General features: G+C 44.6%; 1 long non-coding RNA gene across 1 annotated transcript; it reads left to right on the forward strand.

Moving 5' to 3' along the window:
- Window positions 1-4,176: 4,176 nt before the first annotated feature.
- On the forward strand, window positions 4,177-16,760 carry LOC121832601 (uncharacterized). Its single transcript, XR_006076222.2, has 3 exons — window positions 4,177-4,318; window positions 11,250-11,347; window positions 14,335-16,760. It is a non-coding gene; the product is annotated as an uncharacterized LOC121832601 (long non-coding RNA).
- Window positions 16,761-72,089: the final 55,329 nt, after the last annotated feature.

A 72,089-nucleotide genomic window follows, 5' to 3' on the forward strand; every position in this document is an offset into this window, starting at 1 on the left:
TTAAAAATCTGCAAGAATAATCCACGCTTATTAATATCCCTGTAAGTCTTTGAACTTGGGTCACCGTAAGAAAGCCTCAGGTGACCACTTCCTCTGTCATCCTTTTCTCTCATCTCAGAAGTAGCGTGACTGTGGAGTGACGGTTGCCCCCCACCTCACCCCAGAGGTCCAAGAGGATTTGGGAGGACAGATGTCAGAAAGCTCGGCTCTGTTTTATTGGTTGCCCTTTAATGTGACCAGACCAGAACCGAAGATTTCCATTTAGCTATTACGTGTGTTCCTTTCGCTTATAACTGACTAGGGAATGAACCTTACTCTATCCGTGACTGGTGATGTGCAGTTATTGTTACTTATTTTTAATGTGTGGAAGGGCTTTAAGGATGGGTTAGCCTTAGAAGATGAAGGAAAATGCAAAAGTGCCTCAGCAATTCTGCCAGCTGCTTAGCAATGTCAGTCTTGGGCCCCTATCCTTGAAAGGTATTGACCCCTATAAACGGCTAATGATGTAAAAGTTGACAGGACAGTTTGCCCTCCTAATTGTATTCCGCTCATCATGCATTTGACCTTTTGCCGACAACTTGATGAGTTTCTGCCTTGTTAATTACTCCACACTGTTCTGCAGCCATCTTTCAACCATCCGGACCCAGTGAACACGGGCACCAACCTTTCTAGGCTTGAAGGAACAATCAGAAATGGAGATTTACATGTATCCAACATGGTTTAACATTTTTGCGCGTATTTTCCTCCTCGGGCAGATCACACAAGATTTTCTGCACAGATCTTGTATTTTTCAATACCTCGTTACTTCTTGCAATTAAAAACAAAGCAAAGCAAAGCAAAACAAAGCAAAAACCTTCTTCTTAAAATATCTTGGTAACTCTGGGGTCTTTTCTCAGACACCTCCTTCCTTCAATTAGTATGCATTGTATAATAATCAATATGTGTGTTACTAGGCAATATTACCTGATGCTCAAGTCTTCTTAATTTTGTCTTGAGTCATTAAAGAGATCTAATGTGCAATGGTTCATTTAGTTTCCCAAATATCCTTCGTCTGGAGTTGAGCTCTGTCTTCCTAATGAACTAGACAACAGTCATTACTACTGACAGATCTCTCTCCCTCCCAGTTTGTCAGAGTGCATAGCTTGAGTGCCCCCTCCCCTCATTTTTGAGTCAGAAGTCACCTCTGTGTGTCATTTTCTTCTCTCACAGGGTCCTTGGTAACCTTTGGAGCACTTTGGGAACAAGGCCTACACATTCCAAGGGCCAGATTTCAAAGTCAAATTACAACCCTATCCATTCTTGTATACCCCGGGAGGCCATTAAACAGAAAGGCTTGTGTAGCCGAGTTAGAAGCTAGAATCTGTTTCTCTGCTCTCTGTTTCTCCCTTCAGTTCTGGTCTTTTGATTCAGACACAGTCTTTGTAGCCTTAGGTGCTCTCATGATAGGCTGATTAGGTGGAAGTCGGGTAATACAGCTGTCCCGCTTATATCCGGGTATCTCCCTGTTTGCTTACGTGTGTGTGTCCAGTTTGTGCTCTGGGCCAGATATTATGGAAAGTAATTTACACCTAACCCACAAAGCAGCTCTTCAAAAGGTACTAGGATGGATACTTTGCAGATAAGACAAGATGTGCCTCCAAAGGTTTGAATGCTGAAATGGTTCTGTTGAACCAAGGTTAGATAACTTCCCCAATTTGGGGCTTGTAAATCTGAAATTAAGGCACTGCTTTCTCCATCACCAGGGTGCACTTTGAACCACTACTTGGAAAGCTTGGGAAGTTCATCAGATCACCTGACATTTCAGAACCCAGACTGCGAGCATCAAGAGGCAGTCTTGAAGTTCCTAGGCTCCAGAACCCAGCCAACTGTATTGGATGTCTATCTTTTTTCATACTGTGTAATGCTGGGCAAGTGGCTTCACCTCTCTGTGCGTTAGTTTCTTCATCTATAAACTGAGGACAATAACATCAGCAACCCAAACTCTTTGGGTCCCATGGGGAATTACATTTATGATACATTAGGTGCTGTTTAAATTTAATGATTATTTTAAAAAAACCAGCTTAATGCATGTCAGCAAGAGTTGTATTTCCTGATTTGTCAGTAGAGAAGTTGATGGAAGCAGTTATGTCTGCTCTAAGTGGTGGATGTAGGATGCTGAGCCCTTGGAAGCCTGAGGTTCCCTGTGGCTGTACGTTGTTGCTGGAAGCCTGTTTCTCTTGTTCATCAGTCCAGGCCACAATGGAAAAAGGGGGTTCTGGGAAGTTTGCTTGGGCATAGAAACTGGGTGAGGTATCTAAACAGCAGGAGTGCTTTGCCTCTCTAAACTGGAGGGCTAATTGGGTAAGACCAGGGGTGATAATTAAGAACGTGAGCTTCTATCAACTTGTCCTATGGGCTTGTTATCCCAAATCAGGTGATTTGCATATCCAAAGGCAAGCTCACTATTATCTCTTCCATGGAGAAGGGGGTACCATATCTAAGCAATCTAATTTCAGAGAGATTACAAAGCAGCAAGCCGAGTTAAACATTAAAAGGCCAATAATGGCTTTTTATCATTACGTGGCCTCTCCTCTAGGCCAGCAGCAAGCTAGGAAGGTTGTTACCAGGGAATACTTAAACAACAGATACCCCTGCAATCAGGACGCCCTGAGAGGAGCTGTGTTTGACGTCATGCCAAGGTGTCTAAGAAACAAAGCCCTGCCTTGAAAGGGAACACTTTACTTGGAGAGCAAGATATAAAACAATAATAGCTCAGTGGAGCTGTGTGCTAGAGAAACAGCACAGACAGAAGCCTACCGGGCAAGCTTTCCCATTATCAACACAGGCTGCATCATTTAATTATGGGCAGCATGTGTGTTACAGGACTTGGCTGGGCAAATTGGTTTTTACTCATCAACATTTCAGACTTCGTAAGACTTAACTCAAGCGCATTGAAAAAGCTAACTTTAACGTCGTGCGGATAATAGACCCCTCTGAGAATCGATTTCAGAAATTCTAACCCATCTCTCAGGAAACGGCCCAGAAACCCTAAGTATGCATACGATTTTAGGGAGCTGACAGATCCCCTACAATCCACCCATGAACCCCACGTTAAAACCCCGGCTCTAAGAATCTGGGAGCCGGCCCTGTGGAGGTGGCTCAGTTGGTATAGTGCCTTCCACACGGGTCTGGATTCCGATCGCCAGTATTCACGTAAAAGCTGAGCACACAGCTTGCTTCTGTAACCTCGCCCCTGCGGGGCCGAGGGAAGGGCAAGGAGATAGGAGGGTCTCTGGAACTCATTGGTTAACCAGCCTAGCCAATCAGTGAGCTCCAGGTTCAGCGGAGAGACCCTGTCTCAAAATGTGGGTGCTTTTAAGGATAACCCTTCGGACCTTGCTTGGCTTTTTCCTCCCAATGATCCTAGCACAGCTGGAATGACAAAATTGGGGACTCTCTTCTCAGACTCCAGGAGAGCCCCCTCTAGTCCCCGAGAGCCCTTCACAATGGGCCTTGAGGGCTGAATTTGGTCTCCGCTGTCTTTGATATGTTTTCTAATCAGGCAGGGAATGGACACAGAGGGGTAAGGACATCTTCCTAACCTCAATTCAGTTGCTTAAATTAAAGAGGGAGAAAAGGACCATGGTGGGAGATTTCCTTAAATGATAGGTAGAAGAGATGAGGTGACCTAAAGCAGGCTGCCGGCTGGGTCTTGGAGAAAAAGGAAAGGATCCCATTAACTTAGCTCCACCCGAGGGGCCAAGTGGCACCTGGGTTCCTGGCACATATCAGGCCCCCCAGCAGATCCCCATAAATTCCTTATGGTGGGACTGTGACTTGCGACTACTCCTATCTCTGGGCTACCAGCACTACACGGGATCAAGGCCACAGCAAAGGCTCAGTGAGAGCGTGACATTCGAGACAAAGCCAGACCCAGACTGTTTTTCTGTGGCCTAGAGTCAGATGACAGCAAGGAATAGATTTGGGGCTCCCCGGTGTGTCTGTTGGGTTCTGCCCTAGCCTGCGTGACGGTCAAAGTCCCAACAGAGAGCTGGAAGTCAGGACACCGGCACCGAAACCTCTGGGAAGCTGCCAGCCAGTGACAGCCTTAAAGGCAGTGTCCACACACTTGTGGCTTTAGAAATGAAAGGTCACGTTGGGATTGTATCTGTAAGTCAATGCAGGTTCAGACGCAAGGACTGGGGAAAAAATATCTCCAAATATCAGGAATGCGAACAAAGGGAGAGGCTGTTTCTCTGTCACGCCAACGTGCAGAAGGTTGGGGCCGCTGTGCGGCTTTCCTCTTACTCCTCAAGACTCAAGTTCCTGCTGTGAAAATGTGAGAATCCTAATATTTACAAAGGGAGGTGGGATGAAATGACGGTCTTACCACAGAATGACCTCCAGTTTGCTGAACCCGCTGGCTTACAGATCCGCCCCACCCTGACTGTGGGGATGGTAATGTTCCTGCCCAAGGAACGTGTGTGTGTGTGTGTGTGTGTGTGTGTGTGTGTGTGTGTGTGTGTGTGTGTGTGTGTGATGCTCTCTGCTATACTTGCCCAAGAATGGGCTGAGGGGTAAGAGGTGCCTGGCCTAGAGAACGGAGCTGCCCAACAGAGCAGACCCTCTCACGTTACACCTGGGCCAGACCCCGCTGTTAGGAGGCCTCTAGTGAGGGGTTTTGGTAGATGGGTGTAACCGGAAGGGGGAGGGAGTTTCGCGGCCACCCCACCTCCACCCTGCCTCCTGAGCACAAAGTACGGACACAGGCGTGGGACCCGGACTCAGCCATACTTCCAGTCCCTCCCTTCTCCCTCTCTGGTTATGGCACCTGATACAACCTAACCGCTTTCTTCTTTCTTAGCCTTTTGGACTTTTCCTATGATTGAGTTTCTAATGAGGACTGGCTGGGTGACCCCCACCCCCGACTTTTTCCAGATTCAATCCCTTCCCCAATGGTTTGATTATGGAGGGCGGGTGCTAGAGAGGGCTGTACAGATGGGAATTTGCTAGGTGGTTTCTGAGAGGGTTGGATAGGTCATGTCCCAATTTCAGCTCAGAGCTTGGGCAAAGGGAACCAGAAGGGACGAAGTCATTTCAATAGGGGTGCAGAAATGGAAGAGGTAGGCCGTTCCACAAACTTATACAGTGAACTGATAAAGGTAGTCAGGAAGGGGCTCAGAATCTTCTAGGCGGCTACTTATCTCTCCGCGTGTCACCTCGGATCTCACTCATCAAATACTCATCACATGTGCAATTTCTCGGATAGCCCTCAGCTCTGGGGTCAGATATTACTAAAGGGAAAAAATATTTAAAGGAAAATGGTTTTATTTGGGCCTGCGAGATGGCTCAGCAGGTAAAGGCACTTGCTGCAAAGTCTAACGACCTGAGTTCAATACCTGGGCGCCAGGTGCGGTAGAAGGAGAGAACGGACTTCTGAAAGTTGTCCAACTATACACAAAAACAAATAAATGTAATGACAAAGTTTAAATGTTCAGTGTTTGATCTAGAATTTTCAGCATAATCTTTATAAACCTAAGCCTGCCTTCAAAATACCTCCACTGCTGTAACCAACCAACACACTGGTCTTTTCGGCCACTTAAATGTATGTATGTTATTCAATGTCTCATCACCCTGGACAAAAGACCTAAGGGAAGGGGGCTTTCTTTTCAGATCTGCTCAGAGGTTACAACCCACCCTGCTGAGGAAGTCTAGGGAGCTGAAACGGCTCCATCAGCTGCTTGGGATGCAGCAGCAGCAGCAGCGGTCAGGAAACATCGAGAGTGGGCTGAAAGAAGAGTGGGGTTGAACCCTCAAAGGGTGACCCCCAGACTCCAGGGACTCATCTGAAAACCATTCCAGCGCAAGGGTTCACAAAGCTTCCAAAACCTCGCCCCTAGCTGGGGACCAAGTGTTCACTGTAGATTGAACGTAGGTTGTCAGGCTCCGTGACAATCGCCTTGAACGCCTGTACCTTTGAACCGTTGCACAAGCCCTGTTTGTTTTGGTTTTGTTGTTATTGTTGTTGTTGTGTGGAATAGGGTCTCGCTATGGAGTCCTGATTGACCTGGGATTCACAAAGATCAACCCGCCTCTGATTCCCAGGTACTGGAGTTAACCGGTGTATACCACCACTCCAGGCTGGGCTAACATATGTTTCATAAGTGTTCCTTGGCTTTGCCCAGGTCCTAGGAAAGCCTTGACTAGAGAAACGTCTTCTCCTGAGCCGGGGAAGGTGGGGAGGGTGGAGGATGACCTGGAAACATTTCAAAGAGTTTGACCCCTGTAGATGTAACCAACCGTCTTATTAAATAAGAAACACGGAACCAATGTAAAAGAGAAAGCTGAGAGGTCAGAACTCAGAGCTAAAATCTCACCCTTCCTCCTGCGGTGGTCCTAGCTTCCCAAAAGAGAGCTATTTCCTGTGTGTAAGTCGTTTCATAGTCATTCTGCCTTCTCATTGGTTGTAAACCCAAACACGTGACTGCCTCATCACTGTCTGTATGTACAGCCCTCTAGGTCTTAAAGGCATATGTCTCCAATGCTGGCTGTATCCCTGAACACACAGAGATCTATGGGATTAAAGGCATGTGCCACCACCGCCACACTCTGTCTATGGCTCTAATAGCTCTGACCCCCGGGCAACTTTATTAACATACAATGAAAATCACATTTCAGTACAAATAAAATACCACCACAGACCCCCACTTCCTGCCAGGGCCATAAAGGCATCTTTCTAAGATGGGGACCTTGACAACCTGGTGCTGTTCTGACAGGCATCAGCTATGGAAGCATGAGGAGCCTCTTGGGGCTGAGCCCTCAGGTTTTTCACTAATTTCTACATCAACCTTGGTTTCTAGCAATTCATCAAAATTACCGCCAAAGCGTTCCCAGGCACTTACGGGCTTCATATCATCTGCTCTATAGTGAGACTCCTTGATTCGCCTGACTAGCCAGTTCTCAGATAGGCTAAGGGAAAGTTAATTTTAAGTGTGTTTAGGTTTTTATTGTAAATACAGAAAGAATGATTGCCAAGCCCTTTACATGCCAAATTTGAAGCTGGAATTTATGGGAGGGATGCCTAATAGATTTTTAGAAAAATCTACAGCACCTTCCTTCTCCTGCTCCGTCTCGTCTTTTTCTCCTGTGTGTCTTAAGATCTTTTTCTGCTCTTCATAGTCAGTCCTGTACTCTCTAGTAATCCTTAAACATCTGCACATCATCACTTGAAGGTTGGTTCACTTACATCACAGGTGCCACTGAAATAATAGTAAACAGTTACATCATTACTATTCCAAGAAGTTGGTGGCTATTTTCATAAGTAAAATGATCTCCTGAATTTTGTATAATTGGCTTTGATTTAATTTCCTTGTTTTAGGGTTATTTTGATTTGTAGGCTCCTCTTGGACAAAAGGAGCATGCCTCACACCCCCTCTGGTGTCATGCCCCGTGGACTATGGAATATTTCAGCTAGGCCCATTAGGCTCTTAGTCGAGAACCCTCTTTTAACTCAGGGGCCCTTCTGTGATGAAGGGCAGCATCTACCTTTACCCTCACTTTAGTGGGGAGCAGGCTCTCTGCCCTCTCCGTCTCCCATGGGGTGGGTGTGGATTATAGGGTTTTACATTATTTCTTACATATTTTTTCATGCCTCCTGCTTGTGCTTCTAATCTAGGCAGAAATTTCTCTGGTTATGGAGTACAGGTTGAGTCTGTGTTGTTTTTCTCTTTTGAAGCTTGTTATGGCATTTATCTGAAGTAGCAAGGTTGAGGCCCAAAGACTTGGATTTGTAATGCCCTTTGACCTAGGTGATATCAGCATCATCATTGAGATATATACCAAGTCAGGCCTTAGGCACACATTGTACAAATGCACAAATGGGGCACTATGGTTTAGATAAGTGTCTAACAAAGACCCCAGCCCATGGCACTATTAGGAGGTGGGGCATAACAGAAGTTATGTTACAATGGATTTTTCCTCCAAATGGATATTGAGTCTCAGGTCCCTTCCTGTATCTTTCATTTCCTAGTTACCAAAGGGTTAGCACCCTCCTCTGCCATGCACCATCAACAAAACCATGAAGCCAAACAAACCTTTCTGGATACTTTTAGGTGGGGTTATCTCAGGTAATTTGTAGCCGTAACGGAAAGCTGACTGACCAGCACAGAGGAAAACAGGTGGGCAGGGCAGAGCAGGGCCAGGATGGATGGGTAGACCTGTTCTGAGTTAAGTACTAACACTCACAGTTATGCTGAAGCTGTGGTACTCTTAACTTGACTCTAGCATGTTTTCGTACAACATTTGGAATCCTGGGTCTCCACAGAGAAGCTCGAGGAATCAGCCAGGCATTGCATCTGTGACTTCGGGGTTAAGATTTTTTTTTTCTCTCAAAAACTTGGCATTGGTGGTTTGGTCCTCCATCATTATGAGTCTCTGGCTGAACTCAGGGATTCGTTCTTTGTGTTGATTCCTTCAGGTACTCCATGGAGAGAAAAAACATATCCTTCATGGAGACTTTATTTCCTTCCCCTCCATCTTCAGGCACACCCAGTCAATTTCTAATGAAGTCAGACTCACCCCTCTAAGGGCGTTCCTCTCTCCTCTGACTTCTTCCTCGGATTTCATGTCCCAGACATCGGAGCTTTGCACACTGGAGGGTGGTAGTGATGGTGTTTCTGCTTGGTCTTTTCTTGAATTGTATGGCCTTCATTACCCCAAGCTGTGTGAGATTGAGGGAAACACGGTTGACCTGAACCCTGGAGCCGTTTATTTGACCTGTTCAAGATATTGGTGGTTGACTGTTTACTAAACAGATTTCCCTGAGTGACAGCCCAAAGGTTGGGCACTCCCCTCCCTCTCCCACCCCTGTTAATCATTGAACACTTGGCAAACAGTTGGGGCCCTTGATGGTTCTGCTATCACTCCTTTCTGGAGGACGGTTCTGCACCCTGCCATCAGTTACAGGACAAGAAAGGGACGGCTGGGTGGCTTGTTTACTCTGAGGATTTCCAGTAGGCAGAGCTTGCCGCACCCAAGCAGCAGTGGGCATGTGGTGGGGCAGGAGATGTGACATGAGATGTGATTTTGTTGTTGACTTTATCTTGGCCAGCACACGTGGGTGTCTACCGTTGGCCGGGACGCCGGGCTCCGGGGTGGAGCAAAGGTTTTAATGTTGTTGACAATTTCATGCCTGAGAGCCATTGCTTTGGTGAGCTCTCCCCCCTGGAGACTTTTGCCCTCTCCCTAATCCTTTGCATAAACACTGCCTTGCAAACTTAGGAAGTATCTGCACAGGCATGTGAAACTGTTGGTAAACAGTCGTTGGGAATAATATTTACCCCCGGCCCCGATCCGAGCCCCGTTCCTTCGTTCGTTTCTCTTTGATGGGCTTTACTGGCCCATGCATATCTTTCGAAAGCCGCACGTGCAGTTGAACCCCCTCCGCCTGGTTCTTCTTGTGGCAGATTAGAGTTCATGACAGAAATGGCAATTTAGCCTTGGGGATGGAAATGACAGGTCTCTCAAGGTTCCTGCATTCCAAGTAGCTATCTCGACTCGATGAAAGGATCTAAAAATAGGAAAATAATCATGAAGCTGCAGAAAGCTGGACATGGACAGGGGTGACCCATATCACTGAAAGGGGAGAAAAGACAACCTCGAAGGTGAATGTCTGCCGGATCTCGTGGTGGTACTAGTCACTTGGGTCCTTAACCCACTGCCTTGATTTTCTCCCTATTCTAAAAGAAGTTAAGAAACAAAGTTTGGTAAAGGAAAGGGGGGTTATTCACAGATTGGCCAAACTATTATTTCTTCCCCCATGGTGTCTATGATAGCCTTCCAGCCAGTACACAGGAAATCATGAGACAAATGGCCAGAGGGTATGTTGACCTACTTGTGAGACAGCTTATGGAGCCTTCCAGAAAGGTGACTGGGCCTCAGTTGCCTCCATTGTCTCTGTCCTCAGCATGGGAAGGCACACATGCCTCTCTTTAGAGTTTAAGTATCTTCTTTTTCCACCAGCTCTTCTCTTTCAGTGTGGGATTATGGTCACAGTGGCATGGTGGAACCAACTGGCTTGTGTGTCTCTCCTGCAGGCTCTGTTTTGTGGGGGAGTTGTGGGGGGCTCAGATCGGGAACCTGAAAACTACTGAAGTCAAAGTATATGGATCACAGAAACCAGCGAGAACCTCTTCCCCTGGAGAGCCAGAGGGAGGTTTCCAGTTTGCCATGACGACATGAGGTAGTCCTTAACTTCATTTCTCAGGAAGGAGAGAGGTTGCGTTGTTTCTGAGACAAAGGCATGGCAGACTGCAAGCTATATTCTCAGAGAAGTAATAAAAGCTTGATTCCATGGTATGTCTAAGTCAAGAAATAGCTCTTCCATTTCAATTGAATGCTTCTCTCTGGATGAAAACACATTATACGTGAAATGAAGCTATTTTAGAGACCTAAAGGGGAAAACCGTACACAAGGTAGGCAATTTCCAGATCCTAGGCATCGAGTTCACCTTGGTTTCATTGGCCTGGTTCATTTTATTCATTTATTCATGAATTCCACAATATTTATTGAGTAACTCCTGTATGAACAAAGACATGCTTATTATCTTCATGGAGCTTAGGTCTGATAGAAAACAAAGCTATAATCAAATATTCATAAATAAATGTATAATTACAAACTGTAGTAAATTTCATAAAGGGAAAATACAGACTGCTAAGAGGAAAGGTAACCCTGACAATGTGGTCTACTCTGATGGTGGGGGCGTGGGATCCCCCTGGAAGTGAGCGTGAACTCATCTGAGGAAGAAGAGAGGCTTTGGTGTTTTATGCCTGTTAGTTTCTGAGACGGCATCTTACTATGCAGCCCAGGCTGGTTTCAAGCTCATGTTGGCGCTGAACTTGAGACCATCTTGCTTTGCCCTTCTGGGTGGTGAAATTACAGTCCGATGCTTCTTTTCTTGGCTTCGTGAGTTATTCTGAGGTTGGAAGGGTTGGCAGCAGTCTAAGCAGGTGAATGGAAGCAGGTGGTGGAGGAAGTATGAGCAGAGAGAACAATGTGCTCGTTGCTAGTGATGGAGAGAACAGGAACATACTCTCAAGAAGTGTAAAGTTGCATGACCGGACAACAGAGAAGAGGGAGAGGTGTGTGATAAATTACACCAGAGGTGTGTGCTGAATTACACCAGCAGACAGGCCAGTTGATACTAAATATGTTTGTGTCAAACTGTTGGAGTAGATTTGCTCTCATAATTTTTATTAACTTCACTTTGGCAGTAATGTGGACAGCTGACTGGAAAACAGGAAGAGAGAAGGTGACACATACCAGGGGCTGTCATTGCCTGCTTCAGGAGAGAGGGGACAGAATCGCTCAGGTTAGTGGCCATCTCGATGACATAAAGAGATGTCTCTTAGAGGTGTTTAGGACTCAGAAAGCTGAAGAGATCTGATGACAGATTTTATATATATATATGGCAAAGGAGGAGATCTTTGGTCACAGTTGATTGTAGCTAGAGTTTTCCTGCCTTGCCCACAGTCAGGACAAATCTTTGTCACCCGCCAGTCCCACAGCCGCTCAGACCCAACCAAGTAAACACAGAGACTTATATTGCTTACAAACTGTATGGCCATGGCAGGCTTCTTGCTAACTGTTCTTATAGCTTAAATTAATCCATTTTCATAAATCTATACCTTGCCAAGTGGCTGGTGGCTTACTGGCATCTTTACATGCTGCTGGTCATGGCGGCGGCTGGCAGTGACCCCAGCCTTCTACTTCCCAGAATTCTCCTCTCTCCTTGTCCCACCTACTTCCTGCCTGGCCACTGGCCAATCAGTGTTTTATTTATTGACCAATCAGAGCAATTTGACATACAGACCATCCCACAGCAGTTGATGGCAAGATTTTTGGCTCTGAGACTGAACTAATAATTGTTCACTCACAGAGATTAAGAATCTGAATTAAAAAAAAGAATCTGAATTAAGATGGGAGCTATGATCGTGGGGTTGGCTTTGAGATCTAGTTCAACATCTATAACTGAGGTGGGGGAGTTCTTGTTTTGTTTTTTTCTTGATACAAGGTCTTTTTTTTTTTTTTTTTTTGGTTTTTCGAGACAGGGTTTCTCTGTGTAGCTTTGCGCCTTTCCTGGAGCTCACTTGGTAGCCCAGGCTGACCTCGAACTCACAGAGATCCGCCTGCCTCCGCCTCCTGAGTGCTGAGATTAAAGGCGTGCGCCACCAACGCCCGGCGATACAAGGTCTTAAAATATAACCCAATCAGGCTGCCCTCAAACTCATAATGCTCCTGCCCTACACACTAAGTGTTGAGATTATAAGGATATGTCACCATAAGCAGCTAAGAGATATTTGGGGTATGTGATCTGGAGCCACATGGAGAGCTATGTCTAGGTAGCTGAAGCCATGGCCATAAGGAATCTTCCAATGAAAGACTGTGGATTGAAAAGAGGAGAGTGTCCAAGTAGAACCCTGAGAGGTTCCAACAGTTAAACAGTTAAATAGGACTGGCGTTAAGAAAGGGACTTCACTACAGAGGGGCTGGAGTGCTCTTATGGGAAGATGAAAACATCCTGAACAGATTGATGGTGATGGTTACAGCACTTGGTAAAGTCATTAAATGGCATTGAATTAGACATTTGAAATAGATAACTTTTGTAGTATATAAAATACACCCCAGTAGTGTTGTTAAGCAACAACAAAACCAAGAGAGTCTGAATGAAAGAAAATAACGGATGGACTTTCTTCCCCCCCACCCCCGCCCCAGGCCAAGTTCCTCTGTGTAACAGCCTTGGCTGTCCTTGGCTGTTCTTAGCTTTGTAGACCAGACAGGCCTCGAACTCACAGAGTTTCTTCTGCCTCCATAGTGCTAATGTTAAAGACTTGTACCACCATGCCCCCAGCAGGGGACTCTTTCAAGAAGGAAGGAATGTCACGTGTCTTGAATGTTGATAAATCAAGTCCCATGGTGACTAACAAATTAAAGACGTTAAGCATATCTTTAATGTAAAAATCATGGTCCAAATATTGGGTAATGTGATCCTGTAAAAATACTGACCTCTGTTTCAAAATTGTAAGTTGTAAGTTTCAAAAAGTTGTAAGAAGGTGCATATCCCTCCTTGTTTTCCTAAATAGAGACATTGGTATGGCCTCCACATGGTGTGGGAGGTAGGATGACGGATTCTCATAAGTCAATTCTGCTTCCACCGGAAGGAAACTGTGTTTCTATGTGGGAGATCAAACCGTACATTTACTATAAAGTTCTGGGGCGCTCAGAGAACATTGTAAAACTCTGGATTTTTCTTTAAATGGTCTAATAGTTATAAAAGAATTGTGTGTCCCATAATCATCTTGAGACACATGATCAGCAATGGTACACGGAAGTATTCGATAAATCTTCTCTGATGACTGAAATCAGAAGCTTAGACAGTAAGAGAGCTCATTAATCACTATTTAAATCTACAATGCAAATCACTACCGCAGCGAAGATCCGAAGAGCACAACATGACATCAAAAAGCAGCCCCGACCTGGGGTGGCAGAGTAAAAACCCATCCTTGTTAGGAAGAACCCACACTCACTGTGAGTTTTCACTCCTTTCTCACTTGAGTAGCCAAAGGAAGTCAAATTCATCAGCCCCAAATCTACGTGTAAGTAAATTATTCTTAAACCTTAACCTTACTATTTAGAATTCACTTTTGCTATAAATTGTGATTCATTTATCATCCTTTAGTTGTATGATTTAGTCTGAAAAATACTTTTTTCTCCTCCTTTCTTCCCTGTGCTATCAAGGGGGTATTTCTGAGTTTTAAGGTAGGCTACCCCCTGACCCCTAGGATTCCTCAACCGAACTTCTTAACCTAGGTAGCTGTAGAAGGCTGTTGATGAGTGATTGCCAACCTAGGTCTTCAGTGAAATATTTAATCTAATTTAAATGACTTTTCCAAACTGGTTTTTCAGAAAATGCTTAAACTCAGCCTGTCTGATGTTTACTGAATTCCCTGAAACCATCTTATACTTATAATAGCAACACCATGTTAATCTCCAAAAACCAAGAAATTATATGATTGACAGAGATGCCGCTGAAGGAGGAAGTTGATGGGGACACGTGACCTAGAGATGAATCATTCTTATTAGATAAAGATCAATTCAGATGGGGTGCCTGTGGTATTCTGGAAGATCTGATGACTTCAGTACAGCCTTCCTATGGAGAGTTCTTCACTGTCTACACAGAAGTCAGTTTATGACTTTAGGACCGTTGTTCTAAGAGTTATTGTGAGCTGTGCAGCAGTCATGTAAGCTGGGATACTTCTTCCTCATTGTATTGACCAAGGTGTCCTGCTCTCTCTGCAGATTCATTGCCTGATACTCACAGCACAAGGAACTCCTCAGATGGCCACTAGCTCTCTGCAGGACTCAAGTGCTTCCATCAGCTAGCTCTAAGTTCGCCAAGGATGCTTTGCTTCTGACACATTCATGACCATGATGCACTTAATGTACAGATAAACATTACATAAGGATAAGACAAATCATGAGGGGCACAGCATTCCTATGAAAAGTGGACTAAATACTTTCAGAAGACTTGATAAGAGAGGAGGAGGGAGAGGGGAGGGAGAGAAGAGGGAGAGGGGAGGGAGAGGGAAGGAAGAGGAAGAGGGAGAGGGGAGGGAGAGGAGAAGGAGACTAAAGACCTGCTTTCTTCGGGTCTTAGGTATTTTCATATTGCTTTGACTTTTCATTTTTGCTGGAATTCACAGATGTGGTCCTACACAGAGCAGCCCTGCTAGGAGCTCACACACCCTGTCAGATGCCCAGGCATCTCATTGTCTCCGCCCTCCTGAATCCAAACAGTGTCTGCCACATTGTGACGGAGTTAACTAGAAAGCATGACTGAGATGAACAAATCCTAATGAAAAGGAAGAAAGTGAACGAGCACTATGGTCCCTTGTCTTGTTGCTGCGACAAAGTGTTTGACAGAAGCGTCCTAGGGCAGGGCTGATTTTGGCTCACCCTTTAAGGGTACAGTCGGTCACGGCAGGAAGGTATCCCAGCAGCAGGGAAGGGGGCAGCTGATGACGTGACATCTGAAGAAAGGAAAAAGACATAAATGATAGTCTTTTACACACTTTCAACTTTTTACTCAGTCCAGACCCCAACCCATAAGATGGTGCTGCCCGTATTCAGGGTGGTCTTCCTTACCCTGTTAAGTCCTTTCAGAAACAACTTCAGATGTACCCAGAAATATGTTTCCATGGTGATGTTAAATCTCAACAGGTTGACAGTGAAGATTAGCCATCCGTGTGCATGCATGTCCATGTATGTGTGCACATGTGTGTGTGTGTGTGTGTGTGTGTGTGTGTGTGCATGTTTCATCATTTGTAGTTGTTTTTGCTTCTTACTTTTACCCAGAGTTTGCAGTTGTTATCTTAGAGAGGGCTGGTCTGCTAACCCCAAGTTGAACATGAAGATTAATCATTTCAGTGCTTTAGAAGGCAAAGATCATAATCAGGAGGACTTCAGATCAAGACCAGCAAGTTCCTGTGATGGCCAGAGTTAACAACAGAAAGGAGCCCATTTAGACACGGACTCAGGGCAGTGGCATTCATGGGGTCCAGAAGCAACTGAGAGACTTTCCATTTATTCCGAGATGTAAATTTCTCCAAGGCCTACGTGGCCACAGATCCACCACCAAAGTAGATGTTTCTAATCTTCTCATCAGGTCTCAGCATGGCTGACTGCTGTGCCTGAAAACCTGTTGATGTCATGTTAGAGACTAACAACAGTTACAATGACCAAAAGATGATAGATAGAGTCTCCCATAGACCAAGGTCACCCCTAGGGAGGGGCTGCAGGGTGCAAGGGGCTGAACTTCCCATACTGACAGTCTGTGTCAATGGTATGAAGAGCTGTCAAGAGCTTGCTAATGACACACAGCGGGGCCTGCAGTGGGAGCCCCTGAGACTGGAAAGAGAACACAAGCCAAGCTCACAGACAAAGGTTAGGATGAGGGTCAGAGAAGTCAAAGGGTTGAGACCCAACAGGGAAAGAATATGGTAATAGCCCAAGGAAGACTCATGGGAAGTAGAGAGGTCTGACAGCAAGGAATACAAGACCTACCAAACCTGGGAAAGGCCTAAAATACATGCTGATGATGAGATGTGACTGACAACGGCAGCCTAAGTGTGCTGGTCTGGACCAATGACTCCACCCATTCTCTGACGTCACAGGATGGAATCATTAAGACTGGGCAATGATTTCCAGGAGGTATTTCCTCAAGACTCTGGAAAAATTCTGGCCCCTGTCATGCCTTGTCCTTTCCTGCACCTCCCCAGTGCTGGTGGCTTCCTGTTCAAGCTTACCACTACCTGAGCCACAGAGGCAATGTCACAGAGCAAGATATGAATACTCTATTTAAAAACTTTACCTTCCAGGGCAGTGTTGCTCAATGGCAGGGGGCTGGCTTATTGTGACAGTCTGAAAGAAAATGTCCCCCATAGGGAGTAGCACTATTAACAGGTGTGGCTTTGTTAAAGCAGGTATGACCTTGTTGCAAGAGGTATATCATTGTGGGGGTGGGCTTTGAGGTCTCCTATGCTTAAGCTACACCCAGTGTGGTAGACAGTTCACTTCCTGTTGCCTACAGATCAAGATGTAGAACTCTCAGCTCCTTCTCCAGCACCATGTCTGCCTGCATGCCACCATGTCATGTCATGATGACAATGGACTAAACCTCTTAAACTGTAAGCCAGCCTCAATTACATGTTTTTCCTTTATAAGAGTAGTTGTGGTCACGGTGTCTCTTCACAGCAATAGAAACTCTAACTAAGATACCTACCATGCACAAAGGACCAGGTTCTATCCTCAGTGCCCACCAAAACATTAGTAAGAATTACTTCCCACCTGTTGTCATTTGTGTTCATTCATCCTAGAGCTCCTGGGTCCATCAAAGATAATAACTTGCATTGGCCAACTCATTACTTATTGTCTTCTCGCTGCCCCCTTGAATATGAGGTCCTACGAGCATACCTTATAGTATTTTGAAAGTGAAATGCCCCCAATAGGCTCATGTGTTTGAATACCTGGTCCCAAGCAGGGAGCACTGTTTGGGGAGAATGTTAAACATTCGGGAGATGGAGTATCAACCGAGGAAGTGGGTCCCTAAGGGTGGGCCTTGAGGTTTTATTATTGAGGCCCACTTCCTGCTTAGTCTCTGCTACAAGAGGCTATACTATAGAATCTATAGATGCAATGTGACAAGCCACCTCATGCTCCTGCCTACATGCTTTCCCCACAATGATGGGTTGTATCCCTTCGAACTGTAAGCCAAAGCAAGCCTTTAAGTTGCGTCTTGCTAAACATACGGTCACAGCAAAAAGAAAAGGAACTAATCCAGGACCTCATCTGGGACATTCACCTTTGCAACATCTACGCCAGGGGCAGCACCTGCCTTGCAGCAATTAGAAAATACTTGCTGGAACAACACTTGAAGAAACAAACCCTGCCCTAGTGCACAGTTGATGAAAAGGGACACGAAATAACAAGGTGACAAAGTGACTTGCTCCTGCTGCATAGACGGAGGTTGAACTTGACCAGAACCCAACCTCGTCTCCTCAAGGATAGTCATTAGAAGCTTCCAACGCCAGGCATATTCGTTCATGTCTCTAATCCCAGCACTTGGCAGTCAAAGACTGGAGGATTGCTAGAGCCCTGGGTCAGCTACATGTGGATGTAGCTTTTGTCTTACTCGGGATTTCTATTGCTGTGAAGAGACACCATGACCATGGCTAATCTTATAAAGGAAAAACATTTAATTGGGGCTGGCTTGCAGTTTAAGAGGTTTAGTCCATTATCATCAGGGCAGGACATGGTGGCATGCAGGCAGACATGGTGCTGGAGAAGGAGCCGAAGAGTTCTGCATCTTGAGCTGTAGGCAACAGGAAGCGAACTGTCTACCACACTGGGTGTAGCTTGAGCATAGGAGACCTCAAAGCCCACCCCCACAATGACACACTTCCCCCAACAAGACCACATTTACTCCAATAAAGCCACATCTCCCAATAGGGCTGCTCCCTTTGGAGGCCATTTTCTTTCAAATCACCACAAGCTCAGTGGTATAACCCTTGCCCAGGGCCTTGGGTTTAATCATTAGCACTGACAAAAAATGTCCCCTCTCCTGGCCAATTGTGGAAGCATACTCTCCACCCGACCAACATTTCACATGCCTTTTCTGCCTTCATTTCCTTTCTCAGTATTTACCACACCTAATATACCCCATCTACTTTTACTATTTTTTTTATCCCTCCCGGTAGAATGTAGGCTATTTGAAGCAGAATTCTTTGCCTCTCCAGCAGTGAGAATATTATTAATTGAGCACTAGCAATTAATATCAGGAGCTATGGTTAGAATGCTCATTTCATTCGTGGGAAAACTGAACTTACAGACATTAAGTGACTTATTTGAACCAGTAAGGTGCAGAGGTGGGACAAGCCAGGCCTGGCAACTAGGATGTGTCTTCAACCACTCAACTACAAACTGCCTGTGGACAGAGAACCATTATGGGGGTGCTGGCAGAAGAACCTGGAGCCGGGTAGCAAGCTCCTGACCTGAGTTCACATACAGCTCTCCTCTTCTGTGATTCTGCCCTTCCTACAGAGGGATCCAAGCGAGGCTGCAAGTCAGTGTTGTGGAGATCAGCTGTGTAGAAAACAGCGCCCACTACCAGTACTGCTCTCATCCGGTGGCCTCAACTAGCATTTCACCTGGTCATGTGACAGCTCCATCCACTGAACAGGAAAGCCGGGAGGCATCCTGTTCTTATCTGGCCTGGGTTTGAACTCCAGAGCTCCACCTACTCTTGCTGAGGAAGTACCTCTTGACCGACACCCTGTCTGCAGGGAGGAGTTCGCCATCTTTACTGTGAATGGCATTCCCAGAAGCTCATGCTGCAGCTCAGGCCAGCCAAGTCCTGGAGAGCCTTTCTCACCCGGGGTCCAGCCTGCTCTCCTTGGTCCTCCTCACTTCTACCTTCTCAGCACCTTTTCCAAGAGGCTTCCTCTCTTCCTTGGCTTCTCAGATTCAGGTACTGACAGCAAAGGAGACAGTATATTTCTTGTGTCCTGACTCTGGGACACACACACACACACACACACACACACACACACACACACACACACACACACACACGTGTTGATTCTGTGGAAACAATACCACACAGCACCTAGTACTGCTGCACAGAAGAACTGAGTCTCCAGACAACGTTCCTAAAGCCACATAGATAGGGGCCAGAACAAAGCTGCTGAGAGGACAAATTTAGTGTTATCTTCCCCCCTCTCCTTGCTCCTTACTGGGATACCTTCAGCCTGTGGAAAGTGTCCTTACAGGCTGGGGACCCCAGTCCTCCCCATTCCATCCTCGACAGCCAATACCATAACTGATACATATAGTTAGTTATTGCACCGAGCGTCGTAACAGTAAATGGAGCAGACGAGAACCCTGTCCTCCCGCAGCGCATGCGCACAGAGGGATGAACCGTGAAACAGATGCGTGTACATTAGTCGTGATGAGTGATTTCAGGCTGGGCCCTGGGGGAGGGGAAGGCGCTGGCTGGACAGGGGATATGGAGCTTTCCACAACTGACCAGAAAAGCCTTCATGCAAACAGCGATCTCAAGGTAGCGAGGATGGAGAACGCTGCTGGTTCAAATCCAAGTTGGATCTCTTACCTGTGAGACAGGCAGGTCATTTGGGTCACTTTGTGAGCCTGTGTGTGTTTCTATTAGGTGAACACTGGCAGGAGGGTTGGTTTTTTTGTTTTTTGGGTTTTTTTTTTCATTTGCTTTTCTAATTATTCTGTTGGAAGCACTCCTTTTGGTATAGATGTTTCAAAGGCTCATAGATGTTTCATGTGACATATAAGTACGGGACCTCCTATCCTTGTGAGGAAGACAGACAGTAATAGATGGTTGGGTCAATATTAGCATCTTTGATAGACCCAGGAGCTCTGACATGAACTGAGTACATAAAATGACTAAGATCTTCCAATGGGCTGCTCGGGAACCCTCATCCTCCATCTCTTGCCCTGTTGCCCACCTGCCTTTGATGCCTCCCCTGGGCCGGGAGCTCCTCACAGCAAGAGAAAACAGTAGCTACATCCCTACCCCAGGAAAGAGCAGAGCCCGGGTCTTAGGGCTTCTCCAGAGGCATTGAAACTGAGAGCGAGAGCTGGTGAGCTCCGCCCACGACTGCTGGCAGGTGCGCAAGAGCTCTGTGGACACCCTGCTCCCAGGGAAGCAAGCTGTAGCTCGCAGGAGGCATTCCGCTTACACTTTCCATCCCCCCTATCTCCGCAAACACGTTATTAGCAGTTTTACATTTCCCCTTAAGGGAATCAGTGTTAATTCACCTTGGTGCCTCTCTGGCACTGAGCCATCTAGTCCTGCTCACAGGGCCTTGACAAGAAGAACATGGGAAGGGGGGGGGGGGCGGAGCGAGGGATGAAAGGAGGAAGGCAAAGAAGGGAAGAGATAGGGAAGAAGAGAAAGGAGGGAGGGGAGGGGGAGAGCAGGGGAGGGGAAGGGAGGGGAGGGAAAGAAAGGGAGAAAGGGAGGGAGGTGCTATCTTACACATCTGCTAAGAAACAGAAACCCACCGAAGGACCGTGGGTGAGCTGTGGGTTCTCAGGTCACAGGTGCCCAAAGGCATCCAGTGCATCCCCTGGCAATTCTGTTGCTCTTAGAAATTTGGGAGGAAGTACCTGAGTGCTCTAGTGAGGTGATTCCCAACCTGTGGGTCCTGACCCCTTTCCGACCTCCTGCATAGCAGATATTTACATTATGATTCATAACAGTAGCAAAATTACCGCTGTGAAGTAGCAATGGAAATAATTTTATGGCTGGCCGGTCACCGCAACATGAGGGACCGTATGAAAGGGTCGCGGCATTAGGAAGGTGGAGAACCTCTGGGCTAGTGTGCCAGGGGAAAGGGGTATCAGTTATCTTCACTGTGTTCCCTGAGTTTTTCTTCTGCTATTTCTAGGTTAATGGAAATCAAGGTTCAAGGAGTTTAAGATATATATGTCTGAAATGGAGACACTATTCCTTAGCCTAGACCATGAGAGCAGGCTTTACTGATTGCACCGAACTCCCAATGGCCTGCCCCTTCACCTTAATTTGGCAGGGCGAGTTTCTTAATCACAACCGTAGTAGAGACCTACAGTAGAGAGCTGTGCCTGTATAAGCAACAGCTCTCAGATTGCATAACCTCATCCCCACAGGCCAGGCTGTAGCTGTCGGGTGGGTTGGCTTGCCTCATTCTGGAATTCAGGATTAGGAAGGCTTCTCATGCCAGCCTGTCTCCCAGGATCAGCTTTCTCAGTAGATCAGGGTGAACTGTTGGCTTCCAGCTTGCTTTATTCTTTGGGCACATGTGTGTGCATGTGTGTGTGTATAGACATACATACATATATATGCATATGATATACATGTTCACATTTTCTCAAGGAAGAGGAATAAGTGGGACTCTTGCACACCTCACAAGAGGCTCAGAGTGTGCCACTGCATGCAGCATCTACACACAGTGTTGCGTCTGTAGCATCTTCCTCATTGAGAGGTGACCTCCGTGGGCACAGAGTGGGGCGGGTGTTAGTGCTCCACAGAAAACGGTAAGTGACTCAGTAAAGTGCCTGCCATGCAGCAGGAGGACCTGAGTTCAGACCCCTAGCAACCATGTTGAAAGTCAGGTGTGGTGACACACATTTGTAACCCCGGCTCCGGGGTCGTGGAGACAGGTGGATTCTAAGGTCTTGTTAGTCTAGTCAAAATAGTGAACTCCAGATTCACTGAGAGACCTTGTCTCAGAAAGAAGGTGGAGAATGGTAGAATGGTGAAGAAAACATCTGGCACTAACCTCTGGTCTATTCTCTCTCTCTCTCTCTCTCTCTCTCTCTCTCTCTCTCACACACACACACACACACACACACACACACACACAGTGTGAGAGAGACAGAGACAGAGAAGGAAAGTGAGGTACATCAATCTTCAGTTACCCCTGAGATAAAAATCCAGATCCCTGAATTTAGGAAGAAGCTACCCACAGATTCTGCCGAATCTAGTCTATGTGGCAGAAGATGGACGTAAGAACCCATCATCCTGCTGACATCCTCTGACGGAGTACAGAGCCTGGCACAGAGCCTTCACCTAGCACGTGAGATGTCAGTAACAAAACCTGGGGCAATTGCCACACACTTTGGTAACCACCGACTGGGCTCCAAACACTGTGCCAAGTGCTAACAGTCGTTATCCCACGTAGCCTCAACACAGGAATCAAGTGTTACTATCTTCATTTTATAGATGTGGAAACTAAATCAGTCCGAGAAGAGAATGTGGCTGGGGGGGGGGCAAAGGGAGGGAGGGAGGGAGGGAGGGAGGGAGGGAGGGAGAGAGAGAGAGAGAGAGAGAGAGAGAGAGAGAGAGAGGGAGAGAATGAGAGAGAGAATGAGAGAGAAAGAGAGAATATGGAGGGAAACATGGGAGGGAGATATAAGTAAACAACAGCAAAACCTGACATACCAGTCAATAGTGTGAACTCTGGGGTGAAAATGAAAATATCAGGAGCTTAGACCTCTATAAGAGTTCTAGGAACCGGGCAGTGGTGGTGCACACCTTTAATCCCAGCACTCAAGAGGATGAGCCAGGGGGATCTCTGTGAGTTCGAGTCCAGCCTGGTCTACAGAGCAAGATCCAGGACAGGCTCCAAAACTACACAAACAAACCCTGTCTCGAGAAACAAAACAAAACAAAAAAGCGTCCTAGGATCTACCACACGGTCAGCAAGTGGTAGAGACAACACTGTCTCCTTCACTTGGTCACGAGCGCTTCTGCGATGCTTCGCAGTGGCAGAATCGCCAAATAAAACATTCTGCTCTAGAATGTCTGTTCTTATCATTTAAAAACCATCTTTCAGCTCTATGTGGGAGGACAAGGTTTGTTTCCATGAGGTCTGAGCCCCACACATGTGCCACTTCTATCTGCTGACGTCATCTTTTCATTTAATTAACATCTGTTGGAGGGCGCCTCCCTGAAATGGCGAGAACACTGCAGTGAGCCAGCAGAAAGAATTCAAAAATCCTTTCCGGGTGGAGTCTATATTCAGATGAATGACATCACATGTCTTCCATGCTTTGACATATGAGTCAGTGTCTACCATCCCTGTCCCAAATCTGTACCCTCTAAAAATTTGACACCTGTGAGGGCTACCGTGGGAAAAGAAGGGAGAAGCACCTTAGTGTCATTGGTGACCCTCAAAGGCATTGCTGGAGTTCGAAGCTCTCCTCTCCGCTGTGATACTGTCCCAAGCAAGATGGTAGATATGCGTAGTTGGTATAACAAAAGATATATTTTATCGTGTTGAGGGTCAACACACAAGGTTCACACTCTAAATTCCTAACTACGGTCCTCAAAGCTGCTCACTTGTGTGCTGTATCTTAGCTGAAGGTCAGGTCCAGTCTCTAACAGAAGTCTCTGATTCGAGGGTCAGGATCCTGGGGAGCTCCAGCCACAAGGCAGATCAAAGTGGCATCTCCCCAGATGTGTGGAGCAGAGCATTGCTCTTGGTCTCTGCTTACACACTGTCCAGTGGGCACCGTGGGGTTCTAGGACTGTGTCTGGTTATCTTTAATGAGTGATGTCACTAGGTTCTGGTTATCAGGGGCAGTCTTGGTTGCGGTGGGGTTCCTGACTAAGTTGTTTTTATGTCTAAAAGACATTTTCTTTCTTTCTTTCTTTTTTCTTTTTTTTTTTTTTTACTATGCTCATTAGAGATTTGAATGTTTGTATCCAATTCCACTCAAGTTCTTATACTAAAGTCCTCACCTTCAAAGTCATGGAATTAACGGGTGAAGACTTACAGGGATTAGGTCTCAAAGGCAAAGCTTCCTCGGTGGGATTACAGCCCCTTCAGCATGTGAGAACACAGTGAGAAAGTACCACTAATGGGCCCGAGCTCGGACCTCTACCAAATACAGATCTCTCTTAATTTTGGTCTTCCTAGCTTTCAGAACTGTGAGAAAGGAGTTTCTCTTGTTTGTCAAGTTAAATCGCAGCCCAACTGATAAGGACACTTTCTTCTTCTGCAGGAGTGGTCCTCCATGCTGCGGCTGTAGGAAGGCTACCTTGGTAGTTGTCTATGCCGAGGTGGAGTTCAGCGTCAAGAAACCCAACCGCCTTGTATGTAAATCACATTCTCCGTTATCAGATTGACTGATAGAAAAAAAGTGATCTGGTTCTCGGACTGTTATTCTTTTGTCTGACTTCTCACTAGACTCAGACTTGATTACGGATGAGGAGGGCTATTTTCCAGACTCTTTCAAATGCTGAAGATGCTTAGTATTTGCAGCCACACTGTGTAGCATATGCAGCTACACTCTGTACACACAGCAGACAATACTCCATACTGGACTAATACGTAACTTTCTATCTGACATCACTCAAGGGCTGACTAATGTGCATTATAAAACAAAAGGTTAGAAAATCTCCCTCCTCTAGAGAACACTAACCGATTTTGTTTAACAGAAGTTAGAGTCCGGAAATCAAAGGTGTGTTTAACAACTTGCGTGGGCGTTTTCTGTTGCCTGTTTACACTGAAATGATGAACATTACTCAAGAGTTAATGGTGGACATTAAATTGTAATTATCCATTAATTACAATGTACATGCACAAATACCGAGTTGTTTTGTGTGTGAACACACAGCATGCATTCATTCTCAGTTCAAGCTTTGTCTTTAGTGAGTTCAAAGGGAACCAGCTCGGTTTCACTTTCTCTGATGCAGTAAATGGTGATGCATTGAAATCTGAAAAAGACAAGGCATCTGATGTGGCACCTTGGGGATAGAATGGGGCGGCCCTCCAGGAAGCTGTGGTTTATGTTAAAAAAAAAAAATTAAAAGGAAATTTCCCCCAAATCTGTTAAGTTAGAAAGTTAGACAAGTTTGGGTGAGCTTCAAGACCTTGCTCTATCCATATTCTCGAAAATCCCTAAGCTTCTTCATACTTGTGTTTTTTGCCAAGCCATGCAAGGTAAGATTTCTCCCAGACCAGCTGCCTTCATTAGTAGCTAAACGGAATGCTAAACAAGCCGCAATCTGTATGCTGTTTTAAGAAGAAATATAGTCTCCTTGTGATCATCAGGCTGGCCTAGAATTCCTGGAGGCAAGCAATTACCCTGCCTCAGCCTCCTTTGCAGCTGGGACCACAGGTGTGAGCCATGACACCCTGCCTTGACCGGTTGATCAAACTTTATAGTCATGGAAATGTTGGTGTATTTGAACTTTGGCAATAATTTCTTCCTTAATCTCTCTCTCTCTCTCTCTCTCTCTCTCTCTCTCTCTCTCTCTCTCTCTCTCTCTCTCTTACTCACTCACTCACCTATGTGTGGTGTATGGTGTGGTGTGGTGTGGTGTGGTGTGGTGTGGTGTGTGTGTGTGTGTGTGTGTGTGTGTGTTGGGGGGGTGTTCATGTGTATCTTAGTCACTGTTCTATTGCTGTGAAGAGACACCAGGACCAAGGCAGTTCTTATAAAAGAAAACATTTAATTGAGGGTGTGCTTAAACTTTCTGAGGTTTAGTCCATTTCTGTCACAGCGGGAAGCGTGGCAGCAGGCAGGCACCGGGCTCAGAGCTTACATTCTGATCTACAGACAGCAGCTGGGAAGGGGTAGGGGAGACTGGGCACGGTGTGGACTTTTTGAAACCTCAAAGCTCACCCTCAGTGACAGACCTCCTCCAACAAAGCTACACCTCCTAATCCTTCTCAACTGAGAACTAAGTGTGCAAATATACGAACCTAGCGGGACTGTTCTCACTCAGACCACCACGATGTACATGGGAATGGGTGTGTGCATGCACCACAGGAGGCTGTGGAGGTTGGAGGACAACGTCGGGTGTTTTTCGCCTTGTTTGTGACAGGAGCTCTGTTGGTGACTGCTGCATACACCAGGCTTTCTCCTAAGTCTCCAGGGATTCTCCCTCTGACTCCCATCATGCCGTGGGAGTGCTGGGATTGCAAACCGAGCACTACTGCATCCAGGTTTCGATGGGTTCTCGGGATCCAAACTCAGATCCTCATGTTTCCATGGCAAGTGCTTAACCCACTGAGTCATCTCCCAGCCCACCTAGTCATTTATTAAATTTAGGCTTAAGAGGATTAAAATACCCCATTTAGTCTTTTTGTTTTTTTGTTTTTTTGTTTTTTTTTTTTCAAAAAATTAGGCAGCCTCTGGTTATGTGATTTACAGGTTGCCTGCTTTCCCATGTGTCCGACAAGTCTTCTCATGACTGGCACCTCTGACTCTTTCTCCATCTGCTCACCCTGTGGTCCTATTCTCCTAGAGCCCTCTTCCTCTAAAGGGGTGGTTATCACCCCTCCTAGTACTGTGACCCCTTAATATAGTTCCTCATGTTGTGGTGACCCCCCAACTATAAAATTATTTTGTTGCTACTTCATGACTGTAATTTTGCTACTGTTATGAATCATAATGTGAATATCTGATATGCAGAGTATCTTATATGTGACCCAAGGGCGTTATGACTCATACACTGAGAATCACTTCTCTCTATAGCCTTTGACCTCTCCAGCATGCCTTCTTCAGCCTAAAGTACTTGGACAGACCTACCTACTATTCCAGTGTTGGTGCCCTCTAAGCAGTTCTTGCTGATCAAACATTTTCTAGAAAATTCTACATTATTTCAATACAGTGGAAGTAATAGTAATCCCCTGCTCCCCTGTGGTGGTTTGAAAGAAAATGGCCCCCAAAGGGAGTGGCATGGTTAGGAGGTGTGGCTTTGTTGGAGTACGCCTTTTTGGAGGAAGTGTGTCACTGGGGGGCGGGCTTTAGGTCTTTTGTTTAATCTTCTCTCAGTGTCACATTTTCTTTCCTGTTGCCTGCAAGATGTAGAATTCTCAGCTACTACCCCAGCACCATGTCTGCCTGCATGCCTCCATGCTCCCCTCCATTATGATAATGGACTAAACCTCTGAAACCATAAGTGAGTCACCCCAAATAAATATTTTACTTAATTAGAGTTGCCATGGTCATGGTGTCTCTTCACAGCCATAGAAACCCTAACTAAAACACCACACACACACACACACACACACACACACACACACACACACACACAGAAAAAAACAAAAAAAAAAACAAACCCAAAATTAATAAAAAAAATAAAATAAAAAACCAAACCAATCAAATATTTTTTAAAAAGCCACTTCTCTGTGGGTTCACTTTGTTCCACAGACCTTGTTGGACTCCCTGATACATCATAGAAACTATGTTTGGAGAGATCCTACAAGAAAGATGTGAACACTCTCCTAACCCTGAAGGAGAATTTAGCATGTAGGTGAGGATTACTAGTGTCTGGGAACTTTGCTACCATTTCTCTTCCTCTGCTCATGGCAGACATTAATAATCAATGACAGATTCAACATCACAGTCTGTTTCAAAGCACTGCTTAAATAACTTCTGTGAGATGAAATGGATTTATCAAAGTCAGGCCTAAAAAGAAGGTAGGAATAGAGTGGGAAGAAATTATGGCTTATCTTTGATAGACTCTTAGTGGCAAACTTTTATTAAAGTAGGCCTCTTGAGTGGAGACTGACATTGAAGCATTAATTTAGCAACTTCTCTCACACCAGGCACCATGCATCCCACCAAAGGTTTCACACAGTATCTTGGAGAATCTTCACAACAGCCCTCCTGGGTCAGGACTGTGACTTTTCTTGGGTTTGAGAAAGACACAAGCTGAGTGGGATTAGAAATGTTATCTGAAGTCTCATAGCCAGTGAGAAAGTATGCAGATTCAAAGTCAAATAAATACCAACTCAAGCGTCTTTTTCTTACCCTAGAAAACGATGGAGTGTATGTGTAGACTATGTCTCTGTTCTACTGTTCGTTAGGCTTCTCCTTAGACCAATACCACACACTTGATTGCCAGAGTTCTGTTATCAGTTTCCCCCTCCCTTTGTGTTGTCTTTTGTTATTGTTGTTTGTTTGTTTGTTTTTAATACATCCCAACCACAGTTTCCCCCATCTCCACTCCTCCCAGACGTGATGGGCGATCTGGCTGCAACGTCAGTCACCCCATTGACCACCAGCATGACTCAGCTGACCCGGCTGACCAGGTAGGTGACCCCTTTGTCCCTCACAGCTCCATGTGCATCCCTCCAGAAGCTGCATGCTCGCTCCGTCCAGTCTTTGGTCAAGAGTATATGAGTAGCTGGGCTCCCCTGCTAGACCCTCCACAACTGCTCACAAGGTCCCTTTGTTGTCAGGTTTCAAATGAGATAATGTGAGTCTCCCACTACTGTTCTTTCTTAAGATAATTTTAAATTATTGTATTATTTCAATGTGTCTTTTATTGCCAACTTCAGCAGAAACAGCCCATTGGAATTTTGATGGGAGGGCTATTGAATCTAGAAGCCACCACAGTCTTTATCTTACCAGTTTTGAGTCTTCCAACCTCTGGACCAGAAATGTGTCTCCATTTATTTAGTTCTTCTTTAATTTATTTCGTCAGCATTTTACAGTTTTCAGCATATAAATTTCTGCTGTGGATTAGTCAGGGACTGTTCCCCAAAGACGTACATGTCAAAGCAGCCTGTGGTGCTTCTGGGAGAAACTTCAGGGGACTAGAGGCATCCGCAGGAGATTCAAAACTGAAGTGTGAACCACTGGGACATTTTAAGAATTCATACATTTGTTTTTTCATCCAGAAGATGTCCTTTTCGATCTTTACTAACCCTCTCCATCCTGTCACAGCCACCTGGATGGACCCTGCAGCTAGAGGATGGTGTCCTGGGGCAGGAGGCTAGCAGTGGGTTCTTAGTCTTCCAGCCCCTTCAGCTATTCAGGAGGCTCTGTGTGGTTAAGGACTGGGTTACCCCAAAGAAGAGGGTGATAGGAGCTTTGTCCTTGAACTCCAAGTTATCATGGAACTTTCTTGAACCTCCCAGAGTTTTACCATTTTACCTTATGGGAAAAGTTCTGAGGAGCTCTGTGAAACCTACAGACGAGTTCCACATTTTTCTTTGGCAAGAAAGAAGTGTTTTGTATTTTCAGACCTTTACCATGATGACAAATGTTACCAAGTAGGTGTTTTTGAACAAATAAACTCACTTCATCTGTCCCCTCAAGGTAAAGGCGACATTTTGACGCGTCAGAAAGTCTTTCTAAAGAAACTTGTACATAAAGAACATTTTGGAAATCGTTGAATTTTTCATCTGTTGGTAGAAACAATACACGCATGACACATGTCACCGAGTTGGAGACATAATTTCCTGACCTGTTTAAAGATTTTTCCAAGCAATTGAAGTACGCTTTGAATGCATTTTGTTAAAAATACCAGCATTATGAGAACAGTTGAAGATTACTTCAGGAAGAACAGTGGATAGGCAGCAAAAGAGACAAAAATTGCCTAGCCAAATGTCAACAAAATTTGCATAATTTGCAAATAAGGCTGAGAGCCAAAAGATCATGATTTACAAATTCCAGTGGTGGTGTCTTTCCTTTTCATCTCCCAGGGCCTTGAAAAACCAAGTTTGGCTCGCTTGAAACCAGCTAGAACCAGCTTGTCAAGTTACCTATGTCATGATAGATTCAACAGGGTTGCGCCGCATTGCTCCTCTTGCGAGAATGGGAAAATATTGCTTGCATTGTGAGAGAATATAATTACAACCAGATTAAGAATGTTATTTTGTCTTTACCTCATTTAAAAATGTCCTGTTGTTGTCACTTTTATTATACAGGGTATGCTGGCAGAAGAGCCCGTGTATGCCATTTGTAAAGTGATATGCATATACTGGGCCACACTTAATATTTCTTTTATTAAAGATACACACCCCTAAACCTACTTTTTGGAGTGCTTTGCTCTGCTCCTGGGAGCTTTAAGAACTGCAGTCAGTGGGAAGGAATTTAAGACCCCAAACAGCAGCAGGGAACCCAGAGGCCTTATATATTTACATATATTAAGGCTAATTACCTTATGTAAACTGAATCTGGTTATATTTAGCTATCGGATTAGAAGCCACTGTTAAGTGTATCCTTTGTTCCAAGCCACCCCTCTCTGCCACCATTTCAGAGCTAGATTTGAGGAGGAAGTGATGGGGTGGCGCTCTGTTTCCCTGGGGACCACAGATACCTGAATGCTTGCAGTGACCTTACCTCTCGCTCTCCTGGCTTCTCTCAGCAAGTCTCCAGGAGGGCTTTGGCTGCCCTGTTCGCCTCTTCCATTTAGACAGGTGATCTCAAAGTGTCAAGGGAAGAATCCTCACCAACAGCTAAAATTATTTCTCCCCAATTTTTTATACATGAAGGGAGAATTTAATTTGGAAGCTTGAATATTATATGGAAGTTCTAGAACATGAGAGGTCAATCAGTCAGGGGCTCCCTACTATAACAAAATACCCAGGACAATCAACCTAAAAAGAGGGAAACTTATTTTGTCTCACAGTTCCTGAGATTTTGGTCCTGATTAATTGATCTCCTCACTTTGGGGCTGTTGTGAGGTTGAATATTCTAGCAGGAGCTCTCACTGAAAGCATTTACCCCAGGAAGAGGGTAAGAAAGAAAAAAGATGGAAGGGAGGATAGTTTCCAGTGCTGGTAAATGTTTCCACATCTTCTACTGGGCCTCATCCCTCAACCTCCCCATCTCCCCAGGCAGAGGAGTAAGTCTTTACCATGGGGCTCGGGGCGGGGGCTTCAACATTCGTTTAGAGCACTGTCCATTCTGAGGGTTTCTGTGAAGGAAATAGAGAGAATACCCGAATACTCAGGACTCCTCAGAGATGGAGGTGATCCTGCAATCTTCAGTCCCACCGCTGATAATGAGCTATGTATTATAGGACCCCTTCTCACATTGCAGGCATACCTACCCAATACCCACCCCCTTTTTACACCCACCATCCTCACCACTGTGAGGTTCTTCCTCCCTGCTCTAACTCCTGACCTCAGGAGAAGATGAGATACCTTGTGATACAGGCAGGTGATGTCATCTTTTAGGGCGGAGGGTTGGCTCAATGTAGTGCCTGACATTGATGAGGTTCTAGATACCCTAACACTGCAAAAACAAAGGAATAGATGTGAGTAAAATTTAGCCAAGTTAAGCTTGCAAAGAACAAACCAATCTAATCTGAGGAGCTAGGAAACAGAAGAATGCTCACCCACCTCTGGGGGTGGAATGTTTCTGACTCAATTTGGAGCATTATGGCGCAGGTGTACACATATATGATGAGCTAAACTCTTAAGATTGGCCTACTACACAGCTTGGAAATTATGACAACTTGAAAAAGCAATGGAGACACAGAGGTGCTCTTCAGGGTTGAGTAGTGAATTTCTGAGAAGGTGCTTAGATGAAGAGGGTGCCAAGGTCACATGGGCTGAAGTCCCTCATGTCCGTCTGTGCCCATCCTCTAGCCAGGCTTGCCAAATTCTATGGAAATCACCAGGTAGACTGAGCCAGGACAGCCATGAGAAATTCATCTTGAATGCCATGGCATGTCAATTACAAAGCCAAGCAGCTAAAACACATCTTCTCCTTTGGCCCATACTAAGCCAATGATGTGGGCTGTTATTCCAGGGTTCAGACAAGGGCTCTGGACCCCTGAGGCTGGCCAGGCGCTCCAGGCATACATGGCTTGTCATGAACCAAGCCGGTGATCTCTTCACAGTGCCACCATGTTGGCCTGTCTATGAGAATCTCCCATGAACAATACCCCCACCCTCAATATGACTCTTCCTTTGTAAGGTTGGTTCTTTCCTTACACTAGTTTGTGACAATGGAACAGTGACATTGATTGACAGGATGTTTCTTTGGAGCATTACAAAAGAGCATCATGTTCTGAACACTTGGCCCTCGTTCTCCTCACTAGTAAGAAAGGATGGAATAAGGAAAGGTTTTAGTGCCTGAGAAGGGAGCATTTCTGTACCCAGTGGTTCCTTCTGTATCTCCACAGTGCCCAGCATTCCTTAGGAATTCACACAGCACCCCTGACCCTCTGGAGCAGTGGTTCTCATCCTTCCTAATGCCGTGACCCCTGGTGACCCCTAACCACAAAATTATTTTTGTTGCTACTTCATAACTGCAATTTTGCTAGTATTATGAATTATAATGTAAATATCTGATATGCAGATGGTCTTAGGCAATCCCTGTGAAAGAATCCTTTGATCCCTTAGGGGTGGCGACCTACAAGTTTGAGAATCACTGCCCTGGAAGATGTACTGACCCTAGAGTCATGAGTGACCAGAGAAGAATGCCCACCTTCCTCCTATGGTACTCCAGGCAGGCACCTTCCCAAACGTCTGTCCTTCTGCTGTGTCTGGAGTCCTTCTGTAACTTCAGTAGCAGCCGTCTAGGTTCCTCAGGAACTGAATGGGATTGTTCCCATCCTCAAGAGCTGAGAGAATAGTAACTTGTTCCCTATGCCATGTGCTTTTGGCATCTCTGAGTCTGTTTCACGTCCTGTTTACTGACTGAGAGTCTTGAATGCTTAAGCAAACTACCCCTCCACGCCTTCTTTTCATCAACTGTAAAAAAATCAAGATGCATGTTACCAAAGAGATATAGAACAACAATAACGATGGTCCTATCTATCTATCTATCTATCTATCTATCTATCTATCTATCTATCTATCTATCTATCTATCTATCTATCATCTAGCTAGCTAGCTAGCTCGCTAGCCATCTTTGTATCTATCTGTTTATTTGGTGCTGGGAATCAAACTCAGGGCCTTCTGCACATTAAGCAAGTTCTCTCTCTCACTGAACTAGTCTCATCCCCTAACAGCAACAGTAGTAAGTAGGTTTGTTTCATCTACTGGGTCCTGATGAGCACGTTTCATAGCTAGACATGATTTAATTCATATGAACTGAAAACCATTGTTATTTCCCATATGCAGACTAATAACCTGGGACACATACATTTCAGAGTCAAGATTTTAATTGGCTTTCCCTAATCCAGAGCCTAAACTCCTAGCTTCCTGGATCTTCTAATCCCACTTCAAAAACGTTGCTGCGAGGTGTTTAGAATCTTTGTGACAGCAGTTTGTAAACAAAATGCCCAAACCCAAATATTTATACCATTATCCTTATTTTAACCACAGGAAAAGAGAATTGGAAATAACAGGCACATAGTCCAGGCCTTTGAGAAATGTGTAGTTTTGAGAATTAGATGAGAAAACTCCCCCACAACAATGTAAACTAAAAAACGACCCCCGTGACCACAGCAAGCCCAGGGTAGAGAAGAAATATTGTGTGCTCCAGAGCTCTTGGATTTCACAGACTGCCAGGGCCTCATAGCAGACCTCACACAACCGATCTCACACTGCTAGCCTTCTCACTAAAGGGTGGCAGAAGCATTTCAGCGGAAGGGGGCACCATTTCGGGGTGACCTGAGGTTGGACTTGGGGGTGCATGTTGTCTGGGCAAGTGAGAGCATAAGCCTAACAGACAACAGAGCCCAGGAGCCACTTGCCAGGGAAGGGAAGCTGCATTATCCAGGTCCATAATTGGATTTGCAACACTATAATGAACCACTGTGGGTGTCGGAACAAGAGACGTGATAGGATTCAAAATACATCAAAGGAAGAAAGCCCAGAAGGACTGGTGGAGAAAACAGCCCGAGGCAACGGGTTCACATGCTTAGTTCAGGAACAAGATGAACATTTGAATCTGTGGTGATGTGAGGGACTGTTAAAAAGCAGGAGCTTGGCCCTTTAAAGCCTGGGCAGTGCCCACAGTATCTAGAACTTCATAAGTGTATATAATATTTGTTGCCTAGCTGAGTTTAGTGGGGACAGAATAGATATAGACTACTTGGGATGCTGGGTGCAAGATTGCACCAAGCCCTGAGTTCAATCCCCAGCCCTTGCATAAATCTGAGTGGTGGCCCATGCCTGTAATCCCAGTGCTTGCAAGAAGGGGCCAGAGGATCAGAAGGTCAAGGTCATTCTTAGCAACATAGTGAAAAAGTGAGTTTGAAACTAGCCTGAGCTACACAAGACCCTATCTTGATAGACAACAGAAATAAATACCAGACATGGAAGAAAAAGGTACTGCAAGAACAGATTCCCAGGGCACTGACTGCCGCTGGAGATGGAGAACACTGGAGGTACTGTTCCTGGTTATGTGAAATCAAAGAAGAGCCAACATCCAACTCATTTGTTATCATGGGTATATGTAGGGGTAGAATGCAGGTCCTTGTTTGGAAACAAGAAATGACATTCCTGTTAGGATTCTGCTGCGCTCCAGCTGCATGACCACACGTGCACAGTTCAGGAGCTAGACAAGGGGTCTTGCATCATCAGTGTGCGCTGGTGATTACGTATGTGGGCGCGGTCACACAATCTGCGCATGTGTGGCATAGCTCTGTAAGCCCACCTGCGCCTTAAAGAGCCGTGATTCAGACCCCATCCTTTCTGAGTTCTCTTTCCTCTTCCTCCCACCATCTTTCTCTCTCTGCACATGCTCCTTCCCAGGCCTGGTTCTGTTGTTAACACTTCCCCCCCCCACACACACACATACACACACCCCTCCTCCTCCTAATAAAGCTTTGATACTGATACTGGGTTCTGTCGTGAACGTGACCTTTCCGCACGGTAACCAGTGCTGGTAACCAGGGCTGCTTATCATTCTTACAATTCCAAAGACATAAGATGTCAGAACTGGGATGCAGATTTGGAAATCTTTTGTGGACATGTATGTGTACGTTAGGGTTCTTATCGGCAAACAACAGAAATGCGTCCTGACTGACTTAGAAAGAAATTTACTGAAAGGACAGTCACCGGTTTGCTGTGTCTCTGAGAGTTTAATGTACTGGGCAATGATTCAGCTAGAACTCTGGCCAAAAGTCCTTACTAGAACTAGCCAGCAAGACCTTCAGCCATTCCCGCTGGGTCTCAGATGACGTCACTTGGATCGCAGGGCATGGGGGACCCCTGACACTGCTACCACCAGGGGACAGATGGAAACTGCCCTTCTCTCCGCTGCTAGGAAGAATCTTGCAGTAACTAGACGTCTGTGTGAGGCCCGACTTGAGGCAGAACCTAGATGGATCACCATCATACTAAGCAGCAGGAGAAGCTGATAACGAATTGGAGCTTCTTAGGCAGAAAGGGGCTCTGCTTTTTGCAAGAAGAATACAAGACGGAAGGGCCGGCAGCTGCTGCAGCCCCAAACCACATGTTTATTTCCAAGAGGACAGAAGTGAAGTGAATTCTGAACAGGCAGTGTGGCAGGAGTTCCCAGAGAGCAGGGCAATTCCCAACAGATTAAAGGATGCGAAGACGTTCATGGTCCATCCCAGGGATCTTCTGGAAAGGGTGTGCTTGGAGGCAGAGCAGGAAGCAAGAGTTCTAAATCTCGGGAACTTCAAGCCCTCGGACACAAGTCAAAACAGGGGACTTCCCTCTGCTTGTACCAATGAGCAAATCTGTGACAAGGGGCCACAGCGTCTCGTTTCTGTGCTGAAGTGTTGGTTGTGAGGCTTTAGTCTTTCATGGCTGAGCTATCTCTCCAGCCCTGGCTCCTGCTCTGACTCAGCCATCCTGGTGCCAGCACAGAGCCCAGGAAAGGATCCCCATGGGAAGGAGAGCTGGAGGGTGGAAGCCATGGGGACCCCCCCCCAATGTAAGCTTTCACAAAGCCAGGGCGTTGGTTTTGTTGTATCAAAACCCAGCTTCATTAAATTATTTGCTGTGGTAACCCTCCAGCTGACAGGGCTGAGCAAGTATCCAGAAGCCACATTCAAAAAATGACTGGCAACACACACATGGTGCACAGACATGCAGGCAGGCAAAACATCCATGCACACAGAGTAAAATAAAACAAATGAAAGAGACACTTGCTGAATGAGTAGTGGAATTACAAGTGTGATATGATCTACAGAGAGACTCTCGGGGATCACTCCTTACACGATGCAACACTTTGATTTTGATCCTTTTTTCTTAGTTTGTCTGTCTTTCTTCCTTCCTTCCTTCCTTCCTTTCTTTTTTTTAATAAGAAGGGTCTCATGTGACTCCAGGCTGAAGCTCGCTATGTGGCCAAGGCTGGCCTTGAACAATTAACTGACCCTCCTCCACCTCCTAAGAGCTGGGATTACGAGCACCATCCCACCCCACCGTACATGACATGATTTACTCCTTTTTAAAAGTTAACCAATAGGAGACTATGCCTTGTCAACATGTTTCAGCCAAACTTAGATCTTTTTTTTTTCTTCTCTCTCTCTCCTCCCGAAAGGCAGCAAGGATACAGGATTTGGGAACACCATAAACAAAACCAAAAGCAGCCCGAGAAAAGCCACGGCCATAAACATTCCAGTTAATATGCACCTGGGTATTCCGCCACGGTGGAAACTGAACTTAATTTGTTGTAATATGATGAAGCTATTTAGCATTTCCTCCCCTTACTCCTCCTTCTTCTTGTTAATTCTGAGTGGAGATAAATCTTGAACGCAGAATTGGAGGGCACAGCGGGGAGCCCGGCAAAGTCATTTGGGTTGTGGCTGCCACTTACGCCCTTCGCTGCTACTGAGCAATTAAACTTGGGCAAAGAGAGAGAAAGTGTGGCCGACGTAATTCATGAACACTAAAGAGCTTGGCTCCGTGGAATATTTAGCTTCTGAAGAGGGGCGCCTTGGGCACCCACGGGTGTTCAAAAATGATCTCCATCGCCCCAGTAATTGTTCTGAATAGGAGGTGTTTGGGCAAAAAGACCCGCAGTCACCGTGGCCGGTCAAGCCCTTAACTTTTAGAGCATTCCAGAGGAGCAGGCAAGCTACCGAACTGTCACTTCTTAAGCCAGGAAACAAAGGGTCCTGGGAGTGGAACAATTTTCCTCAGGCAACTTGTCTAAGCTGGCGACAGAAGCTCGGGTTCTCCGGCTCTGAAAGCAAAATGACAACCTCCTCTCCCTCCCTTGGTGGTGAGGGTTTGATTCCTGCTATTTCCCCCTGCTGTTAGCTTGATCTGCTATTATTATTTTGTTATCTCCTTTTGACCCTCACGTGTCTTCCGACGGTCCACACATTTCAGCGACTCCACGATGCCACTGAGTAAAAGATGAGCTGCTTCACGTACAGCTAAACAGGAGAATGGCTGCCAATTAAACTACGGCATGACCTTGATCATGACTTAAGAGATGTCAACACATGTATGCTGAGGGGGTGTCTTCGGAGCGCCCAAATGTAGTATATGGTTTGCTGAGATACAGCACTCTTTTGGGGGGAATTTGTTTGCTTGTTTGTTTGTTTGTTTGTTTGTTTGTTTTGAGACAGGTCTTCTCTGTGTTATAGTCCTGGCTGTCCTGGAACTTGCTCTGTAGACCAGGCTGGCCTCGAATCCAGTGATTCACCTGTTGTGGGATGTTCTGTATGGCAAATGTGTTGTTCTGATTCGTAAGTAAATAAAACACTGATTGGCCAGTAGTCAGACAGGAGGAAGTATAGGCGGGACAAAGAGGAGAAGAATTTTGGAAAGTAAAAGGCTGAGTCGGAGTCACTGCCAGCCGCCACCCTGACAAGCAACATGAAAAGATGCCGGTAAGCCATGAGCCACGTGGCAAGGTATAGATTTGTGGAAATGGATTAATTTAAGCTATAAGAACAGTTAGCAAGAAGCCTGCCAATATAAGTCTCTGTGTTTACTTAGTTGGGTCTGAGCGGCTGTGGGACTGGCAGGTGACAAAGATTTGTCCTGACTGTGGGCAAGGCAGAAAAACTCTAGCTACATTTACCTGCCTCTGCCTCCCTAGTACTGGAATTAAAGGTGTGCACCACCACTGCCTGGCTCAGATTCGGGACTCTGATTCATCTCCCAAACACCTTGTGGTCCCACTTTGAGCCACCAGCCAGTGTCTTTGGCTCCATTGGCTACAGGACATAAGAACATGATGTTTGAAGCCATCAAGCATCACCTACGATTTCTGTGTTGGAGTCGGGGGCGGGGGCGGGGCGGGGGTGAGGGGAAGAGTGCTTCCTCTCTAGTGCCTAAGACAATGTGGGGCTCTAGCATATCGGGAAGTCAGTGCCCCAGTCTTTTGGAGAAGCCTAATTTGAGGGGGAAAGCCCAGCAAGAGCTGCAGAGGTAGACAGAGAATGGCCTCAACAGGATTGAACTATTGCCTGTGTCCCCAAGGCCACATACAGTAGCACCAGCGCACTGTGCAAGACAGACTGCGAGAATCTTCGTTTTTGCAGACAACAAAAGAACAGCTAAGCCGTCAGGATCCCACCTTCTTTCTTCCAGGCTTGTTTACACACGTCACAGTGAAAAGTAAATAACAAACATCCTGGTTCTGCTTTGTGAACTTAGCCAATGGTTTTCACTACCAAGGATGGTGAACGTACGTACGTACATTTCTGCTCCACATTCCATTTGCACCAAAGAAACAGAGTTATATTTTTTGACAAGAGATTTCATTGTTTTAAAGAAAGAGAAAACCAAAACACCCCCTGGCAGAGGTTGGAGAGACACTAAGATAAAAACATATATTAAGACGACATGGGGACTGGAGCGTTGTCTCAGCAGTTAAGAGCAGTAGTTACAGAGGAAGTTCCTAGTTCCCACCATGGTGGCTCAAAACCTCTTGTAACACTAGCTCCCAGGGAATCTAACTCCCTTGTCCCGTCTCCACCAGCAACTGCACTCATGTGCACGTACATGTCCCCACCCCACCCCCAGACATACAAGCATACATACAACTAGGAAAAAAAAAAGTCAAGTCACGAGCCAGCAAAATGGTTTAACACATATGGCATTTGCTGCGCAAGCCTGATGACCTGTGTTTGATCCCTGGAACCCACATACAGGTGACAGATGAGAACTGGCTCCCTGGGGTTGTCTCCTGTCCTCCACACACATGCCATGGCATGCATGTGCCCTCAACCGACCACCAAAGAGGAAGGAAACAAAAACAATGAAGAACAGGCAGAAAGGGTGGGTGGTGCATCTGTGGAGAATGATTTGTGCAGCTTGAGATCCTGGCCTCCTTTCCCAACAAGAACCGACAGGACTGGAAACCCCCAATTCGCTTAGCCCCTCTTGTACAGTCCTTTCTGTTGATGATCCCTCTCTTTCCCCTCCTGTGGAAAAGACAGAGAGAGGCTGAAAATTAAGGATAGATTTCTTGAGAACTGAAGAAATTCGAAAAGTGAACCTCCAACACCCAACAAAACGTAATGTTGCCCTCAGACTGTGAGCTGTCCCTATTTCCAAGGGTTTCTGATGGATGTTTTGCAAAACCTTTCCTGTATAAAACTTCACAAGTCATCAGGGAATTACACTAATCCACTTACTCCGTTTTAACTCTTCAAACGTCCCCACAAGCCTCTGGTTTTTCTATTGCAGAGAATGAATGGTAAGTGGAGAATTGCTTTTGAGGTTTCTTTTGTACAATAATAACCCTGGGCAGCGTCCACCTTGCTGCGTCCTCATGTGCACCTTGTAAATCGATCCCACACTGCTTCCTTATTCAAAAGCCCGATCTCCTTGGAAACGAGAAAGAAAATGAATAGTTGGGAAAGCTTATTTTGCTAGCATCAAGATCAAAACCTTCATTACATAAATTTGTTTGTCCTTTGGTGACTTTTAGGCCAGAAATATTCATTATGAGTTGGTGCTGATCTTATATTTTAGCAATATTTTTTCATCTAGACAGATCCTAAAGTTGTCTAACTCTCATTGATTAAAAAAAATGCACTTCCTCCCCTTACACCCAGGCATTTTATTACTTTTTGTGTGCCTGTGTGCAGAAACATTCCTTTATACTGTTTTCTGAAGGTTTATTAACTTTTTACATGGAGAAATGTTGAATGGAAGCAATATTACCTTACGGTTTTTTGATCAGAGCATTTCCCTCAAAGAATGTCTTTTGTGGGAAAACACTGAATGAGAGAAAAGTTGTGCCTCCCGCTGAGTAACCACTTAAGTATTGTGCTCACCTGGAGCCTGTTGGGAAATGCAGCCATGCCTCTTTCCTCTCTAGAGGAAGCAAGCTTGAAACACAACCACCACGCCACCAGCTTTTGAAGCCGTCTGAAAGGTATTCATAATTCATCCCTGAAAATGCCCCCTCACGGGCGGGAAGTCTTCAGGAGACTTCGGTGTGGGTCTGAGAACCTGCAGAGCGACCTCCCCTTCCTCAGACACTTGGTGTCACTGAAGCCCCCAGGGACCACTTCAGTCTCCCAGACTTCTGCCCATCCCATTTCGTAGGGATGAGGCCGGGCATGGGATCCTGGTACCAATGGAGCCGGTGGCTGTTTTAATTCCCCACGCACCCTGAGTATTAGAAGTCCTTGACCTCCCCTTCTAGTGATGTCAGAAGCCTGGCCTCCTTCCCTTCCCTTGTCTGGTATTCTGGGTTCTTGCTGGAACTCAAAACTCATTCACCCGACTCTTGTTCCTTACCACTGGGCCCCTCACTGAATGATGGCCTCTCCATCACTGGTTCCTGGTCGCAAATGGAAAAATCTCCTGATGTTACTGCACTTCCTGCAAAGTTAAAAGTTGAAGGGAAGGAAAAGTGTCTGAGTTAAGACTGAAAATTGTCAGATGTATGCCCAGAGCTTCCAAGGACCAAAATGATAACATTTTCCTGAAAGCAACGTCAGTATATGCAAAAGGAGAGCCAAGAGAAGACACAGACCAAGCAAGCACTGCTTACGTCATTTATCTCTTAACAATATTTTGTTGTTCTCCTGTGCATTATAGCATCCCCATCCAAGGCTAGATGTGTGTTCCCACTGTTCCTGTTCAGCATTGTCCTGGGTGGATCCTAACCAGGGCCAAAATGCAAAAAGCAAAAGGCATAGAGACAAGAAAGAAAATCAGACACTTGCCTGTATTTGTAAGCAAGATGGTCTTCTATGTGGAAAATTCTAAGAGAACTACAAAAAAGAAACAAACCCCACCCTATTGCAATTATTGCATAAGTTTTAGCAAGGCTAAAGAATTTAAAAAAAAAACATGCTGCAGTCTTCAGTTATGATTCTATGTATACAAGAATAAAAATAATATCATGGTGCATGCCTTTGGTCCCAGCACTCAGGGGCAGAGGCAGGAGGATCTCTGTGAATTTGAGACTAGTCTAGTCTACATAGTGAGTTCCAAGCTAGCCAGGGCTACATACTGAGACCATCTCTCAAAACAAAATTTATAAATTATGTTTTAATACACCTCAAAGTCAAAAGATATGCCATTATATACTCACTAGGATAACTGAAATTAAGAAGACTGATGTTGTAAACATTGATAAAGGTAAGTAGGAACTGCTTGCCCCATACATTGTCGCTAGGAAGTCTGCCGCATGACATAGCATCTTCAAAAAGAGTTTGGGAACAGATGCTTACCATGTGACTTAGTGACTTCATCCCTAGGTATCTGCCAAACAGAAATATAAGCATGTATGTCTCTACGAAGACTTAACCCAAATATTCATTTCAGCTTTACTAATAAGCGGTCCAAACTGGAAATGGACAAAATGCTCATCCCCACATGAGCAGGGACACTAACTGTGGTACGTCCCTACAATAGAATAGCATTCAGCAAGGAATAGAAACAAGTGAGACATGGCCTATTACTGCATCCTAAGAACTTCAAGAAGCGACACACTATGCAATTCCATTCTGTACCTCCACATTGCCTTTGCAATTGCGTATGTATCACTCATTTTCCAATCATATAAAGCAAATCAGTGGTGGCTAGGGCCCGGAAAAGAGATTAGCTGCTGACTCATGAGGCAAATTTTATAGTAATGAAAATATTCTGTGTTTATTTTGATGGTGATTACATGATTGTCACATTTGTCAAAACTCACTGAATTGTGCATTAAACTGGATTTTTTTTTTAAATCATACGTAAAAGCTGCTTCTAAGAGGCAAGCGTGGCAGCATGCCGGCCTGTGTCTGCATTGTGCGAAAGCGAGCGGGGTGCTCTGAGCCAGGAGGCAGCCGGCAGTAAATATTTTAGGCTTTGTGAGCCATACAATTCCTGTCAAAACAGCTCAGCACCAGAGCAGCCACAGACCACAGTAAACAAACACAAGTGGCCCTGTTCCAAGACTAACTTTAAAAAACAGTGAAATCTGAATTTCATAAAATGGCGACATCATTCTTCTGCCCCTATCCCAGCCCCCACCGCCCCATCATTTAAAAACGTAAAAACCATTCTTAGCTAGCGGGCAATACAAAAACAGATGGCACACCAGATTTAGCTCAAGGCTCCGTTTTTGTTTTTGTTTTTTTTTTTACCATGCCCTGTTACCAATGCATGTTAGTAAAATACAACAATTACCACCATCACATCAAAGAGGTGATGGCGTGAGGGAAATTTCTAGCAATTCGTTCATCTCCGCCGGCACAGTAGAGAGCCACACGGTGAATCAGGCTTCCCTGTTACTTGCTCTCCAGTGGTGCGAATTTGCTCACCACATCAAAATTACTCTGGGGTTAGTGGGCTTTACAACTCGGGACCAAGGAAATGGAGTCAACGTCTCAGTTGAAAATTCCATATAAATTCACCAAAAGGTTGGAATGGCCCTAAGTGATTTTTAAAAGCTTACATGTATGCTGTGCCTGAATTCTATGACACCTCTACTGTTTCCCCTTTTGACTAACTCATGAGTGACTTTGCACTGGTTACGTTCTCTGGAATGTTCTCCGGCACATCCTCATTTTCTATGGGTCTCTCTGTTGGCAAGCTTCTCTGACCACACCCGCTCTGGTAGTAATCACTTCTCCAGCCTTCCTACTCTGCACCCCCACCCCATACTTCTTACCATCAATTATACCACCGCTTCACTTCTTTGTGTGTATGGTTCTGTTTCTTCTTCGAAGTGTCCCAAAGGCAAGGGTTGAGTCACCTAGGAACGCAAAAGTCCATCTTTTGTAGGCACATCACCCAGCCACTACCACATCTGGAGCAAAGTGCTCCGGATCGGATCGTTAGCCTAGAACACCTGGGGTGCTGGGAGAGAGTGACAAGCCACCTCGGACAGTTCAGAAGGCGAGCCAGTCATAGTATATCACCGAGGTGCTGTGCACCCCTGACGCAAAGATGTCCCCTTCAGGAAATAAAGCTTGTAAGGCATTGAAAGACTGCCATATCGGGAACTTGGGGTAACCATGCCTTCGGCTGATACCATAATGATCATTTCATTTCTCTCCGTCTAACTTAAGTCAACTTCTAACATTTTTTCTTACTAGGGTGTATGTAAATAAAATGGCAGAATTTCAGTAGGAAAGTGTTTCTTGGATTTCAGAGAGGAAGGCCAAATGATGAATGAGGAGCATGTGAGAATGCCCAGGAGGCAGGTCATGACTTCCGAGTCGCAGGTGCCCAAAAGACTGGATACATACAAATAAAGAGAGTGTGTTTGCTTTCTTCAAATTGCAGAGTCACTTTGTACAAATCTGTACCTTCAAAGTTCCTGCCATATAACATTGACACTTCAGATCTGATGGAAGGTGAAAGTGATACAGGTGAATTAGAGTGGCCTGTAGAAAGACGTTCTCTGATGTTGCAAAAACAGTTTTTGTTTTTAAATGGATGAATAACTTTTAAACTCTGAAATGACCATAAAGGAAAAAGGAAGGTGGGTGGTAAAAAAACATTAGCATTGACTCTAATATCCCTTTAAAATTCATATGAAAGGGCGGGGCTTGGTGGTGGAGGCAGAGGCAGGTGGATCTCTGAGTTCGAGGCCAGCCTGGTCTTCAAAATGAGTTCCAGGACAGCCAGGCCTACACAGAGAAACCCTGTCTTTAAAAAAAAAAAAGAAAAACAAAAGAAAAATTTTTATGAGAATTAATAGATACACACATCAGAACAGATTTGTGTTTGAAACATCTTTGTTTTGTTCCACACATTTGAAAACATAAACAAAAAATATTTTATTGCAAAAATATGCTCTGTAGTTTTCTAACATGGAAGAGTGTGTCAGGATGACTGTGAGGTCGGCATGTAGAGACTGGTAGTTGACGTGGTTTGCATGTGAAATGTCCCCTGAAGACTCGTGTTTTAGAAACTGGGTCCTCAAGGCCACAGTGTTCAAAGGTGGGTATCAGAGAGAGGATAGGCTCTTGAGAGTTCCTGCCTCATCAATGGCTGAAAATACTGATGGATCCATGGCTGAATGGACACCTATTGAGATGTATGATCTTCCTAGGGGAGTACATTGCTGGCCATGCTCTTGCGGGGCACATCTGGTCTCCAGTCCCTTGTTCTCTCTGTCTGCTGCCTGGCCACCACGGAGAGAGCAGCCTTCTTACATCTTGCCTTTCCAACCTTCCCAGGGACCATGGACCCAGGTGTCCATGAATTAAGACCTCTGAAACTGTCAACCCAAACAAATCTTTCACCCTTGTAAGTCCATTTTCTTTTGTGATGGCAATGGGAAGTTAATGCAAGTTAACTTTGTGTGTTTGTATGTATAAATATCTGTTCTGACTGTTGGCCTTGAAGGAGAACACTAGTGAGTGTTCTCTTCAAAATGTAATACTTGCTTAATTTGTTTTTTTACCACTGGTTGAATCCAGGACTTTGTGCATGCTTCCTAAGCACGTATTCTACCACTCAGCTACATCTCTCTCACTTCCCATATTTATCTGATTTTAATACCCATTATTTCCCTCATTTTAACAACTCTGAAATTACACTGTCTTGCAATAGATGGCATCCTGGAATAAAATTCTCAGTATCTGCTTCTTATTATGTGGTATATAAAATAATATTAAACCTCTCAGTTGGTATCATTTTAGACCCCATTAAGTAAAATATATATGGAATATATTTGGCTATTCTTTCTTTTATTGTTTGCATTCATTGTATGGAGTTGAGTTGCACAAAGACAAATTCTAAACATATCATATACTTTGACCATATTCAAAGCCCCCCTCCCCTTTTCTCTCTCTCTCCCTCTCCTCCCTTCTCCCAGGCTCCTTTCTGCTTTCATGTCATATGTATAGAATGTTTTATGTCTCTACAAAGAATTATAAGATGCATGAAGAGAAAACATACAATATTTTTCTTTTTGTGACTGAATTATGCTTTAGCGTGATAAGCTCCAATTCCTTTAATTTTCCAACAAATGTTGCCTATACTCTTTGTGGTTAGATAAAACTCCATTGGTAGAGGAAAGATCTGGGAAGAGTTAGGAGATGGAATAAAATATGATCAAAATATATCATATGAAATTCTCAAAAAATAAATGAAAACCTAAAAGAGAAAAATATTTTTAAAACTCCATTGGAGATATATATATATATTCTGTGTGTTTTATCCAGTCATCTACTGATGGACACCTAAGCTGATTCCATAACTTGGTTATTATAAATAGCGTTACAATAAACAGGGATGTGCAAATATGTCTGAGGCATGTTGACTTAGAGTCCTCCAGATAAATACTCACAAGTGTGTAGCTAAGTAATATAACAGTTCTACTTTTAGTTTTCTAGGGAGCCTCCATACTGATTTCCACAGTGACTGGAACAATTTGTATTTGCACGAGCAGTGTGTGAGGCTTCCTTTGTGCATATCCTCAGCAGGGTTTCTTAATTTTCTTCAACTAATGAACTTTTTACTTTTTTAAGAGTTTTTTTATTTTTATTTTTAACTATGTATGTATGGGGGGGGGGCGTCTATGTGTTGACATGTGTGTAGGAATGCTGGTCTCCGAAGAGGCCAGAGGCAATGAAGAGGCCAGAGGCACTGGGTCCTCTCGGAGCTGGAGTGACAGGTGGTTGTAAGCCTGTTGCCTGGCCTTAGTACTCAGGCTCTCTGCAAGAGCAGTCTTAACTGATGAACCTCCAGCCCTCCAGCCCTAGTTTTTGATTTTCTCAATAATAGCTACTCTAACTGAGGTCAGATGAAATCTTCTTGTGGTTTTAACTAGCACTCCCCTGAGCCTAAGGATATTGAGCATTTTGCGTGTTTATTGTTTATCCTTTGAAATCCGTTAATTTTGTCAACCTGTTATAGATTGTTTGGTATTGTTACGCTTAGTTTTTTGAGTTCTTTATATACTATGGATATTAATCCTCTGTCAGATAAATGGCTAGCAAGGGTTACTTCCCCCTCCATAGGTTGTCTATTCACTCAACATTGTTTCCCAGAAACATTTTAATTCCATGCAATTCCGTTTTTCAACTGGTATTATTTCCTGTGCCTTTGAAATCCTTTTAAGAAAATTCTTACCTATACCTATACATTGAAGTGTTTCCTCTGACAGTTTCAGGTCTTACCCAATGTCTGATCCACTTTGGATTGATTCTTACACAGGTGAGACAGAGAGATCTAGCTTCGTTTGTCTACATGCGGACAGCCAGTTCCCCAGCACCATGTGTTGAAGGAGGTGTCAGGTGACTGTGGCTGTATGGATTGACTTCTGGGTTCTTTAGTCTATTCTGTTGACCTAAGTGCCTGGTTTTGTGGCTCTGTTATGCTGTTTTTAGTTCTGCAGTATTTTTAGTTCACAAATCAGGTATGATGACAACTTCAACAGTACTTCCCCCCCCACTACAATTCCTCAAGCTATCTAGGATCTTTTGTGCTACCATATGATTATGTCATTGGAATTTTGGTGAGGACTGTATTGAATATACAGATTACTTTCAATATATAGCAATTTTCACAATTTTAATTCTGATAATCATGAGCATGGCGGCTGTTGTATTTTTAAAATGGAGGGAAGAAGTCATACCATACAATTGGGCCCACATGGGAGGTTTATTAAGGGGAGGGGAGAAAAGGAGCAGAGAAGGGGGCAGTGACCAGTCCCTGGGACGAGAGTGAAGGAAGAGAAAGAGAGAGACAGGAGGTGTACAAGGCCCGCCTTTTATAAGGAAATATGGCGAATGCACACAGGGGGTGCTCTTAGTGGCTGCAGCTGAGGTATATCCTGTCAGGATTCAAAGGACAGGGCAGTGCAGATGCCTAAATGCTAACAGAGGCATCTTTCTATTTTCTTGTTTCTCCTTCAGTATTTTAAATTTTTCATTACAGAGACTTTTCACTATCTTAGACAGGTTTATTCCTAGAGCTTTTTATCTGACTGTCTGTCTGTCTGTCAATCCATCCATCCACCCATCCATCTATCTATCTACCTACCTACCTATCTTCTTATCTACCTATTATCTATCTATCTATCTATCTATCTATCTATCTATCTATCTATCTATCTATCTATCTATTTATCATCTATCTACCCACTTACCCATCTATCTATCTATCTATCTATCTATCTATCTATCTATCTATCTATCTATCTATTTATTTTAATAAGCCATTGTGAATGGAATCATTTTCCTGATTGCTTTGTCAGTGTGTTTATTATTGGCATACAAAAAAAAAGCTACCAATTTTTGTATGGTGGTTTGTATCCTGATACTTAACTATTTATAACTTCCATACATTTTCTAGTGGAGTCCTTTGAGTCTCATAAATATATATTAATGTGGTCATCATATCATCTACAAATGAAGATGATGTGACTTCTTTCTCATCTGTCATTTTGTGTCTCTTATTTGCTCTATCTAAGACTTCAAGGAGTGCATGGAATAAGAGTAGAGAATGTGGACACCTAGTCACATCCCTGGTTTTAGTCAAAATGCTCTTTCCACTTAGTATGTTGGCTATAGGTTTAGCTTTTATTATGTTCATATGTACTTTTTTTATTGTTAGTTTTTTCAGGGCTTTTATAATGAAAGGGAGTTGAATGAAAGCCCTTTTCTGCATATTGGGATGATCATGTGGTTTCTGTTCTTGACATGATTAATGGGATGTGTTACATTTATTGATTTGCATACGTCAAACCATGTTCGGATCCCTAAGGAAAGCCTTATTTGGTTATTGGGAATGATCATTTTGATGTGTAGTTGAGTTCGGTTTACAGATATTTCATTGAGCTGTTCGTATCCATTTTATTAAGGAGATTGCCTGCAATTTCCTCCTTTTATTGTGTCCTTATCAAGGTTGGATATCAGTGTAGGTCTGCCTTCATAGCATGAGTCCGGCAGTGTTTGTCACTTTTGTATTTAGGAACATTGTTGTTTAAAATGTTTAGAGATCTTTAAAGATCTGGGAGAACTCAGCCGTGAGTCCATCTGCACCTGGCCTGTCTTGGTTGGAAGCCTTTTCACTACTACTTCAATCTATTACAGATTATTTAAGTTGTTCATGTCTGTTGGGGGGAATTTTGGTGGATCATATGTGTCTAAAATTTTTCCATTCCTTGTAGATTTTCCAATTTTTTATACTATAGGCTTTCTAAGTATATTTTAATAATTCTCTGAATTTCACTGGTACCTGGTATAATATCTCCCTTTTCATCTCTATTTCATTAATTTTTTGTCTTTTTATTAATTTGGTTAAGGATTCATCAATAGTTTTTATCTTTTCCAAGAACCAAGTCTCCATTTTACTAAGTCTTTTTTATTAAGATTTTTTTATTTTCTTGAAAATTTCATTTGTGACATTGTATTACATGATTTCCACTGCCATCGAATTTCTCCTATGCTCCCCTCTCAAATTCATGATCTCATCTCCCTTTGTTATTCCTATTGCTGTTTACACACGGATAGTGTGAATGTGTTTTATGAACACTTAGTTCACTTAGTGTTGCTGTGTGTACATGTGTTTAGACTAACAGCTTTGGACTGGATAGCACATCACTAGTTATTTGTACTCTTTGCTGTTGTTTGTTTCCATTTCATCAATTTATTGCCTATTACCTCTGTGTATTGGTTTTGAGCTTGTCTTGTCTTATTCTCCGAAGATGCTAAGGAGCATCGTTATGCTAGATTATTTAGGATTTCTTTGGTTACTTTAAAAACATAGTCTTACGTAGCCCAAGCTAACCTCAATCACTCAAGCCCACTAATAAGCCAAGGACAACCATGAACTTGTGAACCTCCTTCTTCCATCTCCCAGGTACTGATATCACAGGAGTGAGCCACCATGTTTGGCTTCCTGATATTTTAACTTAGACATTTATAGCTACACACTTCCTTCTTAGAACTACTTTCATTGTATTCTTCTTGATTCCATCATTCACCCACTCATCCTTTGATAGTGTGTTGTTTAGTTTCCATGAGTTTGTGTGTGCTCTGTAATTTCTCTTGCCATTGATTTTTAGTTTATTTCATCATGATAAAATGGAATGTAGGAATTCCAAATTAAGATTTGCTTTGCAATCTGGAGAGATGGCCCAGTGGTTAATAGCACTGACTGCTCTTCCAAAGGTCCTGAGTTCAATTCCCAGCAACCACATGGAGGCTCACAAACATCTATAATGTGATCTGAAGCTCTCTCTGGTATGCATGCAGACAGAGTACTCATAAAAAATGCATAAATAAATAAAATTTTTTAAAAAGATTTGCTTTGCATCTTAAAAGGTGGTCTATTTTAGAGAAAGTCCCATGGGCTTTCTCTACACTGGAAAGAATGTGTGTTCTGCAGTATTTGGATGGAATATTCTGCAGATGTCTGTTAAGTCCATTTGATCTATAATGTCATTAATCTCAGGTTTTTGTTGTTGATCCTTTTCTACTCTTTTCTTTTCTTTTCTTTTCTTTTCTTTTTTTCTTAACGACCGGCTATTGGTGAGAATGTGGTACTGAGGTCAACCACTATCATTGCGCTGAGATCAGTCTTTACATCCAATAGTGTCTGTTTTATAAATTGAGTGTAGCAATGCTGGGTGCTTATATGTGTAGAACTGTAATGACTCTTGACCCCTTAATCAGTATGTAGTGACTTTCTTTACTTTTGACTAAGGTTGATTTGGAGTGTGTCTTGTCAGGTATTAAAACAGCTCCATTTGTTGGTCCATTAGCTTGGAATGTCTTTAGCCTTCCTTTCCTCTAAATCTGAGTTTATCTTTGCCATTGAGGTGTATTACTTAGAGTTCACAAATAAATAAGTCCCGTTTTTTAAATAAAATCTTCTAGTCTATGTCTTTCAGTAGAGTTGAGACAATTAATGCTCATACTTATTATCAAAATTTATGCGTTTACTTCTGCCATTTTGTTGGTTTTGTAATGTTAGATGCTTTCATGGCCCTCATTAGCTTATTTAGTGTTCTAGAATAGTCTATTTTTTTCCTTGTGACTTATTTCTGTTCTATGTGTACGATTCCTTAAGTGTCTTTGTACTGTTGGTTTAGTGGTCATAAATTTCTTCCATTTATACTTATTATGAAAGCCTTTTCTTTCTCTTTCAACTAAGAAGGGTAGTTTTCAGGACACATTAATCTAGGTTGGTCGTTACTGGTTTTCAGATATTGAAATACATTGCTCTATGACCCCCTGGCTGTTAGAGATTCTGTGGAGAAATCTGCTGTTAATCTACTGGGTTTGTCAGTATCTGTGACTGGCTACTTCTCTCTTGTAGCTTTTAAGGTACTTTCTCTGTGCTGGACAGTTAGTGCTATGATTCTAGTATGATATATGGAGGTTCTGTTCTGGTCTTATCCACTTGATATTCTAAATGCCTCTTGAATCTGAATGACCATCTCTTTCCCCAGATTTGCTATGGCTTTATTGGATATGTCTTCTATACCTTTAGCTTGAAATCGTTTATGCTCATGATTCATAGATTTGGCTTTTTAGTGTGTCCAATAGATCTCTCATGTCATGATCATACTTTTCTATTATTTGATCTTGGTTGTTGTCCAAATGCTCTCATTCCTCTACCTTGTCTTCAAGCCTGATGTTCTGTCTTCTACTTGATCCATTCTATTGGTGTGGTGTTCTACTGTGACTTTTATTTGATTTATTAAAGTTTGTACCTCTAGTATTTCCAATTGACTCTTTCAGTATTCCTATTTCTTTATTGAATTCTGTTTTTCTATCTCACATTAACTTTCTTATTTCATTCAGCTGTTTCTGTCCTCTCTGAATTCATTCATGTGTTTGCTTATATTCTCTTTGATTGTGTATAACATTCCCATAATAATTCTGTTGAACTTCTTTGGCCTGGGATTTAAGTCATTCATTCTTATTAGGGGCCATTACTGTGGAATTAGTATACTTCAAACAAGTCATGTTGCTTTCATTTTTCATATTTCTTCTGTTCCTGCACTGGGACTTGTGCATCTGGGATTAGGTCATTGGTTGAGTGTTTTAGTCCCACTTTCTTTCAATGGAAGTATTAGCAGTGGGATAGTTGATGATAGGCTGTACTAAGGTGGTGATGCCATTTCTCTCTACTGAGTGTCTAGGTCAGTGGTTATATCTCTCTGCCCACATGATCAGAGCACTGGGTTTGTTCTCTAGTACTGCTCACAAGTACAGTACTATCTGCAGCAGCAACCACAGCTGATGACTGTGTCACTAAGAAAATACTAATAGTCAACCGAAAAGAATCATCCTTTCAACTTCAATACTTTAGGGAAGTAAAGGAACCCCAATCGTATTATGTGTGCTATATAATTTAGTTGCTAAGAGTATTAATGAAAGAGAAATAAGCAGAGTAAGACTACTGATTATTACTAGGGTGAGAGGAAAACAGAGAAAGTAAAGAAGGGGGAATGATAGGTACAAGTGGGGACGGGTGCGACACTCTAGCTAGGAAGTAGAACAAAAAGAGAAAGAGACAAAGAACTACAGACAATGAAAAATAATCTCTACATGTAGGAAGCTAGTTCAGGAAAAGCCCCAATTCCAGAGCCCCAAATGCCCATGTCCTCTGGGAAAGTTCATCAATAACAAAAGGTTTTAATCCCTAACAATAATTTATAAACATTTGTCCTTAAACCCACAGATAAGTGTAATCTTCAGCCCTCATCCAAGAAACTTTTCTTTGCAGAAGACAGTGATGACCACAGAAAACCACAACCAATCAACAGACAGAGTTGTGGACCCCAGTCCCAATGGACACATCTACAAAACACTCCCACACCTTAGGCTCAGGGAGGACTGTGGAAGAGAGAGCAGAGAGATTGTAAGAGCCCGAGGATCAGGGAGTTTGCTCTGAGATGGTGTCTCCCAGTGATGTCAGAAGCCACACCGAGGAAGTCTCACAACATGGCTGCCTAAACATGGCCTGAAGAAGGAAGACCCCAGCGAACATGCCAGACTACACTACGAAAAGCCCACTAAGCTTCAAGCCTAGAGAAGGAACTACAGAAAAGTGTGGAAAGCTGAGAGCTGGAGAGGCGGTGTTCCCCAGGGAAGAGCACACCGATTGGTTGTCCGGTACCAAACAGTCACCCTGAAAACATACATACAAGTAACATTTAGGTTATATTTAGGAATATATGTATATACAAACACATAGATGCATGTGATAACAATGGATGAAAAAAAGAGACCATGAATTTGAAGGAGAGCAGGGAGAGATATATGGGAGGGCTTGGAGGAAAAAGGAGAGCAACATGTTGTATTTAAAATACAATCTCAAAAATAAAGAAGAAGAAGAAAAGGCAAGGGAGAGAACAGAGAAAGACAAAACTGGTTCACTAAATTGGCATTGTATATTAAATATGAAAGACTGAAAGAGAAAGAAAAGAGGTGGGTAGAGGCTTGGGAGTCTGTAAGTGGTCTTTCTTTTGGACCCTGGTGCTGAACCTCTGGGCAGACCTTCAGGGAGTTGGGGTGTTGATCATGCCACTGGGTGATCCTTCTCAGGTCTGATCAAAAGTGCTGGCAGTGCCTCTCTGGGTGCCTGTACAAGCCTGGATCGTGGGAATTCTTTAATAAACAAGCATGTGTCTGTGTGGTCTACTGCAGACTACGGCTCAAACCAGATTTCTGCCTCACTGAAGCCTGTGTGGTTTTGACTCAAAATGCCCCCTGCCAAAATCTAGAGCTAGTCTGCGGGCTAGTTTGCTTTCCTTCCCAGAGGGTGTCCAGGGAGGAACTTTGGCATTTGGGTCACCTAGCTGCTGATTTGGGGCTCTTCTTAAAATGGCTTCTTAACGTGCCTGTTGATCACAGAAAAGAGGGTTCCCCATGCTCCCATTTCCTCTCTGTGGGTACGTGTATATAGAGGTCATGTGTTTCTCCCTCTCCGCCCCCCTTCTCCAGAAGAATCAGTGGTTTAGCTCCACTTCAAATCTGAAGGCTTAAGAACCAGGATCCTCAATAGGATAAATTTTATTTAAAATGCAATCAGCTTCAAGGCCCAGAAAGACCCAATGTTCCTTTCAAGGTCAAAGGCAGGAAAAAGCTAATGATCAAAGGCATTTTACCAAGGAGATATTTCTAGCATAGGAGAAGGCCAGCTACGCTGTTTCCTCAGGCCTTGAAGTAGATTGCACTGGTCCAGATGTACTCTAGAAGACAATCTGTTTTACCAAAGAGACTGGATTAATGCTATCTCAAAATACCAAAGATAAATGCTTAACCAGTATCCGGGCACCCTCTGGCCCAATTGGGTTGGTGTATAATTTGTTTTGTTTTTTGAGTCACTCTCTTGTTATGTAGCCCAGGCTTGCCTGGACCTTGAGATCCCCCTTCTACACCTTCTCGTGTGCTGGGATCAAATGCACGTGCCACCATGTCTATTTGTGCATAAAATCAATCACGACTTTCTATCTGAGTCTCACTGTTCTTTACGAGGAAAGGAGGTTACAATTCTGGTTCATTAGGATTGCAGTCAGGGGCCTAATCGTCAAGGTTTTTCATTTTCCCAATTATTTTACCTCTGCTTGTGTCTGTGAATAGTCAGAGGCTAGCTTGTTCTTTTCTCCTTTGGTTTGTTCCTCCTAATCCAGTTCTACCCACTAAGCAAAACTATTGTCTTCACACTCCATTGTCCTCTGTATGCTTCTGAAGTATCTAAATACCTTCCAGCCAGGTCTGCAGAACCGTGGTGTTCTCTTGGGAAGAACCTCTCTCCATACGCTGGTATATTTGCATCCATCACAAACTGGTTCCTTCCTGGCCTCGCTGTCTCTTGCAAGTTAGGGCCAAACATATGTCCAAAGAACTCCAAATTTCACCAGCTAAACCCTTTCAAGCCCTCTTCCTTGTCTTTCCTAGCTTATACAAAGGATGCTGCTTGTGTGAGCAGAAGTCTCTGCATGCTTTACCTACTCCATGTTGGTGACATGAGTCATAGATTGCTTAAGAATCACCCTTTTTCTTCCTCAGTATTCCATGCTGGCTATCTGTTCACGAGATTACTACATTTTCTTCCCAAATTGCACCCTAACTCTCACTCAGTGTTTTTTTTTTCCATGTTACAATTTCCAAATTATAGTGCTTTCTTTCCAATGAGCTTAATCTTGAGTAAATCGATATGCCCATATTATTTTTTCATCAATTTAATCTCTGGTGAATTGAATCTCATTTTCATTTGAGCAGGGGAAAGGGTTGGTTGAGGCTGAAGAGAGTCCAACAATGACTGTATTGACTGGACCTGTATTTTCTTCTGCCCTGAAATCTTGCCACTTTTACGTTTCCTGTGGTCATTTTAGACCCAGTTCTTAGCCATTTCTCTTTGAGGGCCTTATAGTTATCCATGTCACTAAAATTAAAAAGAAAGGAGCAGTAATTGTTTTCCTTTGAGGCTTTAAGAGAAACACACTCCTCGGCAGAAAACATCTTCATTTTGATTCCACTGTGAAGTCATTTCTGATCTTCAATTAGAACCTACGTCACCCCTACTCACCACATGTCTAATCAAAGTGTATATGTTCCTTTCCTTAGGCCCCTTTTAGGAAATACGACATGCAACCAAGGTTAACAACTGTTGTCAGAGAAGCATCTCATAATGAGAAAGGATGGACTTTCTGAAGTCTGCTAGTGTGCAACTTTTTGCCCTTCTGATATTTAAAAAGTATGCATAATGGCTGGAAATAATTTTCATTAAAAATAGAAAGGAAGGCTGTCTTGTGGCTGAATTAACTAAGTCCTGCTGCCTCAACTTCTGCCTTCTGCAGAATCCTGGCTCAGGGGTGGTGCGCATGGCAGTAGATTTCCCGGCTTGTGGCAAAAACCCACGGTGGTGGCTGTGGAGGGTGACATTTGAGGGACCAGTCCTGCCACATCCTTCTTTCTCTGCCACTTTTGGAGTAGATGGTTCCTATTAGTAAGACATTGCTTGCAACCAAATTATGCTCTGACAAAGACTTGTGTGCCTGCCTGCCCTTCGTACATTCACCTACCTCAACTTCAAGAGAATGGGCTATATGGAATTTGCATGTGAAAAATTCTTCATTACTTCTAGACCATACACAAGTTCAGAAAGGGAACCAGTTGATATGAGTGCAAAGTCACATGTTATAACTTCACTTAGCAAGTCCTGAATAATGAAATTGGTGCCCAAAAGGGAAAACCTGCCTGGACCAGATGAAGAGCTGAGTGATGGAGGATGTAGAAGGGAACACATTAACACTATGCCAGACCACCATCATGATCGTAATCCGAAAAGCAGCTTCCCTCCTTAAGACACTTACCTGATGATATATAAACATACACACACCAGCAATCTCCCACACTGCATCGAACGCTGTGTCTTTTGCTGTCCCAATACCTTGCTATCTGTCTTCTGCAAATACTAACCCACAAGGCTCGCATCTGGAAATATTTCTCAGCCTAGTTATGGCTTCCTTGTTTTAACTGATCATTCAAAGCTCATTAGATCAGTGATTCTCAACCTTCCTAATGTTGCAACCCTTTATTACAGGTTCTCATGTGGTGGTGACCCCCAACCACAAAATTATTTTCATTGCTACTTCATAACTATAATTTTGCTACTGTTATGAATCTTATATGCAGATGGTCTTAGGTGACCCACGTGAAAGGGTCATTCAGCCCTCAAAGTGGTGGTGACCTACTGCCTGAGAACCGCTGTATTAGCCTCTACAGCCTGCCTATGTTTTGCTCAGTGAAACCCTTTTGCTTTTGGAATAGGAAGAACATGGAGTATGAAGAGGAAAGCAGAGGGCATTCTGACTGAGAGAACTCATTCAAATGGCTGTAAAGAGCTAAGTAGTTCATCCATTCATTCATTTGCCCATTGACTGTGTGCTGTCTATTCTGTGCCAGTTGCTCTGACTCTGGGAGGCAATAATGAAGTGAGTAGTCTGCATCTTTGTGTTCATAAAACATGTTGTCTAGTATGTTAGTTACCTCCTTACAGGCACATAATACCCAACAAGAGCAACTTCAGGAAGAAAGAGGCCAAGGGTATATACAGTACACCACGCGGGGAAGCCATGACATGAGAATAGAGACACATACCCACGGCAGGAGTTCGGGGCAGCTGGCCACAGGACACTTGTAGACAGGAAGCAGAGAGTAATGAATGCCTGTACTCAGCTAGCTTCCTCTTGTTTCTTCAGTCCCTGCCCTGAGCCTATGGAAAGAAACCATACATATATAGGGTGGTTCTCCCATCTCAGTTACGCTAACCTAGAGATTCCTTCAAGAGCAAACTCAGAGATTCCCCTCAATGGTGACTCTAAATGCCATCCGGTCAACAGTTAAGATTAGTTATTGCAGGTGGCAATCTGAAACAGGTAAACAAAGGGATGCACAGGAGATTTCAGATGTTGGGACCACACTAAGAATGAACTTGAAATGAGTCACTATAATAAGGAAGTGGGAACAGTCTCAGGTCAGGTGACAGAGAAAAGTTATTCAAGGGACTGGCAGCTTGAGCCGTACTGAGTTCAAGGAGGAGCTAGTCATTTACAGGGAGATAAATAGGCAAAGGAAGAAAACAAATATGCCTGAAGTAAAGCCATGTCATGGTTATCTTGTCTAAGAAGTAGAACCAAGGACTGGGATGTAGCTTAGTATGTGCTCTGGCATGGCGCATGGAGGACTTAAGGATGATTATGTCCCAGTCTCTCTGGTACACATGGGGGTGGAACTGGATCAATCACGTCTTTTTGTTTGTTTGTTTTTGTTTTGTTTTATTTTTTAAATAAATAAATTTATTTTACATCTGGGCTGCAGTTTTTCCTCCCCTCCTCTCCTCCCAACCCCATCTCCCATTGCCCCTCTGTTCCCAATCCTCTCCTCCACTTCTGTTTAGGAAAGAGCAGGCCTCCCATGGATATCAACAAAACATGGCATATCAAGTTGCAGTAAGACTAAGCAATCCCCATATATTAAGGCTGGGCAAGGTGACCCAGTATGAGGGGTAGGGTCCCCAAAGCCTGTAAAGGAGTTGGAGACAGCCCCTGTTCCCACTGTTAGCATCCCACAAGAGGGCCAAGCTAACAACTGTAACATTTATGCAGAGTTATCAATGACATCTTATTTTCAATCCAGTTCTCTTCTGGAAAAGCCATCCGAAGCTTGGGCAGAGAAACCTTTGTTAATAAGTAGCTGAAGCTAAAGGCAGAAAAATTGGCAAGACCCAGAGGAAGATATAATGTCTTGATGACACTGTGGGGGTGTACAGAATGCTCCAAAAGATAGAAAAGGGAGGCTGAGAGGGTGGAGCTACCAAAGAGGAATTCCCCTGAGGAATCCTTAGCAAGGACTGCTTAGGTTCCATCAGAAGCTCCAGGTCTGCCATGTGGGTGTGAGAACTCATTCTGGAACAATGAGTGAGCTCAAGTTTGAGATACTATTGGAAGGACACAGCCCTCAGTCTGATCACCATTCAGGGGAGGACAGGAGCCCTTTGGACAAGAGGAAGTCCCTTGTGAAAAGGAACAAGAAGGGACATGAGCCTTCTTACACAGGCCCTTGCTATCTGGCTAGGGAGCAGGGGTCTGTGGTGAGTCTGCCCGTGTAGGGTTTATAAAGCAGGAGGAGCCTGAGTCCTCAGAAATCTAGACACATCTGACATGGCAAACCTCCTCTGTTGTGAGCAAAAAACTTCAGGGTTAGCCTTCTGGGACTCAGTTCCCTGTGCTGACACTCATCGTAGGAACTTTGGCTGCACGGCATTTTCTGAGCATCAGTGGAACCCGGGCAGCAGCCAGCACAGAGGAGGAGCTGAGCACATGTTTACTCTTGCCTTCTAAAAGAAGGGCACCTTACCATCTCAGAATGCAGAGCAACATCCGGGCCAAAGCTGCAGCTGAGCTGGGTCTGTGGCACTACCATAGCCAGGGTCTGTGTTGATGTCTGTGGCTCCTTTACCACCACAACCCATTCAGAAGCCTGGGGCCATGTCGGTGTCCAAGGGCCACACTGCAGCTGGAGTCATACCAAGTGACTGTGGCCTGTGCTGCCACCTGGGGCCATGTTGACATCTGGGCCTGGGCTGCCGCTGAGGACCATCTCTGGGTCCATGGTCCTACCATAGCCAGGGTCTGTGTTGATGTCTGTGGCCATGCTGCCACCAAAGGCCACACATGCCCAAGGTGACCATGTTGGTATCTAAGGGCCATGCTAAGCAGCAATTGCCCTTTGTTGGTCTTGGGAAAGCTGACCCCACACTTTACCACAGGTATGGAGAGCTCACACCAATGGCTTGGGTGGAGAAGGACCTGGAGGGGGCGGGGATGTGTCCCAGCTGCCTGGACTGACCAAATCAGCTATCGCCCAGACACACATCCAGCGCTTTGAATTGGCCCACCCCAACATCTACTCCATCTATGACCTGCCAGAGAGGGTGAAGGGACTGGCCCTGTGAAGCCATAGCCACTGGATCTCCATAACTCGGGCAAGAGCAGGATATTCGAGAGGAGTTTCGGTGAGGGTCCAATGATGATGGCGTGCCGGAGATCTTGAACCAGACCAATGACTCATTGTAACGAACATTTGCAAGTAAAGCTGAATGGACAGAAAGGTCTACTGCGTGACACACAGTGGCCCCCAGTGCCACTAAGACGAGTGAAGAAGTGTTGGAGAGGCGGGAAAGATGGAGGGGTGAAAGGGGTTTTTTGTTTGTTTGTTTCTTTTGTTTTGTTTTTAATTAATATTTCTTTAATTTTCTTTTGCAGGGGAGGATGCTATACAGGGATGAGGAGCAGATATGGAAGGACTGGGAAATGATCAGAATTGGGGTGCATTGTGTGAAATTCCCAAAGAATCAATAAAAAAAATTAAGTTTAAAAAAATGCAGACTTTATCTGGGCAGCACACCTTTAATCCCAGCACTCGGGAGGCAGAGGCAGGCGGATCTCTGTGAGTTCGAGGCCAGCCTGGGCTACAGAGGGAGTTTGAGGACAGCCAAGGCTACACGAAGAAACCTTATCTTGAAGAAAAAAACAAAAAACACCACCACCAAATAAAAATGCAGGCTTTATTTTGTATTACAGTATCACATCTCCTGAGATTTAGACTGACAGATCAAATATGGAACAGGTAATTAAATGAAAAAAGAAAAGAAAAGAAGCATGACTGTTCCTAGGTATGGTGGAGGAGAAAGCTTATTGTAGATAAAAGGGGGACATAGTCAGAGGCAGGGACACCTGGGAGAGCCCAGAGTGGACCTGACCAGACTGAGCTGGAACGTGTGGGGAGAAGGGGAAGGGGAGAAAAAGGGGAGAGAGGGGGGCCAGGTACAGCAGCCAGGGAGTCCAAAGACACAAAGAAAGTGGGAAAGCAGAATGGTTGGATTATATAGGGAAGAGCAGTCCAGTTTCAATAGGTAGGGACTGAGGGATTGCAGGAGGTGACCAGGTCCACTTTGATATGTTAAATAGGCACCTCAGCCATTTGTCCCAGTTTGGAGTCTAGCTAATTAAACTTGATTTCAAATTTAAAAAAAAAAAAGAATACTTTTTAAATATAAGTATGTTCCAAACATTACATGGGACATACTTATACTAAATAGTATGTGTTAGCAGGGTATGATGTCACATGCTTTTAAAGGCACCATTCAAGAGACTGGGGCAGGTTGGTCTCTGTGAGTTCAAGGACAGCTTGGTCGACATAGCTAGTTCCAAGCGAGCCAGCACTGTATAGTGAGACCCTGTCACAAAGCGAACAAACCAACCAACAAACAAGAAAAACCAGTATTTGTTGTTTATCTGATGTTCAGATTTAACTAGGTAACCTGGCTTGCTTCAGCTGTTAACTTGACACAGTCTAGAATTATCTGGAAAGAGAATATCCAATGGAAGAACTGCTTAGATAAGGTTGTCCTTTGGGTATATCTGTGTGGGAGGGGCTTCTGGGTTGTAAATTGATACAGGAGAGCCCACTGTGGGCAGAACCATTCCTTAGGTCAGCGATCTTGAACCATGTAAGAAAACCAGCTGAACATGTCAGTCTGGCAGTGAGCAAGAAGCTTCTTTCACGTTTTCCACCACACTTCTTTGGCTAGGAAGCAATTTTCTTGATAAAGAGATAATACTGCATGGACAAGAAGTGGGCTGGCCAGCCTTTAAGTTCCTGCCTTGGTTTCCTTCAGTGATGGACTGTGCCCTGGAACTATGAGTCAAATAAATCCTTTCTCCCCCAAAGTTGCTTTCACTCGGGGTATTTGTCACAGCAACAGAAGCGAAGCTGGCTCGCTAGGTATCCTGTATTTTCAGTTGCTAGACCTGTGTAGAACGATTCTCTTCCGAGAGGCTCTGAAAGTGGTCTCCAGCTGGACCCATGAATGCCATTCCCCGCTGCCTTAGTGGGACATGGGCTAGGCAGACCTCCCAGGGTTCTCAGAATTCAAGACTTAGACTCTAAGTCTTCATAGGTACATACCTTCTTCTCCCTAGGACCTTCCTCTACCGCCTGTCATGTCCATCCTACAGCCCATGGGCTACATGTACTCCAGGAGAGCTGTATATACAGCCCCACACAAGATTCTAAACTTACTCCAAACATTGGGAGATATTTTTCTCCATTGGCCATTAGTTTGTTTTTTAATTTAAATTAATATTTTTTCTTTGAAACTTGATTGGGCATTCTTGAGTGTGAACTTTGTAGACGACAGGATTATTTGACACGCTCCCTGCCATTATTCTGTCCCTTGCCAGCGGGAGACCCTTGCCTTACTCTGCTGCAGTAAACAAATATTTTCTCCTGTTTGTTCATCCCTTCCTCCCTCTGTGCTTCTCTCCTTCCCTCCCTTCTTTTCCTCCCTGATCACCACTGTCTGCGGAAGCCACCCAGGACCCAGGGTTTCTTTCCTCTCCGTCCAGAAATGACATCTGACCCTTTTTGCATCCACATCAACCCCGCCTGAAACATGCACTGAAGCGAGACAGCTCAGAGACAGCCCAGCCTCAGGGTGCAGCCCAGCCTCAGGGTGCAGCCCAGCCTCAGGGCGCAGCCCAGCTGCAGGGCGCAGCCCAGTCATAGGACGCAGCCCAGCTGCAGGGCGCAGCCCAGTCATAGGACGCAGCCCAGCTGCAGGGTGCAGCCCAGTTATAGGATGCAGCCCAGCTGCAGGGCGCAGCCCAGTCATAGGATGCAGCCCAGCCGCAGGGCGCAGCCCAGCCGCAGGGCGCAGCCCAGCCGCAGGGCGCAGCCCAGCCGCAGGGCGCAGCCCAGCCGCAGGGCGCAGCCCAGCCGCAGGGCGCAGCCCAGCCGCAGGGTGCAGCCCAGTCGCAGGGTGCAGCCCAGTTATAGGATGCAGCCCAGCCGCAGGGTGCAGCCCAGTTATAGGATGCAGCCCAGCCGCAGGGTGCAGCCCAGTTATAGGATGCAGCCCAGCCGCAGGGTGCAGCCCAGTTATAGGATGCAGCCCAGCCGCAGGGTGCAGCCCAGTCATAGGATGCAGCCCAGCTGCAGGGTGCACCTCGCTTTTCAACTTTCGGACTTGACCAATTCTAATGTATTTTCGTGGCTGGACGATGGTTGGCCACTGTTCACTGTTGAATGCTAACACAGACTGGGAACAGCCAAGCAATATTCATGTTTTCCCCTTTGAGTTAGGAGTTATCACTAGTCCTTTCTTTGTAAGCCAAGGTAACCAAGCTGACGCTGTGACTTGAACGTGGTTTATCTCCATCAAAGTCCATGTTAACTAGTTTGTTTACTTTGCAGTGCAGGGGGTTGAACTCGTGGCCTCACGCATACTGCGCAAGGTTTTTACCCCTCAGCTACATCTCCAGTCCTTTATGTTAGAGCTTGGTCTTCAGTGTGGAGCTGTTGAGAGGGGGGACCTAGTGGGAGGTACTTGGGAAATGTAAACAGGGCCCTCATAAATAGCTTAGGTCTTTTACTTGTAGGAATGAGTTAGCCTTCCTGGGGTTCAGCCCCATTTTCTCTACTCTGCACACACTCAGGTCCCGCTCTGCTTTCTACCATGAGTTGAATCAACATGTATTCCTCAGCAGACTCAGGTCCCCTGAACCTGGGCATCCAGCTTTCTGCACCATGAGCCAAAATAAACCTCTTTAAAAAAATTATATCATCCAATCTCAACATCCTGTTATAACAACAGGAAAGAGACAGAGACAACTTAGGCAAGTTAAGGAAATTGTCTCAAAATCCTCACCAGCAAGAACCAGAGGTTTGGTTTAAACTCAGGAATTCAGACGGCCCAAGCACCCAGACCCTCTCAGCCCAGCCGAGGACCAGTCTCCTGTTTGTATTAGAATTTTGCACGGTGGTATTTCATCACAATCCACATCAAGTTTCATTTCTACTACTATTATTTGTGTTTGTGTTCTCTCTCCTAAATTGCTTTAATCTCTAAATCCCTGGTATTGCATTTCCTTCTCTCCCAACTCTGGCTTCTTAAAGCGTGCCTAATATCACGGCATGATCAAGGTCCTAACCCTAGCTCACACGCCCAAATCTTGGAAGCATCAAAGCAAAGTTGCCCAAGGCAGAGAGACGGAAAAAATAGAAACTCCATCTTAGCATTTTCAGCAGTGGGTGTGGAGCCCCTACGAAGAACCAAATGCTGTGTGGTGCAGACGGAGACATCACTCCGCTCTCTAGATGGGTCTGCTGGTGACCCTCCTCTTCAAAAGGGATGCTGTGCTCTCGCTGGGAGTTTATCTGCAGATCACTGCTGGGAAATCGCTGCCTGGGCAGATGGCTCCTGTCTCGAGCATCTATGGTGGGATGTCAGCAGGCACTTTAGTCTCAGAGGGAAAGTCGACTTTTCTCCATTGTACTGTAGGCCTTCTTTTGGTGACAGCTTGAAGAGTGTCCTTAGGAAAAGGTCAATGATTATCATGTCTTCTGCTGGCAAGTCTGGAAGGAAGAATAAGCCTTGAAGTTCTTCGTAAAGGTCACCCAGCTCCCCCAGCTCCAGGCTTGGGCCATGGTCTCACAGCTGCAGGCCTTGGACTAGGGATTTCCAGAAACCCTGGGAAGACATCTGCAACACTGACTGGAGGTAAAGACCCTTGACATCGCTGTGAAAGGCACTATGGGAAGGAACTCGAGGAGGAGCCAATTCCTGGGGCAAGATGACCTAAGTGGCCCTTATACACGCATTCAAGGTGATGTGTTAACCACCTCAGACTGCTCAGCCAGATCATTCCATTCAGGTAGTTAGGGGGACCATCCCCCCCCACTGCCGCTGTCATTCATCTCTCCGGGCTGCCCGCAATTAATTTCACTTAACAAATATTTATTGACTGTTGACTATAGCATCACGCAGGACCATGGGGTACATGTGACGAATACAGGAAGCTGGCTTCAGGCCTGGTTCTGGAGGCAAACAGCAAACAAGCAAATTCCTCAGGCATTTATTACAATTAGAAGCATATTTACTATGATGATAATGAAGGATGAGCTTCAGGGATCTCTCTGGCTTGCATAGGCTGCTCAGGAGGTCCTGAAGGGGCTGAGTCGTGCTTATGGGGTGTGGGAGGTAGGCTAGGAATTTATTCATGAGCTGTGTTTTGTAACATTGGCAAAAAGCAATACATTTGTGTAGCCTTTCTTATGGAAGGTGCCCCGCGTGTATAACCTCCAGCCTGATTGCCAGATAAGGAGCTGCGCCTAGATTGCTACCTGTGAACAGCAGCGAAAGCGGCATTTGGGGCCTTTTGTGGGAAAGCAACTGTGAACGTGTCTGCAGTTGCTATAAACAATCCAGCTCTCATTTGCCTGTTCCCTTTCACAATCGCTCCAGGTTTTCTTATATGCAAATCCAAGTTAGTACCGCTCGGCTCACGGGGTGGCAGAGAAACTTCTCCATCGCTGCGAAGTAAAATTCAAAAGTAAACAGAAGCACCGACATAATGTTTACTGAAAAACAGCCCTGTTCAGCCTGCCTGGCTTCCTTGCCACAGAGAGAAAGAAGGGAGGAACAAAAAAAAAAAGATTTTTTTCAAAATAGCATTGAGATTATTCAAGGCCAGTTGAATCAGGACCTGAGTGAGATTTTTGAGCTAAAAGTGCAGCTGTGAGAAAATGGAAAGGAAGGCATGACAGGAGGCACCCCCCCCCCACCCTGCAGCAGGCAGGGCTGGGGCTAGAGGGCGTCCCCTGAGATCACAATAAAACCACAAAGCCGACTGTGGTCCTAACAGCAGAGCAGCCATGACAGAGATGGCGGCGCCGTCCTTCTCTCTGTCGCAAAGCCGGTGGGAATGAGTGGGGAAGTTGAGCTGACGGTTTTAAGTCCGTTTTAGTTAAAGACTTCTGGAGGGAGCGCAGGTGACCTGGGCATACGTGCCTCAGGAGTGTGTTAGATTTCGGTCACCCTGACAAAAAATCCCTAAGACAGGTCAAGGAAGAAACGTTTAGTTTTTAATCTTTTAAAACTATGCTTACTAGTTCTTTAAGAATTTCAATGTAATTGATCGTATTCACCCCTGCTCCTTCCTCTAATTCCTCTGAGATCCACCTCCACCTCCCTACCCACCTCAACTTCATGTTACGTTTTGTTAAATAACCCATTGAGTCCCATTGCATCCATAATTTCTTGAGTGTAGACCACCTACCAGAGCATGAACTACTTGCCATAGGCCATACCCTTAAAGAATATGGACTCTCCCTCTCCCAGAAGCCAACGGCTGTCTCTAGCTCCTTGGTGAGGGGTGAGGACTTGTGAAGACCTTCCCGCGCCATGCTGGAGTGCTGACTGGCTTGGTCTTCTGCAGAGGGCATGCAGGCAAACATGGCTGCCGTGAGCTCAGGAGTGCAGCTTCTTCTCCAGAAGACACTGCTTCTCTCCAGTCCTGCCTGACCTCTGGCTTTGACCATCTTTCTGCTCATTCTTCTCCAGTGGCCCCCCGAGCCTTGGGGTGGAGGGTGGTCTGGATGTCCCATACTGGGGACACTTCTTCTCTGCACTTTGACCAGTTGCGAGTTCCTGCACGGACTACCGGCCACTGCACGAGGAAACTTCTCTGATGAGAGCCGAGAGCTTTACTGATGCATTTGAATTTTTTATTGTTATCGCATTTGTGCTGGATGTGTGTGTGAGAGCACGGATGTTGCGTGTGATAGCACGGATGTACCACAGCACACATGCAGAAGGCAGAGGACAGCGCTGAGAAGTCAGTTCTCTCCCTCCACCCTTACAGACCTCCTGGGACTTCAACCCAAGTGGTCAGGCTTACATAACAAGTCCTTTACCCAGTGAGCCATCTCATTGATCCTGAAATTTTTGTTTTGGCTCATGATTTTAGTTCAGGACTATTTGATCCGATTTCTCTGGGCTGTGATGAGGTAAACATCCTGGCAGGAAAGTGTGGTAGGGGAAACTACTGAACTCACAGTCACCGGGAAACAAAAACCAGAAAGAGCCAGCATAGTGGTACTTGATTTTAATCCCAGTAGTGGGATCTCTGTGAGTTTGAGTCCAGCCTGGTCTACATATTGAGTTCCAGGATAGCCAGCCAGAGTGAGACCCTGTCTTGAAAAAAATTTCTCTCTTTCTCTCTCTCTCTCTCTCTCTCTCTCTCTCTCTCTCTCTCTCTCTCTCTCACACACACACACACACACACACACACACATACACACACACACACACACACACACACACACACACACACACACACAGAGAAATGGGCCAAGATCCCAATATCCTCTTCAAGGGCAAAGCCCTGTGGACTACCTCCACCAACTAGGCCCTGCTCCTTAATGTCTCTCCACCTTCTAATAGCATCATTGGGACCAAACCTTAAGCATATGAACTTTGGGAGACATTTAAAATCTAAACCACAATAATAAGAAAAAAGCTACCTCCTGCTAAAAATACCATCTTCTCTACAAGGGACAAAAACATGTCCACAGTACACAGTGAACACCGTTAAGAGGTGAATTGTATCCTCCCAAATTCTTATATTGAAATGTTAACCCCTAACTTTTCAGACTGTAATCCAGAATGTGAGTGTTGTAGAAGAGATTAGGACGCAGGAACACACAAAGGGAAGATCATGTGAAGACATACAGAAAGAGTAGCCACCCAGGCCATGAAGGAGAGGGGCCTCAGGAACACAAACCCTGCTGACACCTTCATCTCAGACCTGTAGCTCTCAGACTGTGAAAACAGATCACTGCTCTGTAGATCAACGTTTTTTGCACTTGTTACAGCATCGTTAGCTGACTCATACAGACCAGTGCTGATGTCAGTGCTGGGTCCATATAGTGATAGTGGAACTCTGAGTCCAAAATGGCCCACAGAAAGGAGTCCTGGCGAGCCCAGACAAAAGCAGTGCTCTTTGCCTTCCTGGGACCCCTGCTCTGTGTGCACATTGGATGTCACAGTGTTGCCTTAATGGAGCAAAACTCCACCGTTTCTCTGTAAGCAGGAGGAGGAGGTTTGATAAGAACTTCCATGGTTACTCTGCATATGAAGTGGTATAGTTCATTTCTGGAGTATGTTGTTTTCTTAGAGAGCATGACTCACCAAATGACTCAGCAGTTTCTCTCCAAGGAATTTTGCCCAAGAGAAATTTTTGAAATGCTGAAGAGACATATATGCAAATGACTGTGACAGTTTTATTCTTAATAGCCAAACTAAAAATGATCTAGATGTCAATCACTGAGTGAATAAAAAGTAAGCTGTGAGAACCAATGGTTGCTGGGGGAGGGAGAGATGTTTTCTTCAGTGGTGTAGCCACTGGTCAGCTGCCCGTGCTCACGTAAAGAACTCTTACCCAAGCTCCTGCAAGCAATTCTGCTTAAATTCATTGCTTCACCGAAGGAAAAGGGGGTCAGGAAAAATCCGGGAACTGAAACAGAAGGACATTAAAAAAGCTAGGAAGGGGGGCATCAGTGAATGTGGTGATTGTGGGAGGTGATTGTGATCAAAATACATTATAGACTGGAAGTACCATAATGAAATATTATGCACAATAAGTATATCTAATAAAAAATTTTTAAATCTAGAAAAATAGTGATATAGCCCTACAACAAAAGTATACTCCTCAATAAAAGTGAATAAAATACTGATACACACAATATGAGTAAAAATGTCAAAATTCCTGAGCTATATGAATGAAGCCAGACACAAAAGGCGTCAACTACAATGGTAGTTACATGAATGTTGTTAAGGAATATTGTTTTAGGTGTGTTACTTTTGTTTATGTTGCATTTGTTTAACTCTGTGAAGCTGTGTTACTGTGCCTGTCTAAAACACCTGATGGTCTAATAAAGAACTGAACAGCCAATAGCAAAGCAGGAGAGAGGACAGGCGGGGACTGGCAGGCAGAGAGGATAAATAGAAGGAGAAATCTGGGAGAGGTGAGAGCTAAGAGTGAGAGAAGGAGGGGGATATCAGGGGCCAGCCACCCAGCTATACAACCAGCAACAGAGTAAGAAAGAAAGGTATACAGAAATAGAGAATGCGAAACACCCAGAGGCAAAAGACTGTAGCTGGAGAGTTTTCTCTCCGGATCCTGCCAAACCCCAACAGTCTGACAGTCCACTTATAAAATAAACACACAGACACTTATATTATTTAAACTGTTTGGCCTAATGGCTCAGGCTTCTAGCTATCTAGTTCTTACATCTTAAATTAATCCATTTCTATAAATCTATACCTCGCCACGTGGCTCGTGCCTTACCGGCATCTTCACATGCTGCTTGTCATGGTGGCGGTTGGCAGTGTCTCCTCCCACCTTCCTGTTCTCTCAATTCTCCTCTCTGTTAGTCCCGCCTATACTTCCTGCCTGGCCACTGGCCAATCAGTGTTTTATTTATTGACCAATCAGAGCATTTGACATACAGACCATCGCACAGCAAAAGACAGATGGGGATATTTTAAGTTAAGAAAAACTGGCAAGAAACAAGTCAAGCTAAGGCCAGGCATTCATAATAAAGAATAAGCCTTCATGTGTGATTTATTTGGGAGATGGGAGGCAGGCCCCCAAAGAGCCAAAACAGAAAAGAGCAAAAACAAACAACAGAGCATCAACGAGATTAAAATAATTGTGACATTAAGAAAAGGTTATGGTTATTAGAGACTAAGAGTCAGAGAAAGGAGACTACGGACTGCAATGACATGAGACTAGTTTGGAACTATACATACTTATATTGGTTGAAGTGCTGCATTATTTAAATATGTAACATGCACACTATGTACACACACATCGGTGGTACTAAATAGGCTGTGATATTTAAATACATTTGTGGTATGAGACACTGCATGTTGTCAAAGCTCATTAAACTCTCCACTCTTGGTGGACAAACTTATACATAATATACTCCACTGGCGCTGATCTGATGGGTCAATCTGATAATCATGGAAATGAGGAGAAAGGAAAATAACAGAGGCAAAGATAATCAACAATTGCTTTTGGCAACCATATTTAATGATGTTGATGTCCCCACTGTTTTGAAGTGGTCACGTGGACAATGTGGGGTCAGCCAGGAGTAACTGGGGATGCAGTCGTCTTCTTATTTCTGGCATCTTTTTTGTCCTTGAGAACCAAGGGACAACAATGCATATGGAAAAAAAAGAGAGAGGTGCAGACAGCTTAAGTGAGGCCCCTGAGCACCAAGCTAATATGAGCATATTAATAGGAGCAGATGGAGTGTTTTGTCAACTAAAACACCATGGAAACAACAATCACATGCGATCAGTGAGCATCCCTACCACACAGTCTCTCATCTTGGACTCCCATTAAGATTTATCAGAGAAATGTACAAGATGAGCTCCGATGATCTCACCTCCTCCTGATAATGAAGAAGTTATGCAAGACAACTGAGGTCGTGTAAACAATATTCAGGGTTGATGAAAAAAGCTCCCACCAGCCCAGAAAGGGAAAAATGAGCTTTCATAAGGATGAGGCTGACACTGGATTGGAAGCTCTCAAATATGTTCGAGTGCACATACTCATAAAAATGCTTAGTTTTTTAACTGGCAGGGGATCAATAGTCCATTGCCTTGAAAACTGGGAAAATTAAACACTTATCGGATTGTTTGTTCCTTTATGAATTCATTTTGGTACCCAGAAAGTAGTTTTAGAAGGGTCTTGTTTATAAAACTATCTCAGCTAATGAATTAAATAGAGCAAGAAGATGGAGCTAGACTACATGATCTAGCAGCTGGAAAGAAATTTATAGATTTGGATATTTGGCATCAACAATTACCATCACCAAAACAGAACAAAAGTGAGACGCTTTGTCCCTGTGGATGACGTAGTCCTGCTAAAGGGACCAAACCTAAGTCTGATCTGGATCCAGTTACCAAGTTTTCAGAGGAGATATGGGGGGGGGGGGGGGCGCGGCGGCGTGGATAAGGAATGACAGGGGACAGCACCAGGTACACAGTCAGTAAAAGCCAGTCCCTGGGGACTCTGCGACAGCTGTCAGTCAGCCCAGCAGATCTGTTGAGAAAAGAAAAAGAAAAGGAAAGAGAGAGGGAGAAGAGAAGAGGAGAGGAAAGGAGAGGAGAGGAGAGGAGAGGAGAGGAGAGGAGAGGAGAGGAGAGGAGAGGAGAGGAGAGGAGAGGAGGGAAGAGAAGGGAAGAGAAGAGAGGAAAAAAAGAAAAAGAAAAAGGATCCTGACAGAGAGAAGTCAATGGCCTAAAAGAGACTTACCAGCATTTCAAGCTTTTTAAAATGTGGAAGACAAACCCTGGTGATTCGATTGGTGGACACGTGATGTGGCTACTCCAGAAGGCAAGACAATGGCTCTTATTTGGAGGGTGCTATGGCCCGAACTGTGTCCCTCCAAATTCTTGTGATGAAGTTCTAACCCTCAGGACTCAGAGACCGAGTACGTTTGGACCTGGCATCTTTAAGGAGGTCACTGAAGGCAGAACCAGTTCATTAGGGTGAACCCTGATGCCATATGCCCGGTGTCCTCACATGAAGAATGACCTCAGGAGGTGACATCTGCAGGTCAAAGGTAAGGGCTTCTGGAGATCGAAACCACTGATACCATCTCTCAGACTTTAGTCTGCAGAACTGTGAGCAATCTGTTGGCGCCATTTAAACCACACCGTTGGCTGGATTTTGTTAGAACAGCCATAGTGGGCTAATTCAGAGGAAGAGACGGGCTGCAAATGAGCGGGACGAAGTTGGGGAAACAACCCTTAAGTGGTTGATACAGTTTCATCCTAAGTGGTGCTAACAGGAGGGTCTACTTTTTAGCGACTCCTAACCTGCCGCTCTTTTATGAGGTGTCTCTGTGCCCGTGTTTTATTTGCTAGTGTAAATGGTAGAAAATAAGAGTGGAAGATGAAGATTAATTGTAAACAAAAGTTATCCAGGCAACAGAGGGTCCCAGCTGGGACTAGGAGGAGTAGAGGTGTTTAATAGGAATGAGTGTATTTCTAGCGTGATGGTTTGAATGGGAATGGCCCACTATGCTCATAAGTTTGAATACTTGGTCCCCAGTTGGTAGAAATGTTTAGGAAGAGTTAGGAGATGTGGCCTTCTTGGAGGAGGTCTGTCACTGGGTAGAGAGTTCAAAAGCCCACACCATTGATAGTTAGCTCTCTGCCCTGTGCTTGTGAATCAGGATGTGAGCTCTCAGCTACTGCTCCTGCACCACGCCGATCTGCCCGCTGCCATGCTCCCCGCCATGATGGCCATGGACTCTAACCCCCTGGAACTATAAGACCTCAATAAACTCTTTCTTTTAAAAGTTGCCTTGGTTGTTGTGTCTTATCACAGCAATAGAAAAGTTACCAAGACATCCAGCATACTTTCTGAATAGGGGGTGTACAGGAGAGGAAGTGGGCAGAGAGTTGTTGCTGTAGGATAGGGGGTGGTAGGTGAGGTTTTTGCTGAAACCTGATTGCTTCTGAGTGTCAAGGCTAGCTGATAGCAACATGAGAGTTGGTATTATGCTATTCTTTTTTTTTTTAAACTGCTTCAGTTACTTTCACATTGGAAAGAAAATGAAAAAAAAAATGACAGTGGAAAACTAAAGCCAAGTTGCTTTATTATTATTTTCTCTAAGTTGCTTTTGTCTTTGATTTTCTAGTTGTCCTGTTTTTTCTTAGCCCATTTTGTTTTCCATAAGATGAGAATGAACTTGAATTTCTGATCCTTCTGCCTCCCCCTCCTGAAGGCTGGGATTACAGGCATGCACCAATACACATGATTTTTATTCAGCACTGGGAATCAAACTTAGAACCTTGTGCATGATAAGCAAGAAATCTACCCACTGAGCTACATTCCCAGTCCTATTTCTTTAGTGCTTTTTTTTTTCTACAAGCCTTATGTGGGTCCTAAACCAAATGTTTCCCCATCCTGTCTTAGTGTTTCCAAAAGAACCATGAAGGTGGCCACTGACTCCATTTTCTGCCAGCAAGGGAGGGTATACTTGACACATGATTCCTAGGCCAATATCCAGATTCTGTTATAATAATTTCGTCTTTTTTCAAAGAAACTAAACTGCATGCCAGCGATTTCACTGGTATAGATCTATGCTTTTCATTTTAGCCTGATAATAAGGACAGTTCTTATTGACACATTCTTGGAGACCCCAGAGAAGGCTGTTTGTACTTTTTTCCTAATGCAGCTGCATGTATTTGTGACATTGAGCAGTGGCGTGGGTTATGAAGCTGGTGGCTTTCAGCAGACTCTTGGGGGGATGCCTCATCTCTTCATATGGCAGCAGGATTCATGGGCTGCCACTGTATGTGGTCCATAGTCTCTAGGGATGGCTAGTCTGGAAGACACCAGGCCTCTAGCATCCCTTATCCATGCACAATTCGCCCATCACTGACATTTCAAAACCCTGTGATAGAAATTCCATCTCCTGGGTATATGCTTTGCCCAGATGCTGGAGCCAAGAGAATGTCCCCAGCCTTCTAGAAGGAGTGTTACAAAGACTTTGATAACAGTTTAATCAAAACTGTAGTCCAACTACAATGGCTACCACTTCACACCCATTG

Source organism: Peromyscus maniculatus, chromosome 10 (genome assembly GCF_049852395.1).
Source record: "Peromyscus maniculatus bairdii isolate BWxNUB_F1_BW_parent chromosome 10, HU_Pman_BW_mat_3.1, whole genome shotgun sequence".
Lineage (NCBI taxonomy): Eukaryota > Metazoa > Chordata > Mammalia > Rodentia > Cricetidae > Peromyscus > Peromyscus maniculatus.